The sequence below is a fragment of the Pieris rapae genome, chromosome 15, assembly GCF_905147795.1.
Source record: "Pieris rapae chromosome 15, ilPieRapa1.1, whole genome shotgun sequence".
NCBI classification, from domain to species: domain Eukaryota; kingdom Metazoa; phylum Arthropoda; class Insecta; order Lepidoptera; family Pieridae; genus Pieris; species Pieris rapae.
The window spans coordinates 5,941,597-6,013,685 of record NC_059523.1 but is presented as its reverse complement, the minus strand read 5'-3'; the positions used below and the strand labels follow the sequence as shown (position 1 = coordinate 6,013,685).

At 32.7% G+C, this 72,089-nt stretch overlaps 2 protein-coding genes and 1 long non-coding RNA gene across 5 annotated transcripts; all 3 read left to right on the top strand.

Annotated features, from left to right (window-relative positions):
• The first annotated feature begins 21,309 nt into the window (after positions 1–21,309).
• On the top strand, positions 21,310–22,082 carry LOC123689784. Its single transcript, XR_006750673.1, has 2 exons — positions 21,310–21,634; positions 21,934–22,082. It is a non-coding gene; the product is annotated as an uncharacterized LOC123689784 (long non-coding RNA).
• Positions 22,083–26,540: 4,458 nt separating this feature from the next.
• LOC110996754 (phenoloxidase-activating enzyme 1) lies at positions 26,541–49,696 on the top strand. Of its 3 annotated transcripts, none has more exons than XM_022264580.2 (7): positions 26,541–26,657; positions 45,305–45,510; positions 46,025–46,193; positions 47,057–47,171; positions 47,458–47,645; positions 48,558–48,653; positions 49,355–49,696. In XM_022264580.2, exons 1-7 carry the CDS (start codon positions 26,606–26,608, stop codon positions 49,663–49,665), a joined length of 1,137 nt encoding a protein of 378 aa, XP_022120272.2. In that variant the 5' UTR covers positions 26,541–26,605; the 3' UTR covers positions 49,666–49,696. The 3 variants fall into 3 exon arrangements, with proteins under 3 accessions (XP_022120272.2, XP_045487325.1, XP_022120271.2); XM_045631369.1 differs by lacking the exons at positions 45,305–45,510; positions 46,025–46,193; positions 47,057–47,171; ... (1 more) ...; positions 48,558–48,653; positions 49,355–49,696 and adding exons at positions 27,630–27,841; positions 28,401–28,569; positions 29,355–29,469; ... (1 more) ...; positions 33,085–33,180; positions 34,656–34,992; XM_022264579.2 differs by lacking the exon at positions 26,541–26,657 and adding an exon at positions 44,031–44,187.
• A 4,719-nt stretch (positions 49,697–54,415) lies between these two features.
• LOC110996770 lies at positions 54,416–57,601 on the top strand. Its single transcript, XM_022264597.2, has 4 exons — positions 54,416–54,588; positions 55,067–55,228; positions 56,838–56,990; positions 57,310–57,601. Exons 1-4 carry the CDS (start codon positions 54,502–54,504, stop codon positions 57,475–57,477), a joined length of 570 nt encoding a protein of 189 aa, XP_022120289.2. The 5' UTR covers positions 54,416–54,501; the 3' UTR covers positions 57,478–57,601.
• The last annotated feature ends 14,488 nt before the right edge of the window (positions 57,602–72,089 follow it).

Sequence of the window (72,089 nt, the reverse complement as noted above, 5' to 3'; positions counted from 1 at the left end):
ATTTAGGGAACACGTACACAATATTCTTTTAATAGTAGATAATTAACCGCATTCTGTGTGCTGATATCTTTTTATTACAGTACAAGTTTAGTAAACAGCAATTAACAACGAGAAAGTTGTTAAACAGCTTATCAACGTTTCTGCACTATCGCATAACAAACTACGCATCAACTTTCTTACAAATCCTTGAACATGTTTACGAACAAAACCAATACATGGTGGCACGAAGGCATCCCGAGAAACTTGAAGACCTTGATCTCTCAAAGGGACCCTCAGCGCTTGCTAACCTTGGGTTATTTTTAAAGCACGCCTGCATTCGAATCCCGTCAGGCAACTTCCCTCTGTTACATAATGCGAAATTATCGTTCTTTTTTTTCTCGTCTTTGTGAAAAGTGTGTGGCCTGTCATTTCGGTTTTATGGCCTTTGTTTTGGCTCGCATATATTTTATTTCTTTTCGCGGAACCGTAAAAGGAAGAGGCAATGAAGGGTTAGTCGTTTTTGTATGGTGAATATTTATGATCCGGAATAATAGCCGTTCAAGTCGTAGCGTGGCCGCGAAATATCGTGACAGCTGCGCAGTTTTCGAAAAAAAAATTCGTTTATGATATTTCGTGTAATAACCTTTGGTCAAAAATGTGGTAACTGTTTCTGGAATCCATAAATGTTCGGCTCTTCAAAAGCTTCTTTAGGCAATTATATAACTGTTAATAGGTTTTGCATATCATAAGATTAATAGCGGTTCTATTATTTGGATATACATTTATTTTACTTTAATTTATGTATTTTAGTAACTGTTTATTAATTTAATATATTATTAGGAATATGAAATATTGACATATAAGTTTTTCACAAGAAGGTATGCCATCCAAATAATACTGTGTCTTTATTTTAAACTACTCATAGAATCAGTAGAATCACGCTTAAAATTAGATTTTACATAACGAATCGTAAGTTTTATTATTTTTATATCCTGTGTATTATTATGTATTTTTATCTACTAGACCTATTATACCTCTGCGGATGCTGCCTACTCTTATAACAATTCAATAGCAGTGTATCATCCCCTACATTGTTTGTGAAAGAAATTGGAAACCATACAAAAGAACATTTATGCAATGAAACCTGTTTAACACGTTAGCCCGGTATTTCGCGAGAATTCACTGATCAATACAAGATCGAAATGAATAACTTCGACTTTTAATATCCCTTTAATTAGATTACGAAACTGGTTGTTCGTGGAATTAAGAAAAATACGACATCAGATGGAATTTAAATAACATTTTGACAATTTTTTTTCAGACACCGCATTTGTTGATGTGAGTTCACTGTATTGTTTTGAAATAGCATATTTTAACCTAAAGCAAATACAAAAGATCGTAAACAGTTGATTTTCTGATACAAAAATCTTGCCTTGCTAGATTTTGATTAAGTACAATACCTACTTGTGCTCTATATACACCACTCAAGAAAGTAAAAGAAGTTGCACCAACACGAATTCGCTCTTTACTAAATCAAAGGTAAGGTTCGTGGTCATAAGAGAAGCGCTGGACAGAAACCGGTGGAATAAAACAACAAAAACCATGCCAATCGATCCAGCCGTTCTCCAGTTATAAGTATTCGAACAAACGCGACATAGTTACATAAAGATTAAAGATTCTTTAATGTTTTATTTGTCATATTAGGAAAGTCACTAAATAACGTCAGTATTATCTTAATCGCATACAATAGCAGCTTTGGCCTACTTAAACAAACTATTAAATGCTTTCTTGGCTATGTTCCCATATCGAGTTCGAATCGATAAAACTTCGATGTTTTTCTACAAGGCACGTTTCTTGGAACAGTCGGTTTGTGCCTCCTCCGATTACATCGTCCTCTTGCATAACTGGGACTCCAAAACAACTGAGCTCACCCGCATGGAAAATGGAATGACTTATTTATAGTAACATTAATTAACCTCTATTTTAATTAGACAAGGTGCGTTAAATGGGGCTGATACAAACTGGGATTCAAAGTGTGTAGTGTGATCGAATCGTTGAATGGTACAAAGGACGTGTACGGTTCTGTTATCGTAAACTTAGTTTTTAAGTTTTTCAAGATGTATTTTTAAGCATTATATCTCGCTTAATTAAAATTCATTGTTTTAAAACTAACTAGATTTACGTAAACAATTGAATAAACCGGTCTGTAAGTTTAAAAAATATTCCCGTATAAATTATAGATATGTTTGCAAGAGGTAGGATCTGAAATAAATACAAATATAGCAAATATAATTGCTATTATATTTGCTATATTTGTAATTATTTCAACTATTATTTAGCTTTTATTAATATATAATCACATATAAATATTGCTAGCAATAGTTATTATAATTCTTAATTACACTACCAATGTTTACCTTCGTCCGTGCGTTTCATTTAAATGTCGCATCTTCACGCCAAATTGTGCGCCATCATTCGTGTGTTCTGTGTGAGGTGAGTTCCTATAACCAAAAGTTTGTCTGTGCCAGACACAAAACCCTACTACAAATAAAGAAAAGTAGTATAAACAAAATACAACTCACTCCAGGATAGATAATGACAAGTATCCGCCCTGGGTCCTAGTTGATCTGTACAGTATTTTTACTCTAATTACGTAAAGTCGTGGGTATGAGCTAGTTACGTTGAAATATTACTTAGCTATTAATTTAGTCTATAATTTTATACGAGTTTACGGTCTGGTGAATTTTATTATTCTTCTCATAATATTCAATCAGTAAGAATATGTTATTCAATGGAAACCGTCTTGTTTACATACAGAGACCGTGGTATATTAAAACTTTGAACATAAGATTACCTGGGATTGAATTGTGGGGTCATTATGGAGAAAGTTTTTGAAACGCAAAGAAGCTCGTACTATACGTTTTTTATTACATTTTGCTGAATATTAAAGCTTAAAAAAACTGAAGAACTTTATTTAAGATTGATTATATTCTTACTTATTACTAAGATAAAAAATAACTTACGTTAATATTCTATTTTGAAGAAGTATCTGTGTATAAACTAAGGACCCTTTATAAAAACAGCGTATCGATTCTTAATACCGGCAACGCACTTGTTTACGAAATATGAATGTCTACGTGCTTTCGATAAGCTTCCACCCAGTTCCTATGAAAAAACAGTATACCATCAAGTTTTTTCATAGATTTATATGTAACGCCCCAATAGTTTTCAGAGCTACTAAGTCGTAGTAATATATAATAAAATAAATACCAAAGTTGTGAGTAAAGCCTCTACAGTGCTAGATTAATCAGTAATCACGCTTCAAAAATTCCCAAAATTATGATGAAAACGCACAATCTACTGTTTTGTGAACATATTCATGTCAAAACGTTTCTTGCATTAAAGTGAATTGTCTTAATAAACCTATGACAGTGCGCGTAAATTACGCTTATAGTACACGATAATGTATGATATTATAAGTTTGTCTCTTTATAAGATCGGATTTAATATTCTCACGGTGCTGAACCACATGTTTTTCAATGCGACTCTTTTATTCTTATTCAGTTCCAGTTTATATGACATCATACAACTATAAATTAGAGCAGTTTTTGATACAACTCGTGTTGGCAATAAAATTGGATTTGTTTATTTTATAACTCGTTATTCGCCTTTATACTAGATGATTGGATAATCATTATTTTACGACAGTGTTATTCTTATTTGAATGAAGCCTTAATGATATGTCGTTTAATATATAACCTTGTATTCAGTAATCACTGTAATTATTATTCGTGAATGTCAATTCGGCTTTGCGAAAAGTCAATTAAGAGAGTCCCGAAAGGCAATAATAAAATCGAAATAAAAGTGTTTTATAGTTCTACGGAGCGAAATTGAAAGAAATCACAGGGGTCTCTAGTAGGAAGTGATTAAAATGGTATACGATTTAATATTGAAAAATTCTTTTGAACCGCCGTTCATAATCACTACGTTGAAAGAGAAATACGATGTCAGTAAAATTATAATGGGCCGCCTCGTAAACTCGACATTTGAATAGAAAAGTTACATATCAAAAATTTTCAGTGATCCGTGTTTTACGAGTTTGTCGTAAACGTGTACTTAAGTTGGAAAATAAAAGCACCCTTCTGATGGTGTGTTTAAAAATCTATATGTAGGGGAGATCATTTTAAGAGCATATAACGATTACGTAGTATATAGGTTATGATATGCATCTAAATTTATTAGCATTGTAAGGTTGAATCTGCATATTATTACTGTACCAAGTATAATAAATATTACGCTATTCACTAGAATGGAACACAATTTATAATACTTGACAGGCCATTCTATTTACCAAATGAAAATGTTGATGTAAACGGTCATAGCGGTTAGGAGTTGTAGCTTAGTGAGACTTATTTACTACAATATTTCTGTCTAAATCCTTGCTTAATACATTTATAATGGAATTTACTGATACTTGATCTAGATGAAGGTAAGTCATCCCTGGGACACAGGAAAATTATTTTTCATGACATTCTTTTTTGAGTAAATTATTGCTTTTCTGAATGATGCGGATTTGAATCCTGAGACATATTTAAATAAAAGTAATGAGTTTAATGTGTACTTAAAACTGCCCAACCATCGTCACAGATTTATATAAGTTATCTACACTAAATATATGTGAATCCTGCGAAATGTATTTTTAAAATAAATCTCGGAAAAATAGAGAATATTGTTACATTGAAATTTTATAAACAAACTTATTTTATATGCAGACCAAACAAAGTATAAATAAAAAATAAGCTTCCCTCAAGTAACTTGATGCTATTCAATACATATAATAAGATTTATTAACTTGGGCCGTAATACAGGTGAAGTAACAATAGCGTCCCGCGAGAATTCTCTTTCGACTATTTTAATAAGAAAAAATGTTGACTTTCTCATTGCCTCTTCAGAAAGACTTTGAAATGAACAGGAGGATAAGAGTATTGAATTAGAAAAAGTATTCGTAATATAGACATCTATTGACAAATTGAGGGTAGGATACAATGAGGATGTCGCAGGCTACCTTCAAACGACAATAAAGGTATCAGCCCGGAAAAGGATCACTTTTCCTTTTGATGTCTCTTCAAAAAGCTACAGATTATTGGGGGTTATTTGAATTTGCTTAATAAATCCATATTAGGGTTGTTCAAGGAAAACTAGTTTTTTAATAATATCTTAGATTAAAGAGAGCAGTGTGCGTGCGAATCACTATGTTGACACAATCATGCCATCGTGCTTTTGGTCGTATCACGAATTGATTTATCTCTAAAAACATCATCAACCTCTGTCTCAGAGTCAAAAAAGAAGAACCAGACACATAAGGCTTAATATATGTTAAGAAACTTTGATCAGTGAATGTGTTAAACGCAGCATAAAGGAGACTTTTATTTATTAACCATTAAAAATTATTCTTTCTTCTGTAAGGTAAAAGCGATATCTAAGTCATGAAGGTGGTGTAAAGCATACCAAAATACTATAATATACTTGATGCTTCATTTGAATCTCAATTACAAATGTACACGGAACTACTTTCGAATCGAATACACGTATGATAGTAATAAATTTATTAATTGAGGAAGGTAGAACAATGCTTGGCCCTTCTCAAGGTATCAAAGGACGGGAAGTTTGTTGATTTTTTGTTAAATCGCTCTTAACAGGAACTAAAAATTTAAACTCTGTAAAGAATGCTTGATAATAAGATTTAATAATTATGTTTGTCATAATAATAGATTATTCTAACAACAGTATTTAATTGAACTAGAAATAATCTTAGTCTTGTAAAGGGTTCCACTTTTTATTTTTGAAAACAATGAAATACATTTATTTTTAAGTTTACAAGTGATTCTGATAAAAAAATATTCTCTGGCTGTTACTAGATCATAATAAATGATAGCGTAGTTTCATAAATAATTAAACTATATGTGTAGTTGGTCTAATATATTATATTATATTATATTAAATTATATTATATTATATTATATTATATTATATTATATTATATTATATTATATTATATTATATTATATTATATTATATTATATTATATTATATTATATTATATTATATTATATTATAAAAACAAAATCAGTGTTGGCCTAGTGGCTTAAGTGTCATCCTTGAGGTCATGCGTTCGAATCGCGGCTATGCACCGATTTAATTTTCTTTCTATGAGCGCATTTAGCATTCGATCCTACTGGGAAGGCGAACATCGTAAGGATACCAAATCGGTGGAATATGTCAGACACACGAGGCTGGTCACCTACTTGCTATAAAACGAAATGATCGGATGTAATCTGAGGCCAAAACCCATATAGAGTTGTAGCGCCAATGGTAAATTATTATAATTATTTGTTTTTATTAAGTACTTTATAAGTATTTCATTTCTTGAAAATATTTTTATCACACCATAAGTAGATGATACCCAATGTAAACAAGTAGAACCTGTAGTGTAACTAAAGAGCGTTCAGATACAACATATTAAAAATATGTCAATTTCTGTCACAAGGCAATAATCATATTTCGCCTGGCTTCTTGTTTACGATTTTTTCATTACTCCCACTTTACGATCTCATGGTAGATCTAACTGTACTTTAAGAAAATCGCGTGTTCTGAGAAGATAAAATCAATTTTATTCTTTTGTCTGGATTTGTTACAAGATACATCGATTTATCTTAAAATTAACTGCTGTCGAAAATGTTTAGTACAATAAAAAACCTTAGAACGAAGCTTAATTTTCAATCGACTTAAAAAAATTACGATTTGATGCAACTTTTCTACACAGTATTGAGTATGGAGGTGGCAAATGATTGATCAGGAAATTATTTTGTAAAGAAGGTTGTGTTCCATAGTTCAGGAGATGAATGTTCAGAAGTGTGGAACTTGCGCAGTTTTTGTTCTTTTTAGTGCATTCTGTTTTAAATTGTTTATCATTAAAATATTTTAAAATGTTACATACCTGTAAGAATAACAGAAACGAAAATTATATAAATTTTCTAATTTTAAAAATTTTGTCCAAACCTGAATTTTTATATCATATTGGCTGACCCGGCAAATTTCGTACCGCCTAAAAGTGAATGAATGTCAGTGTTACTTAATCGATAATAATATGACAGTAACACAATGAATACAAAATAATTATTCACTACTTTAATAAGAAATTAACACAAAACGCTTGTCGGAATTCAAACAAATATTTGACAATCAATAAACTCGTATAAGTACATATACATATATGTATATGGCAATCCATGTTGATTATTATTTTACACGTTTTAACGTTATATAGGCCAATATATTAAATAATATTGTGGATATATCTTATGTTATTAGTTTTGGAAAAAATTAAACTCTTTAATTTGAAGACGGGACGTAAGTGTTTGAGAGTTACAAAATCCATGATCTTTTCTTGTCTTTTTTTTTAAATTTTACACTATTCAGGCCGGAGTAACATACAAGAAATCAAAAATAAAAATTGGTCCAGACGTTCTCGAGATACAAGTGTTGGAACAAACCCGACCTTGTTAAATACATTAAGATGTGTTCTGTGCCATCTTTGTCTTTTACAAAACAAGTCTAACAAAACTGCAAAATGGTACAATGTTTGTGTGATATCGTAATCATTCAGCAAAAAGCAACGCGTATTACATATTTATCTCGGTTTTATAAAAATAGCACTTGCAAATGGTAATAAATATTGATATCACGCAATTGTATGACTAACAAATGTAGCGTCTTGTCTCAGTGAGATATTTTAAATTAAAACCGCTTTTAAATCTTGTCGCATTACGTCGTCTGTAAATTGGAAACACCTCGAATTGCCGCGAGTAAGTTTGTTTCACTTGTGTCGAGGGGGTGTTTTAGTCTTCCATATTAAAATAATATTCCTTTTTTATTTCCTTTTTCTCGATTATACATCCTTTATGATGCCTGACATAATATAAGCCTGACAGGCTCAATCCAATAATGTTGCTTATTTTCAACATCGAAAAGGAATTCCATCGTGCTTTAAAAATAAACAGCCACATTAACACAGCTATATTACCAAGCTAACATAGCTTGGTAATATAACTTATATTGTAGTAATCTGAATCTAAAATCGGAGTGATTAAAAATTTTAATCTTCACATTTACTCTCGAAGTAGCGACTATTTAAGAAGAATACAGAAGTCGTAATAAAGGAATTGCTTTTTTAAATCGACCTAAGTATAAATATTTGTCATTTAAGTAATTATAAAAAAAATGGCTCCAAGTAGAATGTACCCTTTCTTGGTACCATTCTATTCCTGTGCCTGACAACTGCGCAGGACGCGCCTTTGTTGAGGACGCACCAGCTTGTTGTAATTACTTCCACTTATATTTACCCGTCATCATCACGATTAGTTTTCGAACCCCAAATATGTCAACTATACAAAGACAACCACATTATAGTAGTTGGCGTAATCTATAAAAATGTTAGCTTGGAAATATTTTTAAATAGCATTTATTGTTTAGAAACCGTAGATGTAATCATCATATTTAAATAATTAATTTTAACTTAATGAAATATTTTATTTCCCAGAAATCAATTTACAAGGGTAGCTTTTGTAAATCCCTATACACTAAACAAACGAAAGCCAATGCTTAACAAGCATTGAAAATATTTTCACTAGCATCAGGCAAAATAATTTTCCTAGAAACAATAGCCATACGAGACGAAAGTCATAAACAGTGCCATTTTAAAGCATTCACATACTTAATATCTGAATATGAGAACCGAGATGTTTTCTTTTTGCCGCGCCGACTTCTGTGTTTATATTGAGTCTGTACAAACAAATGCAGGCAATCCATTTCATCATTCAGCACACCATCTCCAACATCCGAGAGCACATGATGACGCAACAATTGCCGCAACAAAGATATTGAAAAATATTATTTTCTCAACTCAGATTTATACACGCATGTCGGCTGTCACGAGACAAGATTTACACGCTATTTTGTCAACTTAGACAAAGAACTCTTGTCGAAAGCCCGCTAACATGATGTCATACACCCAGGAGTCGCTTTAATTAATAGACCGGAGTTATGGCATTTTTTCGGTACGGTTTCAAAGAAAAATAAGTACCTATTCGTTCCAGAAATGTTTATGTAGCGTTGTTTATTGTGAACGAAACCGAAGACCATTATAACTAAAACGAATTCTTTGTTTTATTGCGCAGTTATAAGTTTTGAATAAACAGCCTTTCAACTCGAACTATTTAGCAAGAAGTTTAGAATTTTCTCTTAAAAGAAATACAAAACACAAAGAATGTTGGCAATAAAGGGATAATGGAATTTTTAGCAACTTTATATTTACATTTAATAAAGTGGCAATCATTTTCTTTTTCAAACGTAGATCATACGTCTCGTTTTCAGTTCTTTATGAACTATACGTTTCGGAACGTAAAACGCTACCAAACTTTTTGACACTGTTAATATTGCTTGTGCTAACCTTTTCAATATTAAAGAACTTATATAACACGTGTCTTTAGTAATATAAATTTTGTATCATAAATCTGTCCTAAATGTTCCGAAAATAATTTATTTTGTTTATAATGCTCTTTGTACTAATTTTAGATTAAAATGATTTTATTTCAATCCACCTAATTATTAAGTACTTGTCCAAATGTTGTCCATAGTTGTTTATATTTAGTACATTTAGATATAAAATGTAAATCTTCTTAATAAGAAAATAATACCGCCTCTGAACAATTGAGTTCAATTTCTAAAGCGTTGAATCATTGACACAAAATTCCATCAGGTTTTATCGCTTTACGAAGAAAATTAGCATAGCAAGAACCTTAAAGTGCGCAATTTTCATAAGTAAATAGTAGAACGACAGGTCATCGAGAATTATGTGAAAGATCGATGTTAAAAGTTCTCGCACGTAGGTGCTTTACTGAGAACTGAACTTGATGGATGAAATGAATCTTTTCTAGGTAATTTGAAATTTACGCAAATTCAATGCTTAGTTTAAACGTGCTTTAGGGTTAAATGATATTAATAAAATTCCTCTATTATAGTTATTATTTTTCGTACATTTTCTTTTACTTTTTTATTAATTTTTATTCTTATTAGTCCTGAGAAGCTCTGTAGCTATGATATCATAATACCATAATTTTTATAAATTTGTATGATTTTATGTTTTTTTTTGAGTTCTCGTCCGTTCTATACTCTTAATTTGAGAAGAGTACCTACATGTAAAATTAGAAGCATTTAATATGTATTTCTTTATTGACGTTCATAAGTGTTCCTAAATTAATAAACGATTTTGGATTTGAATTTATATTTCGTTCCAAAACATGATATCATGTGGCAATAGATTGTCATTTTTGATCTTTTAAAGAACCCCTGAAGAACAATTATAATTGAACTTCTCACAGTGCTTTAGTGCATAAAAATATAGTAAGACCGATAAAAGTCCAATTTATATCAGTTTAATTAATAACACAAACATGAATTTCGTATATTCACCGATTCTTCAATTCAACGTGACAACCCGCAACTCATTCAACACTATCTCATATGCCAAGGAAAATCTCAATACAACCTTATCAAGATTATACCGAAATCGTGTCACACGTATTAAAAACGAGCTTTGTGTATCCGAGTATTATATTGCGAGAGCAGATTTGAATTTCAATTTGCTGGGATAATGTCAGATTTTATCTCTATTAACTATGAGTGTATGAAGGCACGTTCTTTTTACATGTTTGATGATGTATGACAAACTTTGAAGTATCCTCGTATTGTGAACATGTTAGCAGATAAGCTATAGCATTGGACTTCTCTTATGACTGGAAAATAGGATAACTTAGTAATATTACGATGTGCTTCAAATTGAGTATGTCTATTATATATACATTATATAATAAATATATATATGTAATAACAATCAAGCCTTTATTGTGATTTGATGTGTTTTTAATCTGTTCTCTTTAGCATACGGCTAAAAGACAAAACTATAACTGTCATGTACAGAGATCCCAAATAGGTGTAATAATTGAATAAAAAAATGATATTATCGATACTGTACAGTAACTTTTGCCCATACACTGGCATTTAGCTAGTTCTAAATAGTTTCTTCAGGGATTCGTCTAGACTTTTATTATAAAATGTATGGGGATATTGAAGAGGTTGTTTAATATTTCAGAATACATGCCAAGAGCAGTTTGGGTGTCGTCCAGAATTTCGTCTTATCCGGAACCTGCATAAACACCTGGAACACCATTTTATATGTAAAACATATTTAGAAGGGAGATATGTTGGGCCGATATTTATTACACTGCCTATTAGGATATGATCACACCGCGAAATGGATAACGAGGGCGATCACCACCGACCATTTCCAGTCAAGTTGGACGCGAAGAGACAGCCCAAAAGGTCGGCCTTCTCCTTCGCAGTGGGCCAGCGAGTCATTCTCCATGTGCAGTGGTGGAATGGCGGGCTGACAAAAATTCCCTTGGACAACTTCGGCGAGAGACCAGAAGGCTCGTGTCCCCCAAGGGAGTTGGGCCAATCTCTCGCCAAATCTGGCAATGATAATAAATAACTATTATTACGTTAACATAATTAACAAAGGTAAGTTTGAAAAGAGACCAAAACAGTATAAAACTGATTTATAAAAATGTATAAAGTCTTTCTGTCAATTGGGTTCTACGATGTGAAAGAAGTTTTTGATTGATCCATGAACGATTTCAAGTATATTTGATTAAATAGGCTTGACTAATACACAGTTCTACAGTTATGAAGTTTAAAGTTCTTAATTGTATTACTACTTCAGTTGGCAAAGTCAATAGTTGAACAGCCTTCAGATTTAACTTAGGTACCAGAGTAATACAATATATATATAATATATGCGGTTAGTAAATCTTTAATCGTAAATAGACAGATATTTCAATAAATCTTTGGAGTCTAACTAGCGCCACTGAAGTTCACAATTTTCCATGAGTTATTGAAGACTTTTTGTGTGCTTAAGATTTATAGGTTTTAATAAAAAGCCGTTTATTATAGGATATTTATACTGTATAAATACTTTATATACTGTTCCCACAGTATATTCTTATGTTGTCTATACTAAAAGATATATTTTAAAATTTAAGATATTGATAAAATGTTATGTTACGGTTATGAAATTAACACTAAAGCATTTGAATAAAATGCCACACGCACTCACAATACAGACACTCTAGTGAAAATACTTCACTATTTAACACAAAATATGTGCATGAATTATAACAGGTGTCTCAAAAGAAAGTTTCTATTTATTTACCTTAGCTTAAGTGTGCATACATCTTCAGTACACCGTATTTTACGTAAATACCTAAAGCTACACCCCTACAAAATTCAATTGGTACAAGAATTAAAGCTCCAAGATGCCAATCAGAGGCTTCGCAAATCAGGTAACTAAGCGCTTTTCAACCAACACCTCGTTTTCAGAATTAGAAGAATTGCTTCTACTGCAGTGCACCGAAACCGAATCGCAAGTATTAGAGATCACTTCAATCGCCAATAGTGACTGAATGGGCTGCGATGTCAGCGCGCGGATTTATTGACCCTGACTTTTTTGAAGACGAAAGGGGGTGCCCAGTTATAGTCAATTCAGGGCCTGAACTTCAAAACTGTACTGGCTATAACTAAAGACCATGGTTCCAGCAGGACGTAGCAACGTCACACAGGTCCAATACGTCTCTGTTACGAGTTCGTGAAATTTTCTCAGGCAAATTGATCTCCAGGAGAGGTGACATAAATTGGCCTCCACGCAGTCCTGATTTAACCCCTATGGATTTTTTCTTATGGGGTTATCTTAAATCTAAAATCTACGTCAATAAGCCAAGTTCTCTGGCGCAGTTGTGACGAAATGGCAGCCATCACTGAGTCCACCTGCTGAGCCGTCATAAGTAATATTATTGTTCGAATAAATGAGTGTCGCGTACGCGAGGGTTATTATTGAAAAAGAATCCTAAAATAATTAATAAACACTTTTTCGATACTGAGCTTAGTTTTTTTTATCAAGCAAGTAAATATAAACTTTCCTTTGAGACACCTTTTACATAAGAAAAAAAAAACAATAACAACTCACAAAAAATTGTGTGCGTAATATGGAAAATATATACTTTCAACATAAAAGACTAAAGTTTATATTTCGTCTTGATAATTCTCCTTAATAATCCATATTAAATATCTGAACTAATGAAGCACATTTTTGGTCACATAAAAAGTCCTTTGACGAAAGCGAAATCGCTAAAACTTAGTTCGTCGAACTTGAAAACAATCGAGCGATGTAAATTAAATCGAGTGACGCAAAGGTCCGTACTTAACATCTTCAACGAGCTTTTTACTTCTCTAACAAGTTCACTCAAGTGTTTGTTAGACTCAAATCCTTACTTAAACTTTTCCAAGTTTCGTACGTGTGATGCGTGGGACAAAGCTTTAAGCAACTGTATGTTCACAGGACTTTCACGGCTATCTTGCCATGTAAAAGCTTAAGTATATTATTGAGAAGACATCTGTTTGAAATGGATTATATATTTATTGTTTAATTATTAGTAGTTCGTGCCATTTTAATTCATTTTATCAGCTACACTACCTTAAATATGCGTTAAATATACCGTGCAAGACTTAGATGTTTCATACAAATACATACATAGATATAGGAGTATCTAATAAGGTTTTTCGTATTTGTCTAACTCAATCTTGAGGGTTTGATTGCTCTTGTACGTAATATCTCCGAAGGATAAACATAAAGATATAATAAAGAAAAATATCATATATATATTATAGTCAGAATAATCTGAGAAAAAATTTCAAGGGTTAATTTGGTCGGTGATTACAAATGTAAGCAGCTCCCCTGCAATATGAAAGTCGGTGGATTTGCAAAATGCATGGCCAGAGCCAATATTTGCATGAGAACAAGCAAAATCCCATGCGAGTATTTTGTGAATCAAAAGTTCTCAAGTGCAGACGTAGGAAATTGGCTTCCGAAGACCAGACAGGGTATCTGCGAAATTACTTCCTTGCGGATCCAACAGTAGAGAAAACTTTCATACGCTATTATCGAAATTAAATTTAGAAACTTTAGATTGGTAAATCTAGCCTTACTAATGACTTTTTTTTTGTAAAATAAGCAAATGTTTTCGTCATACGAACAAACATCGTTGCTTCATATAACATACGTAGACACAAAATCGTGTCTCTCATATTTGATGTCGTAGGTTCGATGCCTGTCACCCATGGACTTTCTGTCTCTGTGGTAATTGTAACATACACTCGTACGGTTAAAACAAAAAATAGTGAAGACAAAACCGACATGGCTTTTTCGGCATAGAGTGGATCGGCGTGTGTTAGGCTCAGATGGCTGATCATCTACATGCATATTAGAAAAATGATCACGTGATGATCATCATGATCATCATTAGAGAAATGATCACAAAACAGATAGAGAAATCTGACACGCAGATATATAAGGTTGTAGCGCCCTGTTCTGTTTTAAATCAAGAAAAGAATATTGTAACGTTAATAAAATGAGCGCAAGAAGGGCACAGCTACATAAGATATTTAGTTAATTACTTAGACGTTAAGAATGGAACAAAACAAACCAATTTAAACATATGCAGTTTATGAAAATTACTATAAAAAAGGACACATGATCACAATCATTTGGTTAGATTAGTTAGTCCGATTAGGGATAGGATGTGGACAGGTATTGATTATGCAGTAGAGATTTAAAGGAAGATAGATAAGAATTCGCCTAGAAATATTAGTTGAGTAGCGCGTAATTAACTTCATTTTAAAAATATCAAACAAATTAGCGATTGTATGTAGAGAAAGAACCTCTATAACTCCAAACTATAAGGGTCGTTTAACAAAATTCAAAGATTTATTAAAGTTGAATGAGAATTTATTGAGAATCGAATGGTTGTCATGGCTAAGGGATTCTGAACTAAAAATGTTCCTTAATAGAAGATTTTAATAAACACATTTTTTATCTGTATCCAACGTTTAGCTGAAAGGGCGCACAGCCATTCACTGCGGTGCTGGTGGCTACCAATTGGTTATCTCACATCTATGGCTTCTTTCAAACAGCCTTTAATCTGTGTAATTGCACCTTTATATACCCGTATCACTACCGCTGGGCGAATACATATCACTGCTATGTTCGCGTTTATTTTAACTGGTATAAGTTATTAAAAATTACCTATGTTGTTTGTCTTTCGTTTATACGAGTACATACTAAACATTAAGAGTTGCTTGATTCTTCAGCTGTAGCGATTTTAATGAATTTCGATTAAGAGTTAATATCTTGGAACAATTTTGATTAAATCACGAGTTGGTTTTCGTTCTTTATGATGTAAATTAGGAAATTTTGAAATATATATATAATACTCTGTAGTCAACCTATTCTATGGGAAGACTTTATTAGATCAGAATCAATTTCGACAAATTTGCAATGGAAGAAAAATCATAGTCAACATGGTTTTCACTTAAAAATGAATTCTTTAATATTCTATAATAGATTTGTCTTTGTTTTCATAAAAAACTGATTTACATTAACATCATTAAGTCATTATTGATATCTAAAACCAGTTCACAAAAAATCAAAGTAAATTTACCTGACCGACATCCGATTGAAACGTCGATTCAATGTTTCGCAAAAACAGGAAATGTATGGGGCAGGTGTATTAAAATACGCATAAAGGAAATTAATGTTTATGTAACTTTGATGTATTCGAATTTTAAAATAGATTGATAGATAAACGTTACACGTATTTCAAATAAAGAATGATTTCTTTGATAGGATCAGAATTATGTTTCTGATAAAAACATAGACCATTGAAAAGTGATAAAAACTGTGTTTTGTCTGCGCTATATTATATTTTTATTTACTATTAACAATATTTATTTATACGTGCGAATGTACTGCGTATAGACACAAATCAAATCATATCAAAATTTATTTATTCAATTTATATGCGACTTAAGGTATGCTTATGAAAGACTTTCTAAAGATAGCAAACCAGCATCTAGTACATTTTGCTAAAGACTTTTTTAAATTTCCTTTAAACGATTTTCGGGCCATATTATCACTACTCATAATTTTAACAAGGCATATATATCATTTTGAAAATCAGTTTCGTAATTCTCCAAGCATTGAACGCCGCGTCCGTCCTTTCATTGTTAACGTCGTAAAATTCTTGATTCGATTCCCGTGGTAGCAATAATTATTTACTATACTTACTGATGTTTATAAAATGAGTGTAGAGTATTTCAGAAGTGTGTTGGTATCCATACCTTTACTTTATTTATGAAACTTTGACTATCAGTTTGAACTTCGAGGTTTCAACCCAAGTAGCAACCGATTTTTGACTGAGTCATAATTCTGTGAAGACCTCAAAAGGGTTATATGCAACAGTGAATATAATGCGTATATTCCGATGACCTGCTAACTTAGTTTCGTAATGCGTGGGGTTGGGGCTAGGGAGTGACGTCATCTTCCAACCCCTCCAAGATGAGATCATCCACTCTCTCAGTAATACAGCTATAAATACTATAATGCGATTAATAGGTTTACGAAAAAGTACTATATTTTTTTGATTATATACATATTACATAACGAAAATAATCGCAAATTTGAATTGCAGCTGTGCTCGTTAAATGTCAAATATATAAACAAACAATTATAATATAAAGTCATTCGAACAACTTACAATGACAATGTGAGTTTTATAAACCAAATATCATTTCGATTTATTTCGAACAATTCATATAATATATATTAAAATAATTCCATCTTAAAATCAGATAACACTATGCATTAAATGCAAATCGCTGAGATTAAACGTTTGTTGATCTTCAAGACTTTACCAGTAATTATTATTATACCGATAAACAGTTATGACTTGCCATTACAAGTAACCACAAAGCTTCGGGACAACTACTATATAGGTAATATCATAGAATATTACCGTTAACTTGGTATTAGAATAACCCCGTCGTAATTCCTTACTTTTAATGAGGGTCTACTGGTGGAATATCGTAAAGACCAATCCTCTTATAAAACGGTATAAAGTGTATTTTTCAAATGGATTTTTGAGTGCTCACAGGTTTGATGGGCAAATCTAAATGATCGAATATACTGAGGTGAAACGTACAGTTTACACTCTTTTTACTTTTATCGCTCGTGATAGTAAAAAGGTAGTATATATTTTAATTCCGCGCTTTTATTGCTCTGTGAGATGAGGGGTATGAAAAATAAAGCGCCTTATTGTTTTGTTTAGGCAAACGTGATGCAAGGTAATTTTTCTCGAGAAGAAAATGGATTAATTGGGGTCAATATATTTAAGTAGTCTCATCCAACAATTGTTTTGCTATGAGAGCATTTTGATATAATCTATGGGTTTAAAATTGGTTTGGTGATCCACAGACGATCTTAGATGTGTTTGATAGAATTATCGAAATACAGAAGTACATTTAAAATTAGAATCGTATATTGCAATACATAATATGTTAATTCCATACTTTGTTATTGTTGGTCTTTGACATATGAAGTATATGCTGTAGATCATTTGTCTTTATAAACCATCTGCGCTTCTGTGCTTTATACACTTAATTTATGAATCTAAGATATGCAAAGTTATATGTATAAAAAAAATACTTTGAGACTCAAACATGGTTGAAAAGCACGCCTTGTAAAGTATATAAATTAATTTACAATAATTCTTATAAAGATTTACACTTGACAAATATAACATTTTATTCAATAATATATCATAGCAATATTTTTCACTAACATTAACTCGTGTTATAAATAAAAGGGACTCAAACGTATAATAAATATGCAGATTTGAGAATCGATACGTTTCAATATTCCTTTCAAAGCTAAGGCTGGCTATCAGTCAGATAAATCGCTCTCTGAAACAGCCTTAATTTTCTCCTTTATGTCTCGGCACACATGCTCGTATAGATTTACGTTTTACAGCTAACTTTCTTTATAATACTATAAACTAAGGTGGGGTAAGCCGTTAAATATAACTCCTTTTAATTGCGTCGCACCTGCTGTTGATTGAAATCTGTTTTGGGTTTATTACGAGTTTACAAAGTAAAAGCATTTTAGTAGCGAAGTGTTGATAACAATTTTTAATAAAACATAATTAAATATATGAATACTGTACAAAATTATAAAAATAAAACAATACAGCTATTTCAAAAATCGACTCTCATGACGCCTATACCAATCATATGTTCCAACTCATATATATATATATATATAGGCATTTGACACCCTAGTAAATGAACTAAAGATAATATTATGTATATTTTTATTATTATTGTATATTGCAGGTTATATTATTTTCAAGACTATAAACATATTTGAAGAAATACTATAATATTAACTTTGGTTATAGAGAATATTAGAAGTTTTTCAATTTGGCCATTTTATTTATTTGTGACTACTGAAACTACGAGAACCCATGTATAAAATTATACAAGGAAATATGACCTTACAAATTTTACACACATATACGTCAATTATTATTAGAACATATTACAGCTATTATATCCTCTGTTAGGTTTTTCATTTCATCAATGCTTGATGGTTTTATTGAGGAACATTTTTTTCTATCATCAATAGTTTTCGCATCGCATGCGATGAAAGATATTTTATAGGATTTTTTTGCGCCCTGGAAACATTATATATATTAGTATATGATCCTCGCTCGATATTAAAATAGCCTATATTAATCGGTAATTTGTAGGATTCAAAATCGGTCCAGTACTTTTTGAACTATTTCGTTACAATACTTCATACTAACATACAAATCTTTCCTCTTTATAATATTAGTATATATAAGTCATCATAGCTCATACGGATAAATAACATTAAGGATTTTTTGAAGAATGATTTGAATAATTACCAAATCGGTTTTCGCAAAATAATTAAGGAAAATAATGGGGTTTTTGGAATGTATCAGGATAGTTTAGTAATTTAGTCATTAAACATGAGGAAGTTTTTTGCAATAAAGCTCTACTTCACGTTCCTCACATAAACACCAGCTATGCAAAATATAAAAAACCGAGTTTTGTATCTCGCAGCCCAGACATACTATGACCAGAATTTAGCCCTGACTTGACTCGCAGAATATGCTAAAACTCAGTGTTAAGCATATCCATAGTGCTAATTGCACCATGAGCACACCTTACATGTTTCCTCTCACTTTCTCACCATTTCAAACACAGCTTTGAAATGGTGAGAAAGTGACTTTTTTCCTTCGTAAATATTTGTACCTTTCTGTAAATATTATGTATTCCATTCTGACTTTTGTTTAGTAAAATTATTTTGTTGTATATAATTTAAGTTAGCTAATTTAAATTGCCATTCTCCATTAACTCTAAAACGGGTTTCGTTGTTACAAATATGCCATTGCAAATAATATTATATACGGCAAAAGGCCGCAGACATCAACCGGTGTCTAATAAAGCAAAATATCCCATTTGTCTAACATTAGAACCGAGTAAGGGCAAAGATTGCGATGAAAATATCTCTAAGCTCAACCTTACTTCTTTTAAAGTAGATTATAATCAAAGTAATGTATCCATAAAACATAGCTGTCTCTTGACGCTAGTCTGGAGCTCTCAGGTAATAGGTATTTGAAGATTCCAAGTTTTAGTAGAAAAGTTCGAATAAATGATAAATAAAAATCTTTATAAACAACTAGAAAAGTTTGGGTCGCATTCGTATTTTGGTGTTATGTTCGTTTTGAACTTTATTCGAAATATTGGAAAACAGTACAGATATTTTCTTAGTTATAACTTAATATATGTTATTAATATTTCACTCGTAGGTTGTATTTATTTCGCAGCCAACTAGTTTAATTAGCCGTTCAATTAACCTCCTAGTCTTTTAACTAAACAGCGCCGTTTAACTAGCGGCCTGAAAGATATTCAGCCAGTTGATCAACTAGGCAAATGATTTGAATCGATGACGATAATGAATTATTTGCCTATGCTATAAATAAAAACTATAGTTGAAAGACTGAAACTGTTCGTTTGATTGTGATTGGACAGAAGGATATCATATTATGATGATGTATCGCTTGACTATGACACGACTCAAAGTAAAAGCATAACAGACCATCGTTTTGTATTTCGTATTACATTCTCACCCTCCTGTGCCCTGTACCGACAGCACTCCGGTTTCAATATTGTGTTTTTGTATAACGTGATCCCAAATTAGTAACCCTAGGATATCGAGAGAGCTACATCGAAATTGAGCTAAATGACGTGTTTAAATGAGTATTCTTTTTTTTTAAGGCAAAATTCGTGTAATTGGTGGAGTTAAAAATCTCATCAAAACAATTGTATTTTTAAAGGTTTCTTAAAAGGCCGACACTGCATTTGAGTGTCCATGGGCGACGGTATCACTAAACATCAAGCATATCGACGATGATGACTCATATATGTTTGCAGGAAATTCATATATTTTGCCATAATTATTCAACTAATCTATTTAATATTTTTCAAACATTTTTGTTCATTATGAATTTTCGAATCATATTGTTTCGCCGGGAATCAATCAGAAAACAGTTGATAACTAACAAACAATGCGTAACACTTGGCTTCAATTTCTCGAAAAAACTAACATTAAGTGCTAACTAATGGCAGTAAATAGTCGCCTAACATATATTTTCCTGTCAATAATAGTCTGTAATATTAAAAAAGTATTTCTTATTTTGAAGTCGAAAAGGACGCAATCTGATCATTACCGGTCGATTTGCGAGGGAAAACTTAGTTAAACATTGACATTAAATAATGATTGCTATTTCCGAAGCCACCATCGCTAAATTGGCCGCACATCTCGAAGTTCTTGCTACAATGATTTCTATTCGAATAAAAACATTTCACTGGTAATATGGTCGAACATTTCTAGATATATTTATTACTCGTTACATTTGAGTATTATTTCAAAATATTATTCTAATGGCGCTTCTAAACGGGCCATGTTTTTCTGCAATTGATGGCTGCACTATTGGCAATTGATTGTCCGGCCATCACAAAAATGTTTTAATGCAGATGATGGCCGAGCAATCTATGGCCGGGCCATGTGTTGCAATATGTCAGCAATAGTATGGCCCATGATGCAGACTCCTAAACGGGCCACACATACCGGCAACAATGGCTGATGAAATCACACTTGTCGCAGCAGCTTATATTAATTTTAAAAGAACAGAAAAAGAAGAGATTGAGGATTCGACCTTATTTAAATAGGCGTGTAGACAATTTGAGTCTAGCAGTAATAAGCCTTGATAATAAATTATTCAAGAACTTGGCTAGAATTTCAAAAGGCGACTTTGACTTTCTCTTAAACAAAATTGGACCAAAAATAAAAAGAAATGATACAAACATGAGAACAGCAATACCTGTTTCATCGCCATCACGAGATTTGCGATAACTCTACGGTTTTTGGCAACAGGAGATTCATTTAAAAGTTTTATGTACCTGTTCCGTGTTAGATGTTAGATTTCAAGTAGAGTGTTAGATTTCAACTTTTATACAAGAGGTGTGTACAGCTATTATAGAAGGATTAAAATAATACATCAAGGTAAGTTAACATAGGTTTATTAAATATGTTACGCATAGGTAGTAACTATTATGTACTTTTTAAATTTAATAATAATAGGTATCTAGTAGCAGCATATTCGTTTTTATTTTCGCCAGCATCGCGTATAATATTTTGAGCCTTTTAGTACGTGGTTTTGGAGTAGTATCGACGGCTTCCGGTGTGTGTAGTGTCGGTTGTTTCTGATTCTACGACTTCACGTGGGTCAGCACTGATGTCAGTATGTAGTTTCAGTCGCCTGTGAATGCATAAAATTTTTAGTATATCTTTAAGCCTTTCAGATGCCGTCAGGAGTAACAGAATAGAAACAAGTTGCAAAAGATTTCGAGGGAAGAAGTTCAATTTATCAATCGATATGATACATACGTAATACAGAGATATGTACATTTATAATGACTAAAATATTTTATTAAAGATACTTACGTTAGAAGTTTTCATTTTCACTATGTAATCCTATATTCGTGGTATTTTGAGTAAAGAGAAACGATATCGCATCTTAAGCAAACCACTTTACTGTTTTACCGCCAGCACTACCACTTTTCTTCTTTTTCTCCTCATTATTTGCGTAAGTTCTTAGGCTTCTGAATTTTTTGTAAGCCTCGTTACTTGTTATGCCAAACTTTTCAGCGATTTCATTCCATGCATCTTTTTTAGAATTTCTATCTTTGTATGAGCCGGTTTTTATATCCCACAACTCGGGGTGCAAATGTATTTCTTCAATAAAATCAGTAATTGTCTTGTTAGACCAGTAACCATTTTTACGTAGTTGTCAAAATGCAGCTGATCGCAAAACACAGAATATAGCAACAGGCACACTTCACTCATAGCAAACTTCATGTCGCGTAGAAAAGGATACACTATGCCATGACAAAGAGAGTGACTGAAACAACAATAGAACTGGCTGTGCAATATTGCAGTTGAATTCGATAGCCTAGCGATCGTTCGGCAACCCATCGGGGCCATATCGGCCATAAGTGGCTACACAAAACATGTTTGGCTATATGGCCGGGACATTACTGCAACATTGCATAGTGTGGCTGACATTGTTTGCAATGTTGCCGGGCCATGTGTTGCAGCCATCAATTGCAGCAAAACATGGCCCGTTTAGAAGCGCCATAATTTGAACAGAGAACACTGTCAGTGTTATAGTGCACATCCAAGATTCCTTAGTTCTTTTTAATAGGTAAAGTTACATACTATCTCAAATGGATTAATATGTAAAATCATCGACAAACATAGTTGTAAATCAATATAAAACTGGTTACGCCTGTCGCAAAATACTTTTGTCTAGGACCCCAGTTGCACACAAGTTTATATGAACGTTACACATAATATGTTTCATTGTACTTTTCGCTAATATAAAGACAAGCGATAGTGGTAGGGATCAGAATGTCAGTATTTTAATATATGTACCATATTAATTTAATTGAGTCACAATGGAATGTACAAGGAAAATATCCAACAAAATATCACTGGTTTGACCTTTCAATTAATAGCAATAATTTTAGATAGGTATTTTAATATTGTATGATAATAATCAGTGTACAACAATTTTTGGCTATGAGTGGCTAATATTATTTATTTCATAGGAAATGATATTTCCATCATTCCAAGACAGATTGTTAGTTTTTTCAGCTTCCATTTCTGTGACAAGAATAAAAATACTTAAATCAAAAGGTAAATAATAAATAAACTTAAAGGAAAATAATGAATATAAAAGCTTAGGATACTGGCCGCTCTAATATCGCCCGAAATACGTTAATATTCGCAGAGATACAAGTAAACTCACATTGAGTTGCAACAACAATTTAACTAAGTAAAGAAGAACGAAAATCCGTATAATATCAATCAAGGTAAATTAATATAATTTAACATTTACTTGAATGTGACCCATGTAATTAAGATAACATTATAAAAGTATTATCTCCAATCAAAATCGACTCATACCCAAACAATGTACTTAATCAACATGCCCACGATAAATATTTATTTTTACGTTAAAGACTATCAGTTGATTGACGAAACGTCCGACGATCGTTTGTTATTGGAATGTCGTTGTGGAGAGAGACAGGGCCGCATTAAAATAACTGGGGGCCCCTCATTTTAAATTAAATTATTTTAAACTAAAACATGGAATTACATTATAAAATATCAATCAATTTGTGTATTATTGTAAAATTATTCGTTAAACTGTAACTCAAACTTTATTATTAATTCCATCTGATTGTTTGAAAATCATTGCTATGGTGACTTAACTTTCAGATATTATTAAATGTTTAAATAAATTTTTTTTTTCTTTGCAGCAGAGACTTTTGGACCGTAGGGTTAAAGTGCACAGGCGCTAATTAAAGATTTAAGTTTGCGACTGGTTTATAGTAACGGTGACTGCAAAGCTGTTGCGTTCTCTGCTCAACGAATAAGTATTGCATTATAGCAGGGAAGTGCTGCCAGTATTTAGGGTTAATTCTATTTACATAGTAATAATAATAATAGCTTAAGAATATTGTTAATACTAAAATTCTTTTTTATAATATTTATAATATCCCTTATTTCGGCATATTCATACACATTACACAGCCGTAATTATAGGGAATTCTTAAATACGCAAAAATATTGTTTTTGTGTATTCATATAACCGCTTTATTTTAAACTTCATTCGAGTTCGCTTTAGTTTAATTTTAAGTCACATTTAATGCAATGAAAATAATTATGTAATTGTATCGGATTTTCTATTATAAATGGGGCCCCAAAGTTACAGTGCCAACAATCTAAACTTCTGAGATTTATTACTACTGTTACATTCAACGACTGTGCTCGTTTGTATCAATACAGGGCACTTCGAAAAAACCTTTTAGCGAAAAAGTATTCAACGTCATTAATGTTTTGGTCCCTAATTGCAGTTTGTAAGCTTCGATTAATAGAGATGTACTGATATTATGTGATTTATTAAAACGTACTTGTAATGTTGATTACATTACATCTGCTTTCATGAGCATACTGTATGTGTATGATACCAATATAATAATTATAATATAATAATAAATCTTAAATTTAAGTGTGACATACATGAGTAATTACAAGTTTGGCTCCTATAACGCTTATAGTCTTCTATCCACAGGTTATCAGTGTAACACTGGCTTCTAAATGGCCTGGCTAGATTAAGATTTTTTTCTCCTTTCAAAACATGTGAAGTTTTACCTTGTCCAAGTAAATAGGATAAATAAATAAATAAATATATATATATATATATATATATACTTTATATATATATATATATATATATATATATATATATATATATATAAAGTTGGCTTTGGGGAGACCCCGGTGAATGAGAAATGAAATTGGAATTCCATCTTATTAATTATATATTTATGTTTTTTTTAAATAAACTTATCATATATCACATATTTATTGGCTGAATCATTTAGTTTAGAAATGTAATTCTAAGTTTTGCTTAATATACTACTACTTATATTGTATTATTGTCGTTAGTCCATGTTTGGAACGAAATTACAAAAATAATGTTTACACTAATTATAATCCACTTATTAGGTCCAAAAAAAAAAGAAACAAAAAATTTTTTGATTTACTTGTAATGAACGAAATCCGACAATATATACATTAATACGCTGTTATTTAAAACGTTTTATCAATTACGCTTATTATTATTATTTACTTTTGATACTTCGTTTAAGCACTCATATTAACGTATGTTTTATATTAAAGAGCAGTGTTGGCCTAATGGTTTCAGCGTGCGACACTCGTATCTGAGGTCGTAGGTTCGATCCCCGGCTGTGCACCAATGGACTTTCTTTCTACGTGCGCATTAAACATTTGTTCGAACGGTGAAGGAAAATATCGCGAGGAAACCGACATGTCTTAGACCCAAAAAAGTCGACGACGTGTTGAGGCACTGGATGCTAATCACCTACTTGCCTATTATATTTAAATATGATCATGAAACAGTTTCAGAAATCTGACCTCTAAGAGGATGTAGCGCCACTGATTTATTTTATTTATTTATATGAGAGTAAAAAAAATATAGTTTAAACTACGTAATATGTTTGAATGCTTTATCTATCTTCACATGGTCAAAAGTTTCATGTTAGATAGAGGAAAACATTTCATGTAAATACAAGAGGTGGTTAGAATAAAATTGGTTAATCCACTGACGCATTCGTTTATACGGTCAGGCTAACAAGTATTACACTATTTAATAATATAATTATTTTTTGTATTCTTTATTATTTTCTTGTAGCGACATGAAAATTGTATATATAGGATGAGAAAAATTAATTCTGCAGCTGTATAGTTATGCCTTCAAACTAGTATTTTTAACCTATTTAATCTATTTACCAACGAGAGCTTGTAAGAATATGTCGAGTTACGCGTCTTTCGTTTAAACTTATTCTGCAATTATTTTTATTGTATGCAAGTAATTAAGTTTTAATAATAATAACAATTGTACTTTACTACTACATTTCGTAAAGCATTATTAACCACAAAAAGTAAGAGTACCGATTCTTAAAAAGCCGGCAACGAACTCGCGAGCCTTCAAGCATTGTGTGAGGCCAAAGGCTCGCCTACTTAACATCAGATGAGCCTTACTTCCCGGTTGTACCCTGTTCAAAATAAGTAAAGGGGTGAGTCAGAAATAACAAAATATTTTTGTTTATTTTATTATGCATTTCAGAGCAAAAAAAAATTTTTTTTCCAATCCTTGTAATAAATTAAAATTATAACAAAATTCTGAGAAATTCTCCAACAAACTATATTATTTACAGGTATTGCATGCGATCGTTTATTGTGTCGACCGTAACGAATATAGATACACATATACATAAAAATTAGTGTACATGACCTCTAACATTCAGTACTACACCGCGGTCTGATCTCTTTACAATATCTATCATTAATTAGTTAAGTGATGACTGCGTAATTAAATTTAAAATGAAGTGTTTCATTTTGATATTAGGACTGTTTTTAATTGCGGATAGCGCATGTAAGTAATTACAGATCGATTATTTGTTATATTTTTATTTAATACAGTTTCTATACAAACAATCTTTATATGAGCAGTATAGGGTTATCGCAAAACTAGGCTTTAAAAGAGCGATTATTTTAAATAATAAGGACTTATTAACAGTTTTTTAATTTTAATTTTTAAAATATGTGAGTTGTATATGAGGTGTTTAAAGTGAATTCTGACGATTAGATTACGTTCCAAGCTTTTCCAAGTTCTATTGTATTATTTGGACGAAATCGAATTGAGAGGTAAACAACTAAACTTAGTTGTTTAAAGGTTAAAGACTAGCTAATTGATTTTATTTAAACAACGATTATTTTAATATCAAAGCTTGAATGGCAATTCCAAATTGCCGTATTTAAAACATGTTTTTTCTCATGCGACTCCAAGTTAATTGTTACATAATATATATAATTATATATATATATATATTTTTTTTTTTCAAAAGGTTTAAGTGTTTTTTTTGCAAAAAAAGCTCTTTATGTCTTTGATCGTTGTTTTAGGATATTTATTTGGCATCAAAAACCTTACGTATGTTATCAGCTTTAATTTTAAATAACTACTATTACTTTAAAGACTATATGCTCTCCACTAATGGCAGCTCTCAAATTTTGAGCTTTTGATAATGCATAAAATTTACGATTTCTGTTTCCGATATCTAAGCTTAATTTAAGATGAACAACAAAAAAGCACTCAAAGTTACATTTAAATAATAGGATTTCTGTACAGATCTGATACTTTTTGTTTTGCACACTACTTAATAAGGTAACATTCATATTTTTAGGTATTTGGTTTATGTATGTGGTCTTATCATTTATTATATGAATGGACAAGTTTTTTTTATATACAGGTACCACTGTAAAAAAATAGTCAAATACAAATTACGATTTCCATTTTTCAATATAGTCAAATACCCAAAATGTAAATAATATTTGGAAAAATCATCAGTTTCAGATCAATGTATTACACCGCTCGGCCAGACCAGTAACTGCATATCGGTTTATGAATGCCCTGAGTATTTAGCTGCATTTGCGCAGCGACCTTTATCTGCCTATGCACGACACTTTATTCAACAATCACACTGTGGTTTTCATGGAAGCATTCTTTACGTTTGCTGTGGTCCCTTACCGTCACAGACACCAGACACAGCTACTCCAACGGTTAGTTCATAAATAGCATATATGCGACGGCGAACGCCTAGGTTATTTGTGATACCAAAGGCAAGAACCAGTTGCACAGATCCCCGTTATCCAGGACGTTGCGCTTACTAAATGTGTGTTCGCAGAGTGAATTCACATAGGCGATATTGTGTAAATTATGTGTCTAATTTTTATGGACATTATTATATTTTTATTAAATGTTTCTCCACATTGTCGTATCGGCATAGGCTGTAAATATAATGTGTGTATGTTTGAAATAAATAAAATATTATATTTTACTAAAAAGATGAAAGAGTTACAATGCAAACGTACACCACGTATGCTTGACAATTATTTACATACATTAATAAATAGTTGTAATTTATCATGTATGAAGTTTGTGAGAAAATAAATAAAGATTATTATTATTCTTTAAAATAAGTAGTTTTTAAAACCTTAAAGAATTATATTAGAATCTAGAACATGTGTATTGTATCCCTTTTTACTTTATTTTTCTATTTGATCCGACAACACAAGATCTTATCAAATATAAATACTACAATTTTGCAAACCGTAACAGATACGGCCTCGTCCAACGCTTCCACCAGATGCAGATGTAGATCCAACAGTTCGTGAGGACTCCTTTCCAGAACGCCGTGGCAAATGTGGTATTGAAAGGAGTGACAGGATCTTTGGAGGCATAATTGCTGATCTCGATGAGTTCCCTTGGATGGCGTTATTAGGATACCGTAAGTAACTAAGCATTCATAAGATTGAATTGGAAATAATTTCAAAATTTCTTTTTTTGACAATGGCATCACGGTCATATTATAGGGTAGAACCATATATGGTGGGAGGTTGCAATTATAAAAGCCTTAGGCAGCACCTATAAAAAGGGCGGGGCGGTCGGCACCGGGTGTCACCTTTTTCGGGGTGACACTCACCCGGTCTCTCAACTTTAAGAACAATGTTCAAACAAAAAAAAATCGCTAGCATACAAATTTCTTTATCAGGGATTCCTCCACTGGCACTAGATCAGCTCTATGTAGCTTCTGCACCGAGTGCCACACAAAGTAGCTACGCCACTGGTCTAAGTCCCTTAAGAATTGCTCCCAGACCTAAAAGGTTGTAGCACCACAGATTTTTATTCATGTTATTGTTTTCATTAAATTTCAAAGTGATCTAATAAATACAGACCAAAATGTACGTAGTTGTATTATCGAGTCACATATGTGCTATCACTTTTATAACACTAGTACTTTATGTAACTGAAACGATAATTGTTTGCTGGGAAAAATGCTTTTCGCGTGCGTATTGGAAACTATACAGACGATTCTACCAAAATTATGAAACACCTACGTCCTAGTGCTGTAAGAGATATTATCGTATCCATTTTCTAAAAACTTTTGCTTCGAGATTTGGTGACGGAGGTCCCTTAATGTCATTAATGTGTTTGATGAGACACATAAATGTATTTTTATCATTGCCCATTACAATTAACTTAACGGCCAAAATAAAATTAATAATATTTTAGGCACCAAAAGCGATAAAGTGACATATCAATGCGGTGGGGTCCTCTTCAATCACCGATATGTGTTAACTGCTGCTCATTGCGTGACCGGAAAAATTCTTACCGTGGTTGGGAAATTGTAAGTAATAAATGATTTGAACAACTACTGAGAACGTCTGGTTAGAACGTCTGATAGTTCTTACTATTAAGTTTTTGAGACCAAAAATTATATCCTATAGCAAGGCAGCCACAGTCGTTGTCATACCATGTGGACTTGAACAACTGAGCGTTTTTGTCATGATAAAAACGCTCAGTTGTTGTCATGACAACGTCTTATAATTCGATGGAGCCGGCTTCATGCACTAAATAAAGTTGACGCGGCGTGTGGGTGTGGCGTTACCTCGCTTTGAGGCGTTCCATTCAAGGCTGAAGTGCAAGCGAGAGCGCTGAACGAGCGCAATTCATTCAATTGTGATTTCTATTAACCTCCTTCTCTATATCCTATATAGAGAAGAGATTATTTATATGTATTTTGGAAAATGCAAGCATTCCGTCAGTATTTTCTTATGATGACGTCACATTCAACTATCGTCAGTAAACCGAGTTTGCAGACGACCGATTTTTTTTAAGGCAGTTATAATTGCGATACCAAATACTGGTTAGTCTAGAATACTAAACTGAGGTTGTGCGTTCGAACCCCTGTGACCACTAAGACCATACATACTAATACGGCGATTCTGTCCCTGTGTAAGTGAGAAAGTCCTCCAGAAGAAATGGTTATGTAAATAATATTATAATCATGTTGTGTCAAACATGTTGTGTTATAAAAATGTATTTAGCAATTAAAAGCATTTCTAAATCGTGTCTTACCTCTATAGACCAGTGTCGATAATTTTTGAAACCAAAAAAAATTACAGTAGGATGAAACCCATTAGAAATGCAGGGGAATATGATCAAAATGAAAGGAAAAATAAATTACGGTCGATCCGAGTTCGGGAAGTGGGAGGGGGGTGACTTTTAAGGGGGAAAAATTGTTTATCTTGATTTCCGGCGAAACTACCAGTCCTATGGAAAAAAGTTAAATGGCAAAGTTGTAGGTCATAAAAAGATCTACAACTTTAGGATTTACAATTTTTTCACATAACCTCAAAATTTAGGTGAAAAATTCAAAAAACCAAGTTTTTGGTTTTATATTTATAACTTTTTTAAAAAGTTTTTTTTTTTCTACGAAATTTGGTGAAAACTTACCTTATTATGTCCCAAATATACTGTAATTTATTTGATTAAAAATATTTATTTTTTCGCCTCATTTTAACTTAATATCAAAAAAGCACCCTAATTTTCAATCGAAAATTCTGACGTCAAAATTTCAGCTTTCTTCAAAAAGTTTGGGGGCTTTTTGTTCGTTGAAATATCTACTTTCTGATGGTGTAAAAAAATATACATTACTATAGGAAATATTATTAGAAAATGCAAAGAATTGAAAACACCTCAAATTCGAAAATTTTCTTTTAATTATGTACAATTTTGAGGTATTTATTAAAATTTACACTTTAATTACTCAAAAAACGTAAGATTTCATGCTTCATTGATAAACGAAAAAATTGCAAATTAAAATATACTTCTATAATTAACAAACAAATAAGTTAATAAAGTTAATATTTAATAAGACATCTACAATATTTTGAAAAAGTTGTAGAATCTTCTGTAAATAATATTTGTAGATGCCTATTTATTGCTGTTTTAAGATAATTTATATACCTGAGTGACCTTCGGTGAATTTTAGCCCAGTGTAAGTTATTTCATTGAGAAGTGGGGCTGGACCTAGGAGGGTCTGGGCCTTACTGCTACCTGCTATTTCGTAGCAGCTGTAAAAACCGTTAGCCAGTATTCGAGATACAGAGTAGTGTACAACATCGTTTTTAAAAATACACCTGCAGGCTGAGTTACTCTAAGTGATTTGTGAGAAATTTACTTTATTCAAAGAAAAATTCAAAATTCTTAATACAGAAGATTCTACAACTTTTTCAAAATATTGTAGATGTCTTATTAAATATTAACTTTATTAACTTATTTGTTTGTTAATTATAGAAGTATATTTTAATTTGCAATTTTTTCGTTTATCAATGAAGCATGAAATCTTACGTTTTTTGAGTAATTAAAGTGTAAATTTTAATAAATACCTCAAAATTGTACATAATTAAAAGAAAATTTTCGAATTTGAGGTTTTTTCAATTTTTTGCATTTTCTAATAATATTTCCTATAGTAATGTATATTTTTTTTACACCATCAGAAAGTAGATATTTCAACGAACAAAAAGCCCCCAAACTTTTTGAAAAAAGCTGAAATTTTGACGTCAGAATTTTCGATTGAAAATTAGGGTGCTTTTTTGATATTAAGTTAAAATGAGGCAAAAAAATAAATATTTTTAATCAAATAAATTACTGTATATTTGGGACATAATAAGGTAAGTTTTCACCAAATTTCGTAGAAAAAAGAAACTTTTTAAAAAAGATATAAATAAAAAACCAAAAACTTGGTTTTTTGAATTTTTCACCTAAATTTTGAGGTTATGTGAAAAAATTGTAAATACCAAAGTTGTAGATCTTTTTATGACCTACAACTTTGCCATTGAACTTTTTTCCATAGGACTGGTAGTTTCGCCGGAAATCAAGATAAACAATTTTTCCCCCTTAAAAGTCACCCCCCTCCCACTTCCCGAACTCGGATCGACCGTAATTTATTTTTCCTTTCATTTTGATCATATTCCCCTGCATTTCTAATGGGTTTCATCCTACTGTAATTTTTTTTCATTTTTTACTATTTTTGAAGGCTTCGGCACTGGTCTACTAAATAATTGTAGAAATTCTCATTTTGTACCTAACGGGCTTTATAAATATTTCCTACACAATTTAAACACGATGAAATGCAAACAGATAAAATTAAGACAAACTCATATTGTAGAGCGACCTAAGAAGACTAAATGGAATAAATATTTTTCAGAGAACGCGTTCGCCTTGGCGAGTATGACACACAAACAGATTTAGATTGCTTAGATGATGATTGTGCAGAACCTGTTCAAGAGATACTCGTTCAAGCTGCCTACCCTCACTCTGGCTTCTCCCATTTTGATATTAGCAGACCAGACGATATTGCCCTTGTCAGATTGACTAAGAGGGCTCGATACTCAGGTATTTATTTTATTTACACGATGTCTTGATTTATCTAGATAGAAATAATTGCGGTGCGGCGTCGCAACGTTACCGCATCGTATGGCCGCGCTCTAAAATTAGATATTGGCCCCCGGTTTCGTCACAGTATCAAATTGATGAATTTAAAAGGCAAGCAAACTGACCAGAATTTCGTGTCGAATGCAACCAAGAGCTGACTCTTCAGAATTTTGTTTTTTCCATGCCTTTGAGTCCTGCTCAATTCGTGCAGCGAATCGAAAGAAGATAGAGGCATTCGAGATGTGGACTCCAAACAACACCTGAAATAACTGCACGAGTAGTGCATGTACATATATGTACAAGTTTAAACGTGTTATGACTTGTCGATTCTGAAATATAAGCGAACGGCCCTTATTTTTTGAATATGCCTCGTACTTATCAATTTATATAAACGGGTTTCTATCACCCTACTTTTGGAAGTCGCACTAACGTAGCCAAGTATATGTCATATAGTATCTGTATTATTCGATTATGTGAGATTTTGTAAGGGAAAACCAATTTTAAAGTCAATATTATTTTTTAGATTTCGTTTCGCCAATCTGCCTGCCAGACTACCAACAACCGTTGCCGCCAGTTGGTGATGAAGTACTGGTTGCAGGATGGGGTAAAACCTTGAAAGGTAATTTTACACTACTCATCTTTCATTCAAGGTCATTCAGCACTGCTGTACTGGTTCTTGATGTAAAATGTTTTGCTTTACCAGGTTTCTAAACTAAACGGTTCCCGCGAGGAAAGTTTGGGTCAGTTTATTAAACTCCCAAGCGAAATTAGAGAACGATCACTAAATAAATTCAAAGCCTTTGTTAAAAGTAAATTAATTAATAAAGCCTTTTATAAATGTGACGAATACTTAAATGATGCAAATCCTCGGGATTGATTTGCTCCAGTTCAAACAGTTTGTATTAAAAACTTGGCGATTGAAAAGAGTGGCGCAAAGTTTCTTGCCATTTCTTCTTACCCGCTCTACGCCCTTGACTTGCGAACTGGGTGTGAATGTAAATTAAAAATAAATTATTTTGTTTTTCTTAACGTTCATAAGTGTACATGTTTACCTATATGAATAAAGATATTTTGATTTGATTTGATTTGAAAGGTCTTGTCTATATATCTTAATATATATATTTCTTGTGTGCGTGTGTATGTGACTGAACTCCTCCTAAACGACTGGACAAATTTTGATAAAATTTTTTGTGTGTGTTCGTGGAGATTCGAGAATAAATTAGTAGTTGTTGATTTTTGAATGTTTTACATTGGATCCGAAAGACGGCGCTACCATCGCACTGTCAAATTTTAAATAATATTCGAATTTAAATTTTAGTCTGTCCCGACAGTTAGCGCTGCGATCAAATTAAAAAAAAGTTTTGTTATCATTGTGTTATTGTAGACCATGTGCTGGATCGTTAGATATTGTCATAACATTTGAATAATAATTTTCATCAAAATGGTCCAGAATGTTTTAGCTTATTAAAAAAAGTTTGAAATTTTCAAATTAAAGACGTATAGGCCGGACAACGTCTGTCGGATCCGCTAGTATATCTCTATATTTTTAAATTTGAAAACCCGTCTGAAATAAAGAATGCTCTGTAAACAAATATACATTTTCAGCAAGGTTTACCTTTTACACAAAGAGTTTATACTTGTATTTCTACAATTGAAAATAAAAAAACAGACGAATAAACACCAAATAAAAGTGAAACTAATTTTATGTCTAACTTATTCTAGAAAAAATACATCAATCAATTATAACACAACTCAACATATTAATATATATTTTCCTGTTGTATGATCAAATAATTAGTTACTATGATGAATTATGTGTTTTCCAATGTTTTGAGAGTCAATATATACATTTAATTTAAAATGTATTTTTCGCCTTTATTCATGTAATGTTTTTGTTCAATAATATTGCCTTAGATTGTATCATTATTCTGGTTGTCAGCATATCCAACTGATGTTCAAATCCCGATTGGGCAGGAAACTAAATTACGACTTTGCGATTATTTTCAAGAAATACGATACATTCAATGAGAGCAATCTTAAATAGAGAAACAATATAATTACTACGTAAAACATAAATACTAAAATATTTTCCAGGAAAAAGCAGTCCAGTGAAAGTTAAACTCAGTATACCAATTTATGATAAGAGGGAATGTGTTAACAAATACGCAAGACTTAAAGCATATTTAACGGACAAGCAACTTTGTGCTGGGGGAAGCTTCGCAAAAGACTCCTGCAATGGTGACTCTGGTGGTCCACTGATGAAGAGGACTGGAGATATCTGGACCAGCATTGGTGTAGTCTCGTTTGGTTACGGTTGTGGAAGGAAAGGCTGGCCAGGAGTCTACGTATCCGTTGCCAGTTATATGGACTGGATACAGGATAAGCTAGAATCTACTAATGTTTAGATAATTGTGATAATTAACTTTTTTAATATAATTTGTTTTCATTCCGTGGATTTCACACGATATATTGATACTGTACTCTGAAAATTCATTCACCTACTCGTTTACTTGAGACGGTCTGGCTTCCTCTTTTCGTACGGGTTCCAATCAAGTGCCTCCTTGGAGATATGATTGGGATCGCTTGACCAGCTGGCTAATCGGTGTTTCTCGGTGCTTCCTAAGTTGCTTGTTGGAGATCTTTTCGGGCCAGTAGATGCTCAGACATCAGATACGATAAAGACAGCGGTTGACAATCTCGGATCCAACCCCAGTGATGCTATTGCTCAGGAAAAATTTCTCCTCAAAAAAGAGGTCAACCTATACGGACAAGCCATTCCCTGGCAATGTCCGTCAAATATCTAGGAGTCACGCTCGACAGCGGCATGTCTTTTCGTCCGTTCGCAAGAAGGCCGCTTTTGTCCTCTCTCGCCTCTATTACCTCCTTAATAAAAGGAGTCACATGTCCCTTAGACACAAGCTGACCTTGTACGAGGCCTGCATCCGACCGTGCATGACTTACGCTAGCGTTGTCTTCGCGCACAGTGCCCTCTCGCATATCCACCGGCTACATGTGCTACAGTCGCGTTTCATGAGAATCATCAATAACTACCCCTTCCCGACTAAAAAGGCTCGCAGGAGGAATTACACTAGCCAACAACAAATTAAAAGCCGCCCGCGCGGCCAAAAATAATAGCCGTAGGAATAAACACACTAGGGTTAAAAACTGCCTTCACTGGGGAAGGCGAGGAACTTTACTACGTACTTCGCTCACTTCAGTGAGCTTCCGTCCTGCCCTTCAGGCGATTGACCCCCCCGGCCCAAGCCGAGGTTCGAGTCTCACAGGAGACGCCCTTGCGCGAGTCGCGGGGACCCCACCCTTTCTGGCTGAGCTAAGCTCGCCAAAACCGAGGCCAACACCGAGATTCCATTTAAAAAAAACACCCTATGCAGTGTTACAGCTGCTTTTGTGACCTACTATGTAAATACACTTTACTCATTCACTCACTCACACATTTACACCCACACACTTACTCATGCACTCCGGCGTGATGATAACGGTTGAAAAAAGATAAATAAAATAGGTTAAATAATGTAATTATTTTAAGTAATTAAGAATTAATTAAGTTTATGGAAGAGCTGGGAACCCTGACACAGGTATTTTTTACTTAAAAGGGTTTATAAATCTTACACCTAGGAAAGAAAATTTAAAATGAATAAAAACTTTTTTATTTATTACAAAGCCGAAGTTATAGAGCATTCTTAAATACGCAAAATATTTTTTTTGCATAAACATATAACCGCTTTATTTTAAACTTTCTTCGAGTTCACTTTTGTTTATTTTTAACTCACATTCAATCCAAATAATTATGATATTGTAATTCTATTATAAATGAGGCCCCAAAGTTACAGTGCCAACAATCTAAACTTTTGAGATTTATTACTACTGTTACATTCAACGACTGTGCTCGTTTGTATCAACTATCAATACAAGGCACTTCGAAAAAACCTTTTAGCGAAAAAGTATTCAACATCATTAATGTTTGGGTCTCTAATTGCAGTTTGTAAGCTTCGATTAATAGAGATGTACTGATATATTATCGGATTTATTAAAACGTGCTTGAAATGTAATCAATCTGCTTTCATGAGCTATGTACTGTATGTGTATTATACCTTTTAGTATGACAACCATGATGTGGGTAATAGAATTTAAAAATTAGGTAACTGTTGCTGGCGTGACATCGTTCGGTAATAGGGAAGTGTAGTTTAATTAAAAGAATTCACTTTGTTCTAAAGTTTCTTTTTTCCTCAGAAAGTCGTAATATAATTAGTAATTTAAAGAATTGTTGGGAACATAATCTGTAATGTTTATGTAAGTTATTTTACTGTTTGTGTAAATTATGATAATATGGGTTTTTCCCTCGGACATTTGTATTCTCTGTTTATCTACAAACTACATAGTCACTACTTTAAATTAAATAATTATCATTCAACATAATATCTAAAAGGGTCACTTACATTCATTTTGTTTTATTAATAAGATTTTAATGTATGGTCGCACACATTTATCTAAATTAATAATTATTTTAGGATTTGAAATATGCATGGGAGTAATGCCCCATTGTATTGCATTCATCTGTTTTATTATAAGTAAACTAGCTGACCTGGCGAACTTTGTTCCGCCTTAATGGCAATAAATAAGCAGTTTGGGTTTTTTTATTGGAAAAAATACAAAAAAATTAAATACCTACATTAATCATTCATTATTATTTCTGTATTTTAGTACATAGGTTGCTCTTCCCTTAAGTACCTTGTGATACACATTTTTTCATTTTTTGTTTTATTATCAGGCGCAAAAACAAACAACGCTGATGGTCTTCCGACCCGTGAACATGCCACGTATAATTGACCATGGGAAAAACATGAATGTTCTAGATTTAAACCACAAACTTTTAAGGATTGGCCTTGTGATTTGTTGATGGTCATGGCAAATGCAAGACGTATCGGAAATTGAAGTCTTTTAAATTCAAACGGCATATCGGTTGGGATCATCGGGATCCTCGGAATAAGAACTTCCTCACCTTTGAATTTTCCTATCATTATCGTAGCGTAAATTACATTGTTCTTCAATTTTCTAACCACCAAACGCATACCATTATGTAGTTCAGGTCATCTACATCTTTATTCTTTTTCTTCTTTTTTATCAGTAAGCAATGTAACTCTCATGTTTGTTGTCAGCTGCAGTTTCGTCACATAGCGCCATAGATTTGACGATTTGAGGCAAGCGTTTATTTCGTCGACAGCCGTAGATCTTGGAATTACTGGCAGTATTTGGCGGAAATCGCCAGACAGTAAAATCATTGCTCCTCCAAAACATCTCGATTCATTGCGTAAATCTTTTAATGTTCGGTTAAGTGCTTCCAATGCACGTTTATGCGCCATTGTGCATTCGTCCCAGATGATGATTTTCGATGCCGCTAAAACTTTGGCCATTGCTGAGTGTTTTGCAATATTACACGTTGGTTCTCCAATAGTTTGAAGATTTAACGGTAATTTTAATTCTGAATGAGCCGTACGGCATCTTTCTAACAATGTGGCTGCTATTTCAGAAGAAGCAACTGCAACCGCTATGTTGGATCTCGCCCGAACAGTTGCTAAAACTAATGACATGAGGAATGTCTTGCCAGTTCCACCAAGGGCATCTAGGAAATATAAACCACCATTTTCATCATCGTTTGCCTTCATTAAAGTATCATAAACTTCCTTTTGTTGGTATTTCAACAGGGGTACATTCGTTTGAACTACTAAATCTAATTCCTGGTGATCATATTCACGTTCCCGTTCCAATACTCGATTAAATGCGTCATTCGACAACAACAACAAATAGAAACATTCATCATTCTTTGGATGAACTGTATACATACGACAATACCGAGTTTTATAGTTCTCTTCACTGTTTATACGAATGGGCAATAGCACTATCATTATAATTGAATTGTAAATTGTAAAAATAATTAAACGTATTTATTTAATAGAAATATTTTGAATATTGATTTCTTACAAATATCAAATTGTCATATATACGTCATTACATAGCTGTCATTATACGTCAATTACATAGCTATCATTTGCGTTTTATTATTCCAAGTCTGATTCTTATTTGTTATACCACTTTTTATAGTGACTGACGTTTCATGTCAAGTCCCACAGGAACGCTGTCGAACGGGATAAAAAGTATCCTATGTCCGTCTCCTGGCTCTAAGCTACCTCCATACCAATTTTCACTCAAATCTGTTCTTTCGTTCTTGAGTTATAAGTGGTGTAACTAACACGACTTTCTTTTATATATATAGATAGAAACGCTGGGTTCAAAACCCAAAGAAAGAAAGAGAATCATTTCTTGGCATTTTCATAGCTATTAATTACTAATATTTCAATAAAATTTATACAAAAATTCGTATTTTTTCCTTTAATATTCCAAGCGAGAGTTATGAGAAAAGAAATATTTTTTTTTAATTTACACTGGTTGCACAAAGTACAGTACAATTAAAATAGTTTAATAATGAAGAAGTTAGCAGTCCTTATCGCTTTTGCGAATTCTTCCAGGCACCTGCAAGGGGAAAAAAATAAGGCTATTAATAACAACGTCAATTACCGATTATTGTTTTTTTAAAGTATCCATTTAATAACGTAAACCAAATAATCTCCATTTTCAGAAAAATACAATCATGGACTGACTTATAGAATATTGAAATATGGTTGCATCGGAGTTCTGTCACTATCGTTATGTCACGATATAATCGATGGGGCTTAAGTATAATTTATAGCGCATGGTGGACGCGTCTGATATTTGTACTGACTCTGATATTGATCTATTGCACCTAGTTTGGATTGAAACTATAAATATATTTAAAGAAAACACTTTCTCAACGGATTGAAGCATGGTCACGCACGCAGTAAAGCACGCGAAACGTCGAAAACGTTTTTATTATTATTTAAAATAATTATAAATTTATATAATATATATACATTGCTTCAATCCGTTAAAAAAGTGTTTTCTTTAAATGTGCAAAAGTTATGTTAATAAAATACAATATATATTATAAACACATATTAAAAATTGTGCCAGGAACTTACTAAGAATTTTTTTTTAAAATTAAGGTACACTAAATACAAACTATAACCATTTCTATAATCATCTAACTTTAATCGTCTCACACAATGATAGTTTTTTGATGTCACCCAAATGCTGTATTATCTCTATACTGTAGACTGTACGTGCTACTAGAATATATTCTATATTCGTATTTTAAATGGAAGAAGTATAAAAAGGCTTCTCTAGCCCAGGTCTATATGCACTTCATTATGTGGACTTGTGAAGAGTCAACAACAAATTATGGAAATCAATACAAATTTATTAATTTATTTTAGTTAAGTGTATGATTTAACTTCACAAGGCAGGCGACAAATTAACATGAACGGCACGATTTTATAGGTTATAACTAATGATATCAACATCCTTTGATGAGCAAATAAAACAGACGATCATGCGCATGCTCACGTAATACTCCGGTCGGTCCGGTAAAAATATTAACCGATGTAGTCGGGGCGTATTTCCCGACGCGTAACACTTCCAATACACTATTTCACAAATGGTAGCAGTGAAATGTATTTTTTTTGTTTGTTGGAAAAAAATGTGATATATATAAAGACTCTGGACACGATGGCAGAGTAGTAAAGTAAAATTAAAAAAAAAAATACTCCGGTCGTTTCGAACGTCAACGAAATAAATGAATTTATCTTCCTTCCACACATTTGGGGACTATTAAACCATGATATGTATGATATTAACAGTTTTCTACATTTCTAGCTAAAGAAAGTTATGTTAATTTAATTTTCTAATTTTGCAAAATTTATATTATTCATTGCTTGTATCTACACGGTCCGTCTGTCCGTTTGTACGTGATTCACTTACGAGACACCGATTTGCTGTGTTGGGACTTGCAGTTACATTTAATATTGAAGCGAAATATTCTTTAGTGTTCTACTAGAAATCGAATTAACTATGAAATGTTTTTATGTCTAAGTAATTTATGATAATACTCCAATTTAGAGTTGTGTAGCAAAAGTCTTAAAGTGCTTGTCAGTTAATTTAATTGGACCAGATGATTAATGTAGAATCAAAATACAAATCATACGTAGAACGCATACTTATAAATAGATAAGGAAAACAAAGTTTCCTCAATAACATTAAATTAATAATAATTAATTAATATATCCTGTTTATGACAATAAGTAACGTTTTGATATGGAATATTTCAAATAACATACCTAATAATAACATACATATATAATATTCTTTAGTTTTATTTACTTTATTTGTCACCTGCAACCATTGATGCAGTAAACATGTATTTGTATTAGTTCCCAAGTGTTATCTATTTCTATTTTGTTATGTATTTTATTATTATTTTGTAAAATTTTTGGGGCCACAATAAATTATTAGTTGAATTATGTTTGACGGTAATGCAGGATGCATAGTCAAGATGATAGATGCATTACTCTAAAAAATCAATGACTGACTACGTATATAGTTTGTTCAACTCTTATAAGGAATAAGTTCTATAAAGAGCGGTGGAAAACATTTGGAATGAATAAATACAAATTTCATATTGCCACATGATAATCAGCTTTCAACGTAATATAAATCAAACAACATCTATCGCATAGATGACGAGAAAATAATCAAATGACGAGTGAAATGGGGGGGCTGAACACAATTAGTAGTCGGAACACGAAAGTTAATGATGTTAATCCTTAAGCGAATTGAGGAAATTGCGCCCCAGTTCCGTAGAAAACGACTGATTGGGCACTAGGTCGATTACCGATTACAGTAAGTGTGAGTGATAAAATTTAGCTTTGCTTTTAAACTTACATATAAATTGCTACGACACCAAATAATATCGAATTAATATAAAACATGATGATATACAATCTATTCTTACTTATATAACAAGAAAAAAAATTTAATTAAAAAAAAAATTAGATAAATCAACATTAAATTATGCGTAACAAAATTTATGCTAATCAGACGTCGTCTTCATTTAATTGTAGTACCTGGATGGCCGAGCTTTGCTCGGTATTTTTATTTTTTTATAAATTGTGTTTTTGGAAATTATATATAAGTACGAATAACATACTAATAAAATAATGAAATATGAACAATATAGATTATATATGCCGGAATAGCTTTAGTGTTGTTGTGTCGATAAAGCAATTTAAAAAAAATAGTATTATTATTTGCCGATAGATGTCAGGAAGATACATTTTTCAGTTTGAATTGGGACTTCTCAAACACGTTTTTGTTATTTTCTATCATTTATTCCTAGCTAGATCGATTTATCGCTCCCGAAACCCCCCGTATCCCCGATGATCCCGAGATTCCAATTATATATATATATATATATATATATATATATATACAAGAATTGCTCGTTTAAAGATATAAGATATGTATATATATCGGCTATATGTCAGCTGTATATCGGCTGTATATATATCGGTTATAATGTTATAGTGTATACATCACTGGCCTTGTGTAAAAGTTAATTAATTAAATCCGTGTCCAGATTGTGTTTTGACAACAAATTCTATTCTATTTCAGTTTATGTATACAATAAATAAATGACTATAATAATAATACTGGCAGTTTTGGTTCCTATAACGCCTTTAGTATTCCATCCACAGGTTATCAGTGTAACACTGACTGCTAAATGGCCTGGCTAGAATAAGATGTTTTTCTCCTTTCAAAACATGTGAAGTTTTACCTTGTCCAAGTAAATAGGATAAATAAAAAAAATATATATATACTTGGCTTTGGGGAGACCCCGGTGAATGAGAAATGACATTGGAATTCCATCTTATTAATTATACATTTATGTTTTTTTTAAATAAACTTATCATATATCACATATTTATTGGCTGAATCATTTAGTCTTAAAATGTAATTATAAGTTTTGCTTAATATACTACTACTTATATAGTATTATTGTCGTTAGTCCATGTTTGGAACGAAATTACAAAAAGAATGTTTATACTAATTATAATCCACTTATTAAGTCCAAAAAAAAAGTTTGATTTACTTGTTATGAACGAAATCCGACAATATATACATTGAGATAAGCTGTTAATTTAAAATGTTTTATCAATAACGCTAAAAGAAATCAAAAGTTTTAAGTTTATTTTTGTAAAGATTATAATGTGTTTTGTGCACCAAATAAATAAAATAAAAATAAAATAAAAAATAAAATAAAAAAAAAGTAAAACGCATTATATGTTACAGCACTCATATTATCGTATTTGTATGTATTTTTTTGTATTAGAGAGCAATGTTGGCCTAGTGGCTTCAACGAGAGTTCAAGAGTCTCACTCTCATATCTGAGGTCGTAGGTTTGATCCCCGGACCCCAATGGACTTTCTTTCTATGTGCGCATTTAACATTTGCTTGAACGGTGAAGGAAAATATCGCGAGGAAACCGACATGTCTTAGACCCAAAAAGTCGTCGACGTGTTGAGGCACTGGATGCTAATCACCTACTTGCCTATTATATTTAAATATGATCATGAAAGAGTTTCAGAAATCTGAGGCCGTTGTAGCGCCACAGATTTATTTAATTTTTTTATATAAGAGTAAAAAAATATAGTCTAAACTACGTTATATATTTGAATGATTTACCTATCTTCACATGGCCAAAAGTTTCATCTTAGATAGAGGAAAATATTTCATGTAAATACAAGAAGCGGTCAGAATAAAACTGGTTAGTCCGCTGACGCATTCGTTTGTACGGTCAGGCTAACAAGTATTACACTATTTAATAATAAAATTATTTTTTGTATTCTTTATTATTTTCTTATAGCGACATGAAAATTGTATATATAGGATCAGAAAAATTAATTCTGCAGCTGTTTGGTTATACCTTCAAACTAGTATTTTTAACCTTTTTAATCTATTTACTAACGAGAGCTTGTAAGAATGTGTCGACTTACGCCTCTTTCGTTTAAACTTATTCTGCAATTATTTTTATTGTATGCAAGTAATTAAGTTTTTATAATAATAGCAATTTTACTTTACTACTACATTTCCTAAAGCATTATTAACCACAAAAAGTAAGAGTACCGATTCTTAAAAAGCCGGCAACGAACTCGCGAGCCTTCTAGCATTGTGTGGGTCCATGGACACTATCACTTAAAATCAGATGAGCCCTAACTGTTACCTACTACTTACCCTGTTATATCAAAAAAAGTAAAAGGGTGACCCAGTAATAACAAAATATTTTTTGTTTATTTTATTATGCATTTCAGAGCAAAAACAAATTAAATGTTTTTTTTTAATACTTGTAATAAATTAAAATTATAACAAAATTCAGTGACATTCTCCGACAAATAACATTATTTACAGGCATTGCATACGATAGTTTATTGTGCGGACCGTAATCAATATAGATACACATATACATAAAATATAGTGTACATGACCTCTAAGATCCAGTACTACTCCGCGGTCTGAACAAGGCGCGATCTCTTTATAATATCTGTTATTTATTTGTTTAGTGATGACTGCGTAATTAAATTTAAAATGAAGTGTTTCATTGTGATATTAGGATTGTTTTTAATTGCGGATAGCGCATGTAAGTAATTAAAGATCGATTATTTGTTATATTTGCATTTAATACAGTTTCTAATACAAACAATCTTTATATGAGCAGAATAGGGTTATCGCAACACTGGGCTATGTTGACCAGATGATATCCGTGACTTTACTTTTTTGTGTTACATGTTCTAATTACTCAAAGAGCAATAAATTATATTAAATAATTAGGACTTTTAAAAGTAATTCTTATATAAATATATGAGTTGTATGTGAGGTGTTTAATGTCAATTCTGACGAATAGTTTACTTGCCAAGCTTTTCCAAGTTCTATTGTATTATTTGGACGAAATTGAAATAACAGATCAACAACTAAACTTAGTTGCTTAAAGACAAGCTAGATAAAGACTAGCTAATTGATATTATATAAACAACGATTATTATCAAAGCAATAAAATCTTGGTAATTCCAAATTGCCGTATTCAAAACATGTTTTTTCTCATGCGACTCCAAGTTAATTGTTATATAAAAATAACTCGTATTAATACTGAAACATGTTTGTGCCATTTGTGATTGTATTAATAAATATTGCATGTATAGCATTACTTAGTTTGAATCTATGGTACGATTGAATCTATGATGAACTTGTAATCTTTAATAAAGAAGTCAGACATTAATCGACATCATCACCATCATCGATGGATATGTTAGCCTCGGTCTACCAGGTTCAAAATATACATATTCCATAGGATGTTTTTTTTAGTTTTTCTGTATGAACACCGGAAGACTAGTTGTGCAATTAAGATGTCATAATGCTATAGATCACAGATCAAATGTTATCTTGCAAGTGTTTGCGTATTTTATCACATAATTCTGCGTAGATTTCAAAAGGTTTAATATAAAATTAATTAAATTTAAAAAATTGGATTTCTGTACAGATCTGACCCTTATTTGTTTTGCATACTACGTAATAAGGTAACATTCATATTTTTTAGGTATTTGGTTCATGTATGTGGTCTAATCATTTACTAAATGAATGGACAAGTTTTTTTATATACAGATACCACTGTAAAAAAATAGTCAAATACAAATTACGATTTCCATTTTTCAATATAGTCAAATACCCGAAATGTAAATAATATTGGGAAACATCATCAGTTTCAGATCAATGTACTACACCGCTCGGCCGGACCAGTAACTGCATATCACTTTATGACTGCCCTGAGTATTTAGCTGCATTTGCGCAGCGACCTTTATCTGCATATACACAAAACTTTCTTCGGAAATCACAGTGTGGTTTTGATGGAAGCATTCCTTACGTTTGCTGTGGTCCCTTACCCTCACAGACACCAGCTACTCCAACGGTTAGTTTATTAAATATTATTATTTTTTACGAAAAAGATGAAAGAGTTACAAAGCATACGTCCACCACGTATGCTTTGTAAAAATCTTTATGGTATCCATGAATACGTAATTTGTTATATGCATACTTAATAAAGCCCTTTCATAAAAGTATTTTTAATCATCAATAAAGTATTATAGCGGTGCTGTAAGCAGGCCTTATCATTTATATCGAAAGTATTATATTGGTAATCGTCAACACAATAATGCATTCTTGTAACACAGGTGCTCTAACCTTTAGCAGGCATCAGTCTCACATAAACAATAATTATCCCTCAAAAGAAGAATAACAATTATTTACATGCATTAATAAATATTATTATTATTCTTTAAGTTAAGCAGTTTTTAAAACCTTAAAGAATTATATTAGAATCTAGAACATGTGTATTGTATCCCTTCTTACTTTATTTTTCTATTTGATCCGACAACACAAGATCTTATCAAATATAAATACTACAATTTTGCAAACCGTAACAGATACGGCCTCGTCCAACGCTTCCACCAGATGCAGATGTAGATCCTACAGTTCGTGAGGACTCCTTTCCAGAACGCCGTGGTAAATGTGGTATTGAAAGGAGTGACAGGATCTTTGGAGGCATAATTGCTGATCTCGATGAGTTCCCTTGGATGGCGTTATTAGGATACCGTAAGTAACTAAGCATTCATAAGATTGAATTGGAAATAATTTCAAAATTTCCTTTTTTGTCAATGGCATCACGGTCATATTATAGGTAGAACCATATGGTGGGAGCCTGCAATTATAAAAGCCTTAGGCGGCACCTATAAAAAGGGCGGTGGTCGGCACCAGGTGTCACCTTTCTTGGGGTGAGACTCACCCGGTCTCTTAACTTTAAGAACAATGTATAAAAAAAATATCGCTAGCATAAAAATTTATTTATTAGGGATTCCTCCACTGGCACTAGATCAGCTCTATGTTGAATTCGGGGATTCCAGCAAAATAGCCTGACGCTGTCGTGATGGATTCCTAATCCTATACTCGCGATCTTTTAATAAATGATCCATGTCCCTTATCATATAAAATTTATTGCTTTTTACTTTCGATGGGGTGACCACCAACTTCAGGTGCCACCCAAGTTAGCTACGCCACTGGCCAGAGTCCCTTAAGGCTTGCTCCCAGACCTAAAAGATTTTTGTTCATGTTATTGTTTTCACTAAATTTTAAAGCAATTTAATGAATACACACCAAAATGTATGAAGTTGTATTATCAAGTCATATATGTGCCATCACTTTTATAACATTAAATCAAGTACTTTATGTAACAGAAACGATAATTTATCGTTTGCTGGGAAAGAATGCTTTTCGCGTGCGTATTGGAAACTAAACAGATGATTCTACCAAAATTATGAAACACCTTTACGTCCTTCGAGATTTGGTGACGGAGTGGTCCCTTTATGGCATTAATGTGTTCTATGAGACACATAAATGTATTTTTATCATTGCCCATTACAATTAACTTAACGGCCAAAATAAAATTAATAACATTTTAGGCACCAAAAATGATAAAGTGACATATCAATGCGGTGGGGTCCTCTTCAATCACCGATATGTCTTAACTGCTGCTCATTGCGTGACCGGACAAATTCTTACCGTGGTTGGGAAATTGTAAGTAATAAATGATTTGAAAAACTACTAACAACGTCTGACATGGTTCTTACTATTATATTTTTGAGACCAAAAATTATATCCTATAGCAAGGCAGCCACAGTCGTTGTCATACCATGTGAACTTGAACAACTGAGCGTTATTGACGTGACAACGTCTTATAATTCGATGGAGCCGGTTGCACGCACGAAAATAATTTTAACACGATGAAACGGAAACAAATAAAATTAAAATAAACTCATATGGTAGAGCGACTTAAGACTAAATAGAAATAAATATTTTTCAGAGAACGCGTTCGCCTTGGCGAGTATGACACACAAACAGATTTAGATTGCTTAGCTGATGATTGTGCAGAACCTGTTCAAGAGATACTCGTTCAAGCTGCCTACCCTCACTCTGGCTTCTCCGATTCTGATAATAGCAGACCAGACGATATTGCCCTCGTCAGATTGACTAAGAGGGCTCGATACTCAGGTATTTATTTTATTTACACGATGTCTTGATTTATCTAGATAGAAATAATTGCCGCAACGTTACTGCATCGTATGGCCTTAAATTAGGTATTGGATTCCGATTTCGTCATAGTATCAAATTGATGAATTTTAAAGGCAAGCAAACTGACCAGAATTTCGTGTCGAATGCAACCAAGAGATGACTGGTCAGAATTTTGGTATTTCCATACTTTTCAGTCCAGCGGACCGAAAGAACGCATTTCATGCCACAAGAGCCAACTTTATTTAAAGCCAACAAAAAAGTCAGCGATAGCATCCCTGTCTTATCGCAATAATCACAACAACAACTGTACGAAACTTAATACAGTTTTCAAGAATATCTAGAATGATTTATGAGATATACTTTAAATTCTATAGAAATCACTTTATAAAGTAAGGTAACTTAAGCTATATTAAACTATGGTAAGCTTATATTATTAACGGTAGTTTTCTAAATATAAAATGGTGTAAACGGATCATTTTCACTAATTAGGGATAATGAAACGCTGAGTGCATATAACCATTACTTGTTAGCGCACCTGATAATGTCGACTCATTAATTAACAATTTCTCTCTCCAACGTTATAAATTTCGCTAAATAATGTAAAATAACTTTTATATAATTTACATTTACATACTTTTCCACACGTGCCCAAATTTTCTTAAGATGTATAAAATTCACTAAAAAATATCAGTATTCTTTTTTGTATTAATTTGCAATGAAGCTTGTATGTATTTATCAATTTATATAAAAGGGATATGATAGGTTTCTATCACCCTACTTTTGGACGTCGCACTGACGTAGCCAAGTATATGTCACATAGTATCTGTATGAATCGATTATGTGAGATTTTTGTAAGGGAAAACCAATTTTAAAGTCGATATTATTTTTTAGATTTCGTTTCGCCAATCTGCCTGCCAGACTACCAACAACCGTTGCCGCCAGTTGGTGATGAAGTACTGGTTGCAGGATGGGGCAAAACCTTGGAAGGTAATTTTACACTACTCATCTTTCATTCAAGGTCATTCAGCACTGCTGTACTGGTTTCTTGATGTAAAATGTTTTGCTTTACCAGGTTTCTAAACTAAAAAAAGGTTTAAGTTTAAGTCAGTTTATTAAAGGTGTTGTCTATATATATCTTATGATAGATTTAAAAAACAATTGAAAAATATGAAATGTTTTTTAATATTTTTAGATTTGAAAACCTGAATATTAATAAACAGTCGAATAAACACGAAATAAAAGTAAAACTAATTTTATGTAAAATTGATTCCAGGAAAAATACATCAAGCAATCATAACACGACTCAACATATTTATATATATTTTCCTGTTGTATGATCAAATAATTAGTTACTATGATGAATTCTGTGTTTTCCAATGTTTTGAGAGTCAATATTAATAAAATAATAGTCAATTAATTTAAAATGTATTTCCACCTTTATTCATGTAATGTTTTTGTTCAATAATGTTGCGTTAAATTGTATCATTATTCTGGTTGTTGTTTTGTCCGGTTGTTCAAATCCCGATTCGGCTGAACAACCAGACAAAACAACTATACACAAAATAACTAAATTACGACAAAATAACTAAATTACGACTTTGCGATTATTTCCAAGAAATATGATACATTAAATAAGAGAGAAACAGTATAATTACTACGTAAAACATAAAAACTAAAATATTTTCCAGGAAAAAGCAGTCCAGTGAAAGTTAAACTCAGTATACCAATGTTCGATAAGAGGGAATGTGTTAACAAATACGCAACACTTAAAGCATATTTAAGGGACAAGCAACTTTGTGCTGGTGGAATCTTCGCAAAAGACTCCTGCAAGGGTGACTCTGGTGGTCCATTGATGAAGAGGACGGGAGATATCTGGACCAGCATTGGTGTAGTCTCGTTTGGTTACGGTTGTGGACGGGATGGCTGGCCCGGAGTTTACTCATCCGTTGCCAGTTATATGGACTGGATACAGGATAAGCTACAATCTACTAATGTTTAGATAATTGTGATAATTAAATTTTTTAACGTAATTTGTTTTCATTCCGTGGATTTCACACGACATATTGATACTGTACTCTGAAACTTCAATACTGCCCTTTAGGCGATTTACCACCCTGCGATGTCCCCAGCCAAGGTTTGAGTCTTACAGGAGACGCTCTTGCGCTAGTCCGGCGGAGCTACGCTCTTCAAAAGCTAAGCTATAAAGGCCTTTAGCTCTTCTTTAATAAAATCCCAGAGGCTCTTTTATCTTTGCCTTAATAAGTAATAATAATAAAAAAGTCTTTATTCATTTTAAGTAGGTACATCTTTCTTTTTATAGTGTAAGATTTGGGAACCCTTTTAAGTAAATATACCTGTGTTCCCAGCCGTTCCATAACAAACATAATTACTTAAAATATCATTATTTAACCATTTTGTTTTCTTTTTATTTTTTTAAACCGTTATCATCACACCTGAGTGTGTGCATGAGTAAGTGTGTGGGTGTTAATGAGTGAGCGAGTGAGTGAGTGAGTGAGTGAGTGAGTGAATGATTAAAGTGTATTTACATTTACATTACAAGTGTAAGAAATGTATTGAATATAAGCTATGTAAAAAGGCTTACTATAAAGTTAGCGATTATGTAGTTGATAAAAGGGCCTGGGACTAGTGGGCTTATACTAATTAATTTGCTTTATTTGTTTTAAAATAGGTGTTGTTTGATGATTTGCTTTTTTAAAAGAGTATCAAGAGTTTTTTTACGCCGGCTTTTTCCCTCGGCCTACATCCTACTACTACTACTTCTTTGTCGATGAGTAGGGATGCCTACAGGTTCAAATTTAATGACGTGGAATAAGTGATGCCTGTCTATCTTTTGTTGCATAATAAACATTTTTTTAAGGCTAGCAGCGAGGTGACGGTAAGACCCGTAAGGGCCTTTACTTGATCGGTCAAGGTGTTAATATATGTATAATAGGTTTTAATAAATACATATAAACATAATACATATCTAAACTCTCTATGGTGAAGTAAGTTTCTTTAGGTAAATGAATTTAAATTCAATGTAATATTCAATTTAGTTCCGAGCCATTGCGTTAGGGGACTTCCTAAAAGTCATAGAGTGTTCTCTAACAAAGATATTCAATTAATCGGTACGTATCATTTGCATAGGTGTCACTCACAATCAAATTAAATGGGACTACAATTCTATGCGCATAATTAAATCATTTACCCTTTCCAAGTTATGGGCGCCTGGTAATCTAAAATTTTATTTGGCTTTCGTCCCTTGTCCCATTTCCTATTTTAATTTAAACCGACTTAAGATTAAAAGATGTTAGTTATATGTTACCACAAATATTATTTATCAAACAACTTTAATTTGAAGCAATATTTATCGTAAACAACTTTTATAACGGTGGCACCGCGGTGGGTATAAAAGTTATAATAAGCTTGCGAAAGTTGAAAAAATATTTTGAGTGATTTTGTCCACATAACTTGTTAAATAGTCACTCAATTTAAAAGCTTATTAGGACTTTTAGGATAGCTGTTTTCTTGTAGAATATAGACAATATTTTGAATTTAACAAAGGAAAGAATATTTACTGCATGAATAACTTATTAATCCTAGCAAGAATTAAAATTATGTTAAAATGGTTTTACCACACAACTAGTAGAAACGAAACAATAACCTAATCCTACCTAATTAAATGACAAACAATAAAAAAAACTTATCTTAAATTTGATATCCAATTGTAAATTTTCGCAACTAACCTAAAAAATATATGTTTCGCACAGACGGCGTAATATTTATTACATTGATGAATTTTAAGTAAGGCTTATTTAAGAATGAAAAACACTTTTTTAACGGATTATAGATATGTATTATTATATTTAAACTTATAATTATTTGTACATAATTTTAAATTTAAACCGACGTTTCGCGTGCTTTACAGCGTGCGTGGTCACGGTGACTGAAGACAAAGGTGTTAAATGTCAAAAAGTATTACAGCTGCAGAAAATGTTGTGTTATCTGTATTTATTTCCCCGGAGTTGGTATCGACTAAAAGATGTAGGGTTTTTGCAGAAATTGCTCACGGTGTCCTCCATTTTCGCGGGTTGTTTATTTTGAGATTTTAATTTGGATATTATTGGATCCCAGGTGTTTGATAATTTTAGGCCGTCCTCTCTATTGAAATTGGCGTGTTTTTTGATTTCAATGGCTTCGCGTACCAATCTTGGGAAGAATCTTTTTTCTTTCGCAAGTACTTTCGGTTGGTCAAAGCGTATGTAGTGATTAGGCCTATCTAGTGTGTGTTCACAGACTGCTGATTTTGTGTGTCGTCTATGTCTTATGTCCGCGATGTGTTCCTTGAGTCTGCTGGACATATTGCGTTTAGTTTGCCCTATGTAAGACAGGCCACAGTCGCAATCCAATTTGTATATACCTGCATCTTGCAATGGGGTGTTACTTTTGATTGGTCTTAGGAATTGCTGAATCTTCTTGTGCGGCTTGAAAATTGTATTAATGGAAGCTCGTTTTAGGACCCGGCTAATTCTATCTGTAACTCCCTTCACATATGGCAGGTAAGCTGGCTGGCGAGGAACTGTTTGTGTCTTGTTTTTGTTTCTGTGATGCAGCCGGGGGATGCGCAACTTGTTTCGGTGTAGCACCTGTTTGACATGCTGTAGTTCCTCCTTGAGGTGGGCCGCATCACAAAGACGTTGGGCTCTCTGAAACAAACATTTACCGACAGAGAGCAGTTGTGACGGGTGGTGGTGGGATTCACCATTGAGGTACCTATCTGTGTGGGTTGCCTTTCTGTGTATTGTGTGACCTAGTGTGCCATCTGCTTTGCGTATAATTAAAATGTCCAAAAAGGGCAGACAGTTGTTGTTTTCTTTTTCAACAGTAAATTTAATGTTCTTGTGTATTGAATTTAAATGCGCTAGAAATGTAGATATTTTGTCATTGGGGAGTACTACAAATGTGTCATCGACATATCTCTTGTACAGTCTAGGTTTAACCGGGGCATTGGCCAAAGCTCTCTCCTCAAAGTCCTCCATGAAGATGTCAGCGACTATAGGTGACACCGGAGAACCCATGGCTACTCCATCAACCTGCACATAGAACTCATCTTTCCACATTAAGTACCCTGATGTGAGACAGTGTTTTACAATATCTACATAATCTGGTGTAAAGCACGCGAAACGTCGGTTTAAATTTAAAATTATGTACAAATAATTATAAGTTTAAATATAATAATACATATCTATAATCCGTTAAAAAAGTGTTTTTCTTTAAATGTGTAAAAGTTATGTAAATAAAAGACAATATTATTTAAGAATGCTTAAGTTTTGCAAATCGTCCATAATCAATGTAGGTACCCTAGACGTGAGTAAATTTTCACTATAGTAAAATTGGCTAATGCCCGCAATAAAATATAGTTTACTAATTTTTTCTCCAAGCAGTATATCAAGATTGTTATAATATCACTACTGCCACAATAACAGGCAGTAAATCAAAACATTGAATTCATTTATCTCTTAGAGATAACAAATACTGCGAGGGGGAACTCCAATCGGAATCTAAAAATTACGACAGTTTAAAAGTAGGCGATATTTACATAAAACTACTATATTGGAAATGATATACACCTCGCTCACCCCATTTGTTTGTTACACGTGAAAAATACCGCGCCATTTCGATGACATACTTTTGTATCATACAATGTTTATTAATTTTATAAGTTTATAAAGAACGTATATATACAAAGATAAAAAGCCATTTCAATGTTTTAAATAAATTAGTGATATGTTGGTTGTTGACAATAACCTAAACCTAAAGGATGTTTTAGTTATAAGTGTAATTAAACTATTTTGTTGGTACCTACGTGAAAAAATAAAATGTATTTAACAATTAATAAGTAAGAAAAAGTAAAAGTAAGAAATACGAATTAAATAATATTAAAACCTTTTACCTACGACTGACATGAAACAAAACAAATGTTTCTTTGTTTATAAGCCATCGCAACTCGTTGATTGGAATAAAATAAAAACGCACGGTCAGCGACTTAAAAAATTTAATGTATTTTCACTGTACGATCAGAGAACTGGTGTTACCTTCTTACATAAATTGCTTAATAATCATATCCAGAGCAGTGACCTCTCACAGGGTATTAAAATTGTAGTCACATACTCATTCCCTAGGTCTAAAATCACCAATATTTTCCTTCTGCCAAAACCAACCTAGGAGTTCAGGCACCTCTCGTTCGAATTCTTCGCGAGTTAAACGAATTGTACACAGCATATCCGGAGCTGGATATATTTGGTAGTGGGCTGATCGGTTTTAGAGAAAGCATTGTTCCTCCTTTCTCGAAGCTAATTCGCTGTTTTGCTGATGATTTTTTTCTCTGCTTTAAGTACCAAAATTCTTGGTAATTTTGTGTATTTGTCTTATCTTGTATATGTTTTTAATTATATTTTTTTAATCCCTATTCTTAAACTTATTCTTACATATGTTGTCTTACATGTTAGATAGAAGATTTTATATAATTATCAGTAGTAGATTTCGTAATATGTATGATGTTGTAGACTTAATAAAAAAAAAAGCTCGTTCGTTTCGTCTTCCGCTTTAAATATACTTACCCGAAGGTTCGTTTCCATCAGCACGATTAGCCTTGACAATGAATAACTGTCCTTGACAATACAAAGCATTACATAGCATGCTTAAAATAACACTAATTATTAAAAACACGCAACCTATCGTTTTATTTGTTCTATTAAAAAGATGTTTATCTAAACACAATATAAAACATATAGCGTGAAGGAAACTGTTTGTTTCGAGAGGATACATTTTGAAAATGTCACATCAATATTTATTGAAATATTTTATATTTATTATTGTTTTTAACGATGTTAAATTTGCTCTTGCTGACGATGATGATGGGGTATGTATTATAAATTTGTATTTTAATTTTGTGTTATACTGGATTATAGAATGTGATCTGATAATACTTGAATAGATTTGTCATATAAAAACTACTGGTCGTATTGTAAATTGATAAAAATTTTTAGCCTAAAATATCTGTCAAAAATCATATTATTTAGAGCGCCAACAATATAACAAAAATAACCACTTGTTCTAGTCACTGCACTTGTTCCAAAGCTACGGACGGTAACTACACTTCATTCCAAATTTAAAAACCGCTCTTACCAAAAATAGGTTTTAATACCTAGGGCGTGCCATATGAAATATATCGGATAAATCAGTTTCTAAACGCTATTTGTATTGCCGTAATAAAGTAAATTAACTTATTTATTAACCTAACCTAACCTAACGGCTCTCAACACATCTGCTCATAGTCTAGCTGATTGCAAGATATATATTTAAAAAAAAAACTCATTTATTAGGTGTTATTGTTATAGTGTGTGATAAGCTTCAGTGATGTGGTCGAAGAGTGCGACGGCTTCGACAATCAGTTTGCAAAATTGAAATCTATGTCCTTGGGATATGTTCATAATAATGGAAGTGCAGTTAGCCTATCTGGTACAATAAGTTTGTCCGACGAAATTGATGACGGATATCAGGTATATATTTATAATTTGCCGGAAAATTTATTATAAGATTCAGAAACGAATCCCGCATGTCAATGGTTTGGATTTAGACAGACGAGCCATAATTTTGCGGTCCAAACGTTAAATCGTAGTTAAATTAACTCAGAATTGAATTAATTTAAAAAAAGTATAAAACCGCCGCTTATGGACACTCTCAATGCCAGAGGACTCTCGAGTGCGTTACCGGCCTTTTATGAATTGGTACGCTCTTTTCTTGGAGGACCTAAATCGAATAAGTTCGAACATATTGTGGTGGTGCGCGGCATAAACTGCCTTAAAAAACTTAAGTTAAACTTAATTTAAGTAATTTTTTGGATTTCATGAAAATAGTAACATAAAACAACTTTTTTTGTAAATACAGGCGCCATTACAAAAGAAGAAATGCATTTTTACACATTAATCCTCTTTTCTCTAGCGCCAATATTGCGATACTGCATGTTAACGCACTTTCTGATATACAACATTTTTGATGTGATGACAATTGTCTTCGATCAAGATCAAAGCCTCAAAATGGATCACCTGAAGATCTGAATTTCTTGAATTACCAGTTCGATGTAAAATTGCGTAGTTTTGTCAATAGATAGCACCACATGCTGTTTAATTAATTTATTGTTTTTAGATAACTTATCCGATATTTTATTACTAACTTATTCTGCTCTTCGTAGCGTAGAAATATCCACCAAAAAAGAGCTAACTAACATCCAGCCGATCTTAAGTTATATAGTGGTGTAACCAACACGAGTTTGTTTTATATATTTAATTTATTAATTATTATCACTGTGACGGGCGGGCGTCACACGTGTCAAACAAGGGCAAACACAATTTGTGTAATCTTGAGTTTGATTTCGGGCAAAGTAGTTACTACTACATATTTAGATATGTTATCTAAACCCTAACCTTTAACACGTGAACAATGAGTGTCATAAATGCAATACAATTTATAACATACTGTAAGTGTTACTGCTGAATTTTACCCATAATGCCAATCTGTGACCATTTAACCTATAATATTGGTATAATAACTAGACTCCCACCGAATATTAGGTTATTATTCGGTATTCGGCCTTTTCGGATGTTTTTATTATGTTCGGTCAAATACTGAATATCTGCTTATTATTCGGCCGAATACCGAATATTTAAATAATATATTTTGTCATAGAGAAATAATTGGTAAAATGAAAAATTTAAATCGATTGATTACGTATATATTCATATTTTCATTTCTGTAATGATCATTTAAGTAGTCATGGTACACAGGTACATAATTATCTTCTAAATTTGAAAAATGGAGCATTATGTATTTGAATTATTGTGGTATAGGAGCATAGGAGCGCGATACAATCACGTCTGTACAAGTTTTTGACGCTAAAATGAAGCCGAATACTTTTGCCTAATATTCGGCTATTCGGTCTGGGGCCTCGCCGAATATTCGGTATACTCCCGGTATACTGCTATTCGATGCAAGTCTAATTATAACTGATGATATAGGTAGTAGGCACAGATAAGCTATAGAGTACCGAGCTATACTAATATAGGCAGCAAGTAGTAATCATTAATAATAACTTTGGATAAATTATTTCAGTTAGAGTTACAAATAGCAAAAGTCTCTGGTTCATCGTGTAATGATATTATGTGGATAGCAGCGAGTAATATCTGTGCTAGTTTGAAAGAGGAAGACATGCCGTGGTACGAACTAGTACAAAATTTGAATATAAAAGAATGTCCAATTGTTAAGGTAATCATTTTAAATACAATGTTTGTGAGGTTTTATAATATATTATGTTTTTATTACTTCTATTACCTACTAGCACAGGTTGCCTGGAAACAATATACGGCCGTCCTCTGCATTCAGACTATATATTTACTGTGGCTTATATTTATTGTTTTCTGTGCAAATATTTTTAAATAAATAAACGGAAAATATAAAAAGACTGGGTGTAAATTTCGTACCTACTGTTACTCATTCTGTATGCAAATATTCTGCTTTAATAGATCTGGCGTCCTACAAACATAGTTTAGTATTGTTTTAATCAACGTATATAATAACTTTTCAGGCTGACTACCCCATGGACAACCTACTTATAGAAGACGGCTCGGCATCGGACTTCTGCACCCCCGAAATGGTTGGTGAATATTGCATACAGCTATCGATAACAGACAGCATGAACCAGCAAGTAGTGTGTTACACTTCTTACATCAGTGTAGAGGGCGGCGATAAATAACTTCAAATTATTTATAAAATCAATAAGCTTTAAGTCAAAAAACTATTCAAATTTGTGGAACCGGATTCAATTCTTTTAATACTTATAATTTCTACCCAGATTTTAAAATCTGTCTTAATTTGTATACAAATGTAATAGTTAAATTTATTTTTAATCGACTTATTTGTTAACAGGAATTTAATTATATAATAAATCATTATATAAACAGAGGTATTTAATTGACTATGACATCATTGTTTAATTGTTAATTTACCTCCATAGCATTTCATCTTAATTAACACAGTAGAATAAATATTGTTCGTAAAACTCACGTATAAATTAATAATTGCGACGGGGAGACCGTCAGGCTTTATTAACTTTTTCCTAGTCTGGGCGGTTTTTATACCCACCGGTCAGTATTAAAGTTTCGAGTCATTAATTCACTCGCTTTTATGACATTTTAGATATCTCTATCGTGGTTTTAAAAATTAAGTTAATAAAAATGATTACAAAGTCTTTGTCCCTGTAGAGTTTTATTCTAGCGGCTTTCGAATTATTAGTTTTAGGGTCTGTTTCACATTGTATGGATAAAGTACCAAATAGCTGTGCAACACATATTATTCGGAAGATAAAAGTTCCGAAGAAATTTCGCGCTACCTGACAGTTGTGAAACGCAACTATCGTGTTTATCCTGCCAATAAATAATAAATAGCTTATTTGGTACTTATCCGGACATTGTGAAACAGGCCCTTAAAATAGTTAGATTTTGGTTGTTATTTTAATTTTAATTAACTTATAGATATAAAAAAATGTTGTACAAATACTGTCCAAAACCAATGATCTTCAACATCTGAGCATTCAATGGTAGTAGCCCTCGCGTTGATCAGAAATATTAATTCTCACTAAAAAACATTACAACAAAACTATTACGACGATCGGTCGCTAGAATAATGGTTTTATTAATTGCGTATGTAACCTCTTCAATTGTTAAACCATCACAATTAATCCCGATTTTCATATTCTACCGCTATTAATTACTACATATTTGTGAGCCTACTACATTTTTCACTTAATATATTCTTAAGAAAAACAGATCTTAATTAAATACCTATTATTTGTAGTTGTAACCCCGACTCTTAAAAAGATGTAAGGGTCACTATCAGCTGTATGCAAATGCAAGCACGCTTCAACCAACCTTTTAGATTTCAAATGGTTATATTATTCAAATTACCGTATATTTCATACGGATTTGTATAAAATATACTAAAAGTTAAATTAAAAAGCTCGGGTTGAGTTTTAGAATATTTCAAAGTTTCATTAAAATTTTTAATGTGACTTCTCTGAAAATGTCATCAATCAAATTTATACATTCTGATACTGAAAGATACTGTGTCATTAAGACATAGTTTACTTGCTTTAAAAAGTGATACGACACGATATATGAAATATTTAAATCGAACAAAATTTCATATGATTAATTGTATTTGTTTTCATCTAACGGTGGAAATAAAGTATATGTAAACTAAATAAGGTTAAACGTCAATTGTTAGTAAATATTTTATTATTTATTATATAGTAATTATTTATTATATATTAAAGTATCAACAAATAAAACTAAATCACAATAGGTTGCTTTTTTACATCGCAGGATATCTATCTTATGACTAGGCTAATAATAATAAAAATAAGTGCGCAGTTGAAAATTGCGAATTTGGTTGTACTCAACAAGCTTCAAGTAGAATACGCCTCAAAATCAAGTTCATTGTTCATAAAAACAATGGAGTTGACGTTCGTTTTTCACAATATAGAGGAAGTGCTGTAATTTGCAAAAGGGGTTAGGAAATTATTTGAGCTTTGCTTACTTTGAGACTTGCTCATTTTGTCGCATGGGGACCTTGATTACATTGACTCTGATTTTCGATTTTCAGCACATTCAGGAGTGACAAAAATTGAGCAAACGGATGAATTAATTAGCTAACGTTTAGTTTCCTTTTTATCTATTCTCATAAACTTATTTTGTTTTGTGGTCTTATAAACAATAAACAGGAATAAACTCTGTTTTTTTATTGATTTGTAATATATATTTTACGTGTTTTGTATGTGTATTATTTTAGGCTCACCTGATGAAGTGATATCACCGACCATGGACACCCTCAATGCCCGAGGGCTCGCGAGTGCGTTTCCAGCCTTTTAAGAATTGGTACGCTCTTTCCTAGAAGGACCCTAAGTCAATTTGGTTCCAAAATACTTAAGGGGGCAGCTAGGTCCGCATAGTGGTGGTGCGCGTCAAAAACTGACTTCCAAAAAACACTCAGTTGTGGTACGATGGACGTCGAGGCGATACGGGTGGATTTTCATTTGTAAACTTTTAAAAATACAATTAAAAGATCACAACGCAATTCATAATCACAATTTAATATAAGGTTAACATTATGTATGCTGCCAAATAAATAATTATAAAAAATCCTGCAAATGTCGAAATATTTTATTTGCAAAATATTGCATTCAAAAGGTTGACAGTTTTTAATTTAGACGCGCCGGATGTTAACTATCTTGTCAGGTGTCGTCACTAAAAACTGAGCGCGTGCGCATAATTTTTATACCTTTCTGAAACTTTTGCACTAGTGCATATATTTAGTAATCTGTAACGGCATCATCATTTTTAAAAATCGAAAACATGCATTACATTTTTGAGGCTAGAGTGAAACTGGCTCAATACCTTCATAGCCTCTCGTTTGATGTTTCTTTCTTAATGATACGCATCATCTTTGAAATCAGACTTGTAAGTGGCATCTATGGTCTTCATAAACGAAACCAAATCTACAAACGACACAAAAAGACGAACGAAAAACCGCACACATCAAAAATGTTATAACTAGCGCAAGGGAGGTGTGAAGTACACTTGAGTCTGATAATACCGAGTTGAGTTCGCAATAAAATTGTCAAGTAGTGATCCGCTAACGACGCACTTTGAAATCCAACATTTGAGTTCGGAGTTAAACACTGCTAGACGCTTTGATTATACTTACCATTTTAATATACAGAATATTGAATTTAATTTAAATTACAATAAAAAAACTTGTTTCTGGTTTAATGAATCGGGTTTATTATTGCGAGGAGCATTATATTTATAATGATCATTTGCTCAATTTAATTATATAATAACAAACATATAGTCAGGAAAAATTCGACGACCAGACACTGTTTTATTATTAAACTATTCTGTAATTAATTTAAAAAAAAGAGAAAGTTTAACATTGTGTATGTTTTTCAAGAGGCTTTCAAATTGTTGTTTCATAATATTTTTCGAAAGTTTAAATTACAATCCGTATTCACAATAATGTTGTTTCCTGTAATACCCTAAAGACCTGAGTGGTTTAGCCTGTTCGAAAACGTTTTTCGATTTCCGGTGAAACTGGTTTCAGGTTAAAATGCGCATTAGCCTTATCATTGACCATGAACAACATGAAAATCACACAGACGGGAAAGTTTCCAGCAACATTACACACTCATTAAAATTTAAAGACCGCTTTAATTAAAATAATATGTACGCAAATAGAAGAATTGTAATCACTACTAGAGCAATTTGGTCGCGGACAATAAAATTTCTTCCTTTGCAATATTACCCGTGGAAGCCATACATACACCTTTTGGAAAAAAGTTAATGGTGCTTCAAGCTTGGCCCGTGTCCTGTAATTACGAATTAAAAAGTTCGTCCGCCGGACCCTACTTTTTTCATTTATTCGAAGATAATGTAGCATTCCAAAACACAAATTGTATCCAATTTTGACTTCTGTTTCAGAGTTTATAAGGACCTATTTCCATTAATAGCACTGCCAATTACTTTACTGTTATCTTCTCATATACGACGCGTTTTTACTATTTACTTTCGGGATGAAAATTAACTTCTGTTTATTAGGGTGAAGCGGGTTTTGGATTTCTCTTGCAATGGCATCAAATTTTGGATTGTTAGAGCAGTCATGTATACGTTCATCTCTGTATGTACATTTAATGCAAGTATCACGTCGAAATCAATTTATAAGATACATTAAAAAACCTAAATTTAGGCTTTAATATTGCAGAAAATTTAATTGAAATAGAAAATCTTAATAATAAATTAAAATAATAAAAAAAAATTTTGAAAAATATATTTTATTAAATTTAAACACTTATGAACGTCAAAAAAGAAATAAATATTAATTTCCATAATTACCTTATTATTTACTTACGTTTATTAATATAACGACATTAAATACATATCTCGTATTCTCTTCCACAAGACTTAGAAAATCATTGTTCAGATGTTCACAGTTACTACGGTCTAACCAATTGCAAATAGTTCAATAAACAATAAAAGTCTAATGACAAACAACTAATTAATAAGTTAATGAAGGAACTAGCGTTTAAGATACAGTCCAGGCCTAGATTAAACGATATTGTTCATAGAAGTATATTATGAATAAGATGAACCACAGTGAAAAGTAAATTTTTAATTTGCTTTTTTCTTAGACATTTACGATTTTTAAAAGTAAAATCTCAATACACATTCGAACTGAAAAGTAAAATATTAAAACAATGTCATAATTATAAGAGGACATTTAATTTCTTACAAGTGTGATGAAATTTATTTAAATCTTTGTAATAAATACTTAATTTGGCTAACGCATAGACACAACCTGTTTTTATTGTATTGTTAGAGCTAGATAAAAAAATCTACATATGACTATTCCCCGTAGATTTAATATCGTATAAAACACGGATTAAATTCAACAAAGCATATCACAACAAAATTCCCCAACTTTTGTTTGATTGTTATAGTTTATGGCGATAATAAAAAGAAGAATTAACTACGAGGGAATGACATTATTCGTATACACTTTCAGTTACTAATAAAAATGGCATGTGGTTATATTTTTGAATTATAATGCGTAATAAAATGTATTGTGAGAAGTTGTAAGGGGCTGAGATAATTGTTGTAGCGTTTTACGACCGAAAAATGATAGAAACTGTCAACAATAAAACCAGTATGAGCATTTACGTATGTGTTTAATTAACGCAAATCATTCATAGATTTATTAGGATTTGTCTATAGTATGTTTAAATCACTGTACTGGAACACTTGGTGCGTTGCGTAACGTTTTAGAAATTGATGGTTATTTATATATTTATTTATTTATTTAGTACTCCTACAGCTAACATAAATTATACATAACGACATACAAATACACTGAGAATATAGCCAAATATGGAATACATGATATATTTAACAATAAAAAGATTTAAAAAAGGGAACACACAAACAAAAATTATTTAATACATTTGACTAATTGTGATTAATTTATTTAACTAAGCTAAGCTAAGTTATAAATTTAGGTTTACAATTGTTGTTTACCGTTTATCCTATGCCAGATTTATTTTTTAATGAAGATGCTGGATTTCCGTCCATTTTTATTTATTCACATTTTTCCCATGTCATAGAAGTCTGTGAGGAGGGAGAGACCGTGGCTGATTTGTTATTTCATAAAAGCTAGACCTCCATTCTATCTTTTCTTTTTTTACGCCATCGTGTCTATGTCTGGTGAAATGTATACTACGATAGTCTGTGTTTTTAGAGGTATATAGATAAAAAATGAAAGGTTCGATTAATTAGTTACAACTAACGCAAATAAGATACATGCACAAAATATAGACCTGTATTAGACCTGACTTGTGATTTGAGTAAAGTTATTTATATTACAGTTATTATATATTTTTCATAACACCACGGCCGGTATGTATTCAGGGCATCTTAGATTAATTGAAAACAATCAATGAACGTAATAAAACCTATTTTTTTAATATTTATAAGAAATAACGTTATAAAAGATCGTTTAGACCGTATGAAATGACATGAAAAATCTTAAAATGTATCGATATCTGATATTTTAATCTACCACATGAAAATTAATAAAATTGAAACCATTGTAGACTACAAATACTGTACCAACATTAATATCAGAACGAAACATTTAATCAAAATTGCAAAAAACCGCTATTGTCGTTCCACTTCAATCGTAATTTTGGTAAAACAAAGGGGGCATTTGGAAGATCGATGTTGGCCGACGGCTTAATGTCGATGTATTTACTGCACTGTAAAGCCAGCGATACCACCGATTGCCTAAAGCGAGCTCATATATCGCCTGAATATTCCACAATCATGCTGTTCTCCACCATTACTTTTTGTTCGTTTGTTTTGCGTAATTATTCTTTTATACTGCTTTTAGGATATTGGAAACTGGCGAGGATTAAAAATGACGTGGTTCAATATTTGCTTACATAAGCTTCGCTTATAGATATTGTTGAATTGATTTGAAAAACGAAAACATTCTTTTATCGATTGATTTTTTTTACGCTAGTATCTATACTTAAAAATGTTAAATTGGAACGCTTTTTCAATCCATGGTTACAGTACGTATTAAACCATTAACTTCAAATTAAACTTTGTTATATATTTATGTATAAACTGTGTTCGTAATTAAACGTAATCCTAAATGGCTGTACAGATTTTATTAAAATTTTTGTGTATTCAAGTGGATATTTACATTATCAGGTTGTTCTTTAATGTATGTAAGACGTGTGTACAGGATAACGTCTTTCAGATCCGCCTGTCTTCAATAAGCTTTTCATATTTAGTTGACATAATTATGTATTTGTAAGTAATGATCAAAAATTGATGAAAATAAATTTAATCACTCCGATAAACAACATTCTTTTAGTATAATTAAACTCTTAAATGTATCTGCACATAGAGAGGGACTTTGAGCTCAAACATATACACTGGAACACTTACGAACTAATTAATAACTACTACTAGCTTTGCGGTTCCACCCGCTATTTCTCTCGTATCTTTAACATCATTTGTGAACCATCCTGAAAATTCACTAACACAAAAAATGGTTTAAATTGAACCAGTATTTATTAAATTATATTACAATAGATTCACTCCAGTTAAACCAAACAAGAACACCAAAACTTAATGTCGAATTAAAGCAGTTTTAATTTGATTCTAGACTTGTAGACGGCTATAGTCAAACTCCCCAACAATCGTATTTATTAATTAACTGGCGACGATTCTTTAGGAATAATTAAAAAGCTTGGAACAAAGGAAGAAAGATTCTCGAACTAGCCACGAAGCACTGCAGATTGCTTCTATGTTTCACTAATTGTGAACAACTTCACTAATTGTGGACTCACAAAGCCCTGGTTAATTGAAAGTAGTAAACAGGAGCTCAATTTTTCTTATATGACGTCTCAAAATGTATGAAATAATACTGTAATTGTAATATCTTTTTGTACTTTATTTTATTATTATTAGCACCCAACATTACGAGTTTAATACAAAAGTGTTAAAGATTTTAAAATCTCTTATAATAATTATAATATTAAAGGAAACGAATAATGCGTCGTTCTTATGATCCATTTGCAAGCAATGAAATTGTACTTTAATTGAAAGGAATCGTCACCAATTACCACTTTGGTCAGTATGATTTAAAAGCAAGTAATAATTGACTACCTAATTATTTAATTAATAAAAAAGCTTGTTTAATATGTTTTTTAAATGAGTGAGATAGATTTGATTTATTCCAATCACTTTTTATAAAATTTACAAAATTGATTAAACAATTCAAGCGGGTTTTTGATGCTCATTTGTTTCATAGTTCTAGTATATGTAAAGAAGATGTGAAACCTCAAGTAGAGAATTTTTAACTTTACTTAGTCATTACATAATCAATGAGAATTTGCGGAATTCATAATTACTCTCTTTTGTTAAGACAATTAAGTTAATTGCGGTGAAATATATAGAATTTAGTTGAAACTAGGAACGGGAAGCAGCCACGTCTAGACTAATGAAATTAAATAGAAAATATCCTTAATTGAACTAGAACGTTTTGTTTTATTTATGTCACTAATACAAGTTCCCCTTAAGTAGAAATGTAATAACAAAATAAATAAACAGTAAGATAATAACTGTTTTTTTAAATAATAGGGGGCAAACGGGCAGGAGGCTCATCTGATGTTAAGTGATACCGCCGCCCATGGACACTCTCGAAGGCATAGGGCTCACGAGTACGTTGCCGTTTAAGAATTTGTACGCTCAGTACTTTGTAACTTGAGAGATTTATATACGCTCACATTCGGAAAGGTTTTTCAGTGCCCTATGATTCGATATGAGCAATCGTTAACTCTTTCAGCAAAATTAGTGGATGTGTAACATTGGTTTTTATGAATACAAAAATACGTAAAGTTTAAAAAAAGAATTTACAAAATCAGTTATAACGAACTTTAATGTTACCATTTGTCACCTAGACTTAATGATCATAATTTTTTATATACATTTACCTAGAGTCTGTGGGGAACCGTCGTGGGATTTGCGGTTGCTGCAGAGCTAAATTACCTTTCATGTTTGTTGTTAACTCTCTTACGGCATTTTAGATCTATGTATTTATTTATATATACATACTAAAACAATGTGTATGCCTAAAAATGCAAGAAAATGTGACATCACAAATTTAACATACATATTGTTACGAGCTAGGGGATCGGATAGAAACTGCCGTCGATTTATTCAAGGGTTTATTTTAATAAAATCTACGAGGAATTCGTTTACACTAATATCTGGAAATTACGCACAGAAAAACACTAATAACACACACAATGAAACACTGTCACTAATCACTTAAATCACTCAGTACTTTATCACTGGTATCGCACTTTTTCTCTTCGCTGTTTATCGCTTGGAATCGCATTCAAAACTGAACTGAGTGGTCGCATTTTGGCTCGCTTATATATCCCTAGGAAGAATCTCGAACGATGTTTCCGATGTTTACGAGAACTTTCTAGGCGGGAGCGCTACTGAGTAGCGATCGCCTAATTCTAGAACGCGCGTAATTTCTATTTCGATACCAACTCCGGGGAAATAAATACAGATAACACAACATTTTCTGCAGCTGTAATACTTTTTGACATTTAACACCTTTGTCTTCAGTCACCGTGACCACGCACGCTGTAAAGCACGCGAAACGTCGGTTTAAATTTAAAATTATGTACAAATAATTATAAGTTTAAATATAATAATACATATCTATAATCCGTTAAAAAAGTGTTTTTCTTTATACCCGGAAATGTTCGAACTGCGTTCCACTCTTGTTGCTTACTGGCCTGTCCGTCCACATCGATTACTCTACAGACGTCATAACCACAATTTGAAGAATTGCCTTTTAAGGAAACTTCCTGTTCTCCACACTTGAAGATCCCTTTTTCCAGATCTATTTTACATTTGTAAAACTTCATAAAGTCTAACCCGATTATACAGTCATTTACTATGTCAGCAAGAACTACCTTGTGTCTGTAAAAACGTTCACCAATCTTGAAGGTCGCGATACCTTCTCCCCGATCGGCTATGCCTTGACCCGTAGCTGTAACAAGATGTGCAATTCCTCTAGAAGGGCTTCTAGAAAATGTCTTCAGAAGTTGGTGTCTGATTACTGTTCGTGAAGCTCCAGTAGTGTCACATCACACTTAGTTCCATTGACTTCTCCGTCGATGACTAAGGTATTTCCACGTCTAGCCTTTACATCACCTCGGAAGTCTTTCTTAGGGCACGAAAACCTCATGTGCCCTACTTCCCCACAGATGTAACAGGTTGGCCCACGTTGACCAGTAGCTCTTTCCGTGACAGCCCTAATGCGGTAAGGTCGAGGATCTTTCTGAATCGCCTCTACCTCCAACGCATGGGCTAGAGCGTCCTTCAGGTTCTTGTGGTGACCAAGGTTTACTCTCAGCCTGACTTCACGATCTCTTATTCCATCTATGAAGGTTTGCACTAATATCTTGTCTGCTACATCTGGTAAGGATGCGTAAGCTTTCCTTACCAGCTTCTCTATTTCCAGACCCCATTCTTGCAAGCTCTCACTTGGTCGCTGCATTCTCTCTCGTAATTGAGCCCTGTAAACTGGCTCTAAATGTGAGTCTCCATAACGTGATTCCAGGGCATCCAGCAGTTGCTTCAACGTCACTTTACCTGTCTTGTTATCTAGTATGGTGAGGGCTTCATCTCGCAGTCCCATAATAAGGGCGGTGAGAGCTTGATCGTCATTCCACCCGTTTGACTCTACTACAGTCTCAAACTGTACCTTGTACGCGCCCCAAGAAGATTTACCATCAAAGGGAGGCACTTTTAGATTTCCAGATGGTGCTACAGACGTTACGACACCCGTGGTCTTCAAGCACTGCATTTCATGTTCCAATCCGAGAATCCGTTTGTCCTGTTTCGCTAGCTTGCTATCCACGTCAGATTCCAAATTTTCAATTTTTTTATCAACTTCTTGTTTAAGATCTCCTAATTTTTCTCCTATATGACGAGCCTGTTCCTCCATCATACGACGTGTCTGAGCCTGTTCTTCCACCATTTGGCGTGTCTGTTCCTCTTGACGTCGTGCCTGTTCTTCCATCATTTGTCGAACTTATTCCTCCTGATGCCGGGCCTGTTCCTCCTGACGGCGTGCCTGCTCCTCCTGACGGCGTGCCTGCTCCTCCTGACGGCGTGCCTGTTCTTCCATCATTTGGCGCAGAGCAAGGAGGATGTTGGCGGCGCTGCTTTCGCCCATTCCGCGGTTCGCATCAAAACTCTGTCTCCGGGCGGCGTCACGTGCTGCCTGTGCCCTTGTCTGCACTCCCTGCGTAGCTGGAGACTCTGCTACAAACTCCTCTGGATTCTCCCTTGGAGTAATTGGCATTTTTCTATCCCACTTCTGACACCAAAATGTTACGAGCTAGGGGATCGGATAGAAACTGCCGTCGATTTATTCAAGGGTTTATTTTAATAAAATCTACGAGGAATTCGTTTACACTAATATCTGGAAATTACGCACAGAAAAACACTAATAACACACACAATGAAACACTGTCACTAATCACTTAAATCACTCAGTACTTTATCACTGGTATCGCACTTTTTCTCTTCGCTGTTTATCGCTTGGAATCGCATTCAAAACTGAACTGAGTGGTCGCGTTTTGGCTCGCTTATATATCCCTAGGAAGAATCTCGAACGATGTTTCCGATGTTTACGAGAACTTTCTAGGCGGGAGCGCTACTGAGTAGCGATCGCCTAATTCTAGAACGCGCGTAATTTCTATCTCTTTCGCACACTGCTACGTGCTTGTCGTACGGCGTTCTAGAGTTCTCGGTCTAGCTTCGAGAAGGTTCTTATCTTTTCTCGCTTTCGCGTATCAAACAGTGCTTGTCCCACACCTAGAAAATTCGTTCTAGAATATTCCTTCATCGACGGGCTATAACCAGGCCTGAAAACGCCTGAAAACGGGTCTGCTGAAAAGTGTACCATTCGTCTATACGTGTTCTGAAACCGACTGAAAAAATGTTTCAGCCTCCTGAAAACTACGGCAACATTACGTAAATTTCGATTTTCTAATATGTGATTGACCCTCTCCTGAAACGGTCATAAATCATATCAGCCTGCTGAAAAGTTCTCTAAGTAGTGTAAAAATCTAAAAACATTGCAGTTGACCCGTCTTCGTAACAATATCAATTACATTAGAACATAAGCATTGCAATGGAAAAATTACAATACAGTACAATAACAGTAGTAAATAAAACTTAAACCACATTAAGAGCCTGCAAAACAATGTTACGGTAAGTTGGTAGACTATTGTAAAACACATCAATATTTGCATCAATGTTTGTAATTAAGTTGTTGAGCGAGATAGCCTATTCACTGGGCCATCAAAAGTAACAGATATGCGAGCCGTAGGTACGTATAGACTCTTGATAAGAAAAATTAAGTGTGTATAAAGTTGAAAGTTTAAATATATAAAGTATACATTGATATCTTTAAATATTCGCAGTTAACGATACGCTATATTTTCTATACTTTTGATGTCTTCGTTTGGCGTACATTGTCTGAATAGTGTATGTATTTTTGTGAATAAGAGAAATTTCGTGACTAAATGAAGCGTAGAAAATAAGGATTATATTAGTTCGGCCAACTGTCACTCCTTTCCAAATAGGATATAATGATATAATATATTTTAATTGACGACACTCCTTCAATAAACAAATACTTAAAAATATTTCTTTGAGTTAAATTAAAAAAAGATTGTCTCGCGGTTAGAAATAAAAAGTATGTGACAAGTTGCAAGCGAGAGTTGTAAGTTCTAACAATAAATACAAAAGATCGGACAGCTTAGACGTAGAAACACTTCGGAGTTTTTATTTGAGACAGGTTCTTTATAGAGAACAATCTAGAACTTCGTCTACTTTTGTTTGTCTATTCATTCGCATTGGAACTATTTGTACACATTGTATTTTGTTTTTAAATCTTTTATAAAAGTTTTAGTACTCGCAATGTTATTGAATGTGTTATATTTATATTCATAAAAGTCTTTGATAAGAGCTCCTAAGAGGCTTGAATTTCTCTAATACTTACAACAATTGTTGCGACAAAATATCTACCTAGCAATTCCTTATAAATCATTGTTTATTGGTGCAACATATTAAACCGCATTAAAATTCGTCCTTCATACAAATACCTTGTTTTATAAAATGCTAAGTATATTACTGGTTTATTACATTTGAAACGGATTTAGCGAGTTAAGGAAACAGCAATGTAAATTCCGATAACTTTCAGTTTTGTTTTATAATTCTAAATATGTTGTAAAAAATAAATGGGTGAATGATAATTATCGTGTTCTAGCTATACTTTCATTATAAAACAAAAATGTATTCAATCGGGTTTATATCCAGATTTAAAAAAGGTTGGCCTAGTGGTTACAAAGTGTAAGTATCAGCCCTGGGGTCATAGGTTCAATCCCGGCTGTGCACCAATGGACCTTCTGTCTAACTGCGCATCACACACTCAGTCGTACTGTGAAGGAAAATATCGTGAGAAAACCGGCATACCTTACACTCACAAGAGTCGACAGTGTCTGGCACTGAAAGTTGTTCATGCCTATTACAAATGAAACAGAATGGAACAGATATAATCATAATTCCTACACATAAAATATTGTAGCGCCTTTGGTATAATTCTAATTACCTAATTTATCTCAGTTACAGCGTATTTTATTTTACACGTTAAAACAATACGAGGCGTTATTTGCTTTGTCTGCTTATCAGATTTTACCTGAACAAGTGAGACGTCCAATCTGCGCCACTCAACTTTTACGAGCGACTACTCAACGGGAATACAAATTGTTTCAGTGCAATCGTAAAATACAAACACTGAACATTTGTAGATCGTAAATGTATTACGACACGGTCCGATACTAATGCCGTTTGAGAATTATTAATATGGCTCGATTTTCGTATGCATCTCACGTAGCATATGACTTAATTACAGTGTTAATCAAAGTTCTATAGATCGATGCGGCTACAACGGCTGATTTGTATTGAAATGGACACACAGGACAATGCATTAGGAATTTATCTGTTTTATCCATAAGATTCTTATATCAATATGACCGAAGTACCGCCAATTGAGTAACTAACCATTTAATTTTATCTTAATACGTTTATAAAGTTATCCCCTCACCTTTATTGTATACCGAATCTATGGGTACACTGTTTTATATAAAAACTTTGTTATACATTTACAACAGTTTGAATAAGGGTCTAAGTAAACATTTTTGTGACAAAAAAATCGTTTGTTTCAATAGCGTGAAGGATTTTTTTGTATATTTACACTTTTTCTTAATACTATCGATCGTCAAACATTTTTATTATCATTTAAGAGCTCATTTCATATACATTAATTTATTTCATCATAAGTATTTGTATAAGTTAAAACATTTCTTGATACACGGTTCTAAGCGGATCTTTTCGCCAATCACTTTATTCCCATGACAACCTCGGTCATATAATTCGTAATATAGTATTTTCCTTTACCACACGTGTATAGGTGGACCTTTAATACAGGAGTTCAAAGGTTTCTGATTGGCAAATGCTTCGTGCGTGAACATAATCCGCTCAAAAAATCCGTACAAAAAATCGCTGCTACTCTTTTGAAAGCGTTCCGGTGTATTTTCGTTGAGCTGAAAAGTTTTCGCAATACTCGGCTAACTCGAGTTTAAATTCCCGAGGAAAGGGGATTCAGCGATCATCTCGCTGAGTCTAATAAAAGGCGAAATATGTTGTCACTGAAGTTTATGACTTTAGTTGTGTGATGAAGTTTCGTACGTCGTATCAAGTCAGACGAAGATTTAATAAGAGAAAGTATGCAAAACGACCTTTTATTTGGAGAAATATACTTGTATTTTTCTACTATTACACACGAAACTTTAAATGTTATTGAATGCTACATGGTGATCCATATTTAGAAGCACACTTAATTTTTCTTTATTAAGATAGATAAAATATGATACAAACGCGTATAGAAGTGTAGGACTTTCATTCACAAACCAACTTGATTATTCGAATAATAAAGATTTATTATAATATATAATCCAATTGAGAAAATGAATTTACTTAGGTTTGCAATAATTTTTTTGTTTATTAACACTTCGTTGCAGCAACATAATTAAATGAAAAGGAGGGCAACTAGCAGGCTTATCGCTTTCGAGCGATCATTTCCAGGCAACCA

Bases quoted from the DNA above. Each gene is read 5' to 3' on its own strand.
- LOC110996754 (XM_045631369.1), top strand. From the start codon at position 26,606: ATGAAGTGTTTCATTTTGATATTAGGACTGTTTTTAATTGCGGATAGC. The intron at 27,842-28,400 runs GTTAGTTCATAA...AAACCGTAACAG, and splicing joins CAGACACAGCTACTCCAACG to ATACGGCCTCGTCCAACGCT. The intron at 32,523-33,084 runs GTATTTATTTTA...ATTATTTTTTAG, and splicing joins TAAGAGGGCTCGATACTCAG to ATTTCGTTTCGCCAATCTGC.
- LOC110996770 (XM_022264597.2), top strand. From the start codon at position 54,502: ATGTCACATCAATATTTATTGAAATATTTTATATTTATTATTGTTTTT. The intron at 55,229-56,837 runs GTATATATTTAT...AAATTATTTCAG, and splicing joins AAATTGATGACGGATATCAG to TTAGAGTTACAAATAGCAAA. The intron at 56,991-57,309 runs GTAATCATTTTA...ATAACTTTTCAG, and splicing joins AAGAATGTCCAATTGTTAAG to GCTGACTACCCCATGGACAA.